The sequence below is a fragment of the Urocampus carinirostris genome, chromosome 3, assembly GCF_059441175.1.
Source record: "Urocampus carinirostris isolate Australia breed hairy pipefish chromosome 3, RoL_Ucar_1.0, whole genome shotgun sequence".
In the NCBI taxonomy this organism is placed as follows: domain Eukaryota; kingdom Metazoa; phylum Chordata; class Actinopteri; order Syngnathiformes; family Syngnathidae; genus Urocampus; species Urocampus carinirostris.
The window spans coordinates 55,706,698-55,778,786 of NC_142351.1; the positions used below are offsets into that span (position 1 = coordinate 55,706,698).

Here is a 72,089-nt window from a genome sequence, read left to right on the forward strand (position 1 = left end):
CATGAGGCCAAGGAAAAACTCAAAACCTCAACATGAGGTAAATGAAGAAACCTTGAGAAGGAACTGCACATGAGGTAATCCCCCTTCCAGGATGACCAGGCTGCAACAGATGTTGCAATAACAAATAATACACAGATTTTGTCAACGTGAAATATAGGTCATTCATAAGCTATTAAATAGAAGTGTGTTTTAAGCCTAGATTTAAACAGTTCCACTGAGGTTGCAGAGCGAATCAGTGGCCAATGAGCAGATAATTAGTATATAAAAAGAATAAATTAATACTTAAAATAAAAAAGAATGATGTGCTTTATGTTTTTATTTTTTACAGTGCAATCTTAAACCGTTTTGTTAAACAAATTAAGTTATTAAATGTACTGTGCTACCTCAAGAGCAGATAATTAGTACATAAAAAGTATATACAAATCTACTGCCACCTACTGATATGGATGACTATTACAGTTCCTTGTCTGAAGAGTGCAAAAATACTGAATAATGACCTGATTTCTTGGAAGGAAAATATTCCAGCAGCACACTAGACAAGGTCTCACAGCGCACTGGTTGAAAAACACTGGTATAACTGACCTATTTATCTTCCACTATTCTTGTTCATCAATTAACTAAAATATGAATGTGAACGACATGTGGAAAGGACTGTAGCCATTCTGACTTCAACTTTTTACCATAAGAATTAACCAGAATCATTCATTAACAGTGAACTACAATCAAAAAACAAGTGCTATGGACAGCTACCATACAATTCATCAATGATATCTTGTTGCAGAAAATATCAAAACTTGAAATAACAGCAACAATGCAGAAGGCACGCGCGGGCACACTCGCACACACACGCTTCTTTAAAATATTAGCCATCAGTAAATGGTTTTCCGTGCTTTGCTATGCAGTGAGCAATGTAATAACTTGCTTCAGTGGTGGTGTTTTTAGCAGTGACAATGGTTTTCAGGGTCTGTGTTTGTTTGCCGTACCTGGACACAGCGTGTTTTAATGTCTCCGCCTTGAATTCATGTTCATGTTTCGTCTCGTAATGACGTTTAACACTTGATGCGAGGTACAACGCTCTTGAGGCATAATGCTCAAAACAGCACAGTTTTTGCACAAAGCCCTAGTCATCTGTTCACATTGGCTGGAAAGAACACGATGTTTTCGCACGAGGAGCCGTCATGATTCGTTCATTTGTCAAGCATGTGTGTTTCGTTGGCTGGGTTAAAACACGGTTCTTGGATCTCTCCTCTGCAAGGCGCCGCGCAAACACGCACTGACACACGGAGGGGCGCTAACGTAAAGCTTCAAAATAACACGGCGCGCAACTAAAAATGTCTAAATTTCAGGAAAATGCGCTTAAAAAATTTTAAAAATTATTATTATTTTGTCGTGTGCTCGCGTGCCACTGCTGGCACGCTTGTCATAGGTTGCCGACCCCTGCCATGAACCATGATGTGGAACAATCTTTGTTTTCAGGTCATTTGACAGTTGTTCTGAGGCTCCCATATTGCCTCTCTCCAGAGAAGATGCAAAGAAGAGAACCACTTGCAATACTCTTTCCTATGATTGGCTTCACCTGTGTATGTAGAGCAAGGGTCAATGAGCTTACCAAACAAGTATTGTGTTCCAATAATTAGTGCTAAATTTATTCAAATCTATAAAACAACAAAGGTGCCCAAATTTATGCACTTGCCTACTTTTGTTTAAGTAATTATTGCACTTTCTGTAAATCCTATGAACTTCATTTCACTTATCAGATATCACAGATATCATGTGTGTCTGCTATATGATATATTTAACTGAAATTGCTGATGAGAACAACCAATCATTTATAAGGGAAAATCTTGAAAATGATCAGGGGTGCCCAAACTTTTGCATCAAACTGTATATATACAACTAAAATTTCAGTTGTGTGTCCCAGTGAAAATTAGATAAGGGTGATTAAATACCACTTTTTCCCAGTTACTTTTTGGGCATTTGAAAAATCCCAAAGGCCCCGATTTGTGCTTGATTCTGGAATTACATAACTGTCAGCCCAATATATAAAGGGCACGCCCCTTTTGAATGTTTTTTCAAAATTATTCCATATCTTACTGGCAAAAAAAATGTTTAGATTGTGCTCATCTTACATCATTAAAGTTTGATAATAGAAGGCAAAGATCGCAAAATAATCAGTTTTAAGACATAAACTGATACGTAAGAAAATGATGTACCCACACAAAAAAATCTCAAATTGGAATATATTTATATAATATAACAGTTGTTTAATACTGTTTTTGATATAATTTCAAAACTTGAACATTACATTTTTGCATATACAGGGTGTCTCAAAAAAATGTACTCACTCTTTTTATGTGTTTCGCGACGTTTGCGCGTTATCAGCGTGGTCTGGACAATAATGGTCATCACTTTTAAAATTTGCGAACATGATTCTTCAATTACATTTGTCTCATGTATTCGATGCTATTTCACTTCACTCTATGTTCATAAATAAAGGTTTTCTCGTCATTCTAAGAGTGAGTACATTTTTTTGAGACACCCTGTATTTGCCTTTTAATACAAAAGCAACTATTGGCATAAATACATGTTTATTACTTTTCAAACTTCTTTATATTTTGCATTACACACTTTCAAACTTAACATATGCACACACCAATGACACGCAACACAGCATGACTTTGTCAGACTGCACGAGGGCAGGATGTTGGCCTGAATTTTGGCAAATATAAAACGGCATCAATAATTTACATGAACAATGAAAAGTAACATCGGTACAAGCAATGACATTCGCCATATGCACACAGCAGCAACACCGCATGACTGGGTTAAACTACGCAACTGCAGAATTTCGGTCAGAATGTTAGCACTAAAGGAACACCATTCTATCCATAGACAGAATCTTGGCACCAGCGGAATTCAATACACGCGCACGTTTAATGTGCTCGTATACAATGGCAGGAGACACTCTTCATGCAAAACACAAGTTCTCATCAACACGAGCAATGGCACTTTATATATGCACACAGCAGCAACATTTAACACCAAGGGATGCCGCATGACAACGTCATGCTAGACCAAGGCAGAAATTTCCACCAATGAAATGTATTTTTTTTTACAAACCCAGAATTTTGGCACTAATGGAATCCCATAAGCGTGCACATGTACAACGGGATCTGACATTGATATGAGCAACAACACTCATTGTATGTACAGTTATACATATCATACGCACAGAGGACTTGTCATTTAATGCATAAAGATAATGTTGGAACTAATGTAACCCCGTAGGCACGTATACAACAGCAGCTGACAACAACTCTTGACATGTGCACACAGCAAGTCACACGACCTTAAATGACGGTGAATCACCTCATCAAACGAAACATAGGCAGAATTTTGGCACCGGTGGAACACGATACGCGTGCACATATACATCAACGAACAACGACGCTTCATATAGGTTGGCACTAATGGATTGGGGTAATATGACCAAACTTTCTGGTCTTAGGCACATATCTCACTGCAGCATCTAAAACGTTGGTAATCTTAAAGGGAATGTGTGTATTATTTAACCTTTAGATGTCACTGTATTGTGTAGTGGATGGACAATAACTTAGCAGTGAAATTACACATCAAAGTCATGCAAGTGCTGATTACTCCCATCTTCCTCTACGCTTGCGAGATATGGACCCTCACAGCAAAACTGGGAAAGGAAAATCCAGGCCTTGGAGATGCAATTCTACAGGAAACATCTAGGGCATCAGCCGCTTACATACCTGTCAACCTGTACGTTTTTGCCATACAAAGTACGTTTATTATGCGTTTTAAGACGTGTACGACGTACAAGAAGATCTGTACGGAAAAACGCAAATTTGTCAATTATGGGTACCATCCGGTATACACCGACTATCACGAAGCGGCAAATCAATCGAGTCAAACGAGTTCGCCGCGGTAGCCTCTATCTCGGTATCGTTTTTTTCGTTGCAAACGAAGCGAGCGGTTTGATGCTACTGTGCGCACGCGTCTGCAGCCTCGAATTTCATGTGGTAGTTATGTAGTGAAAGGAGTCCATCTCTTTTTAGAGAACCGGCTTTTTCAGCTCAACTCATTAAAAAGAGCAATCCCAATCGCTTTGCCTTGAACAGTGCGTCCGTGATGTTTCGTGCACTTCCACAGGAACGTGGTTGCCCAAGGTAACGCGATCGCTATGGTACCCAAAAATCGTGTGATCACGTCACTGGAAACATCGGGTGCTGTGAAGTCCTAGGGTGAAAGTTAGGGCTAGGGCTAGGACAATGGTCATATTCTTTTGTTTTGCTTGAAGGCAAATTGTTTTTCACCAGCTATTAATGGTAGAGTGTAAAATAAATGGAGATTTTATGCATGTCGGTTTGTTTCCCACTTGAAAAGGATACAGTTCCAAGTAGGAGGGCACGCAATCGACTTTCTTGGAGAAGTCCACCGGACAGGAAAGTCGTCCCAGTTGCTCCTCGTAGCTAGGGTGAAAGTTAGGGCTAGGGCTAGGGTTGGGTTAGGGTTAGGGATAGGGATAGGGATAGGGTTAGGTTTAGGGTTAGAGCTAGGGTTATGGCTAGGGCTAAGAATAGGGATAGGGCTAGGGCGAGGGCTAAGGCTAGGACTAGGGTTAGGTTTAGGGCTAGGACTAGGGCTATGGTTATGGTTAGGGTAAAGGTAAGGGTTAGGGCTAAGGCTAGTGTTGGGGTTATATGATAAATGGTCAGTACTTTATATAGCGCTTTTCAAGTCAATGAAGACCTCCCAAAGCGCTTTACAATGTGCTTCACACTTACCCATTCACACACACACACACGTTAGTGCCTTGGCTAGGGTTAGTGTAATTTAAAAAAAATACAAATGAAAAAAAAAAAGAATAAAAAATAAAAATGAAACTAAAAGTAAAAATAAAAACAACAATAGAATAAAATTTAAGATTTTTAAAAAAAAAAGTTTTTCCTCAGCAGTTCTCATCATAACGTTTATTATCAAGAGACGTGCACATTTTTGACCGTCAATTTCTAAAAGATGGTAAAAGCTAGACACATCCTTTTTTGTAATAAAAGATGCGGGTTCAAGCACTTTTTATTTGTGCTTTGTCTATACTGCGACAGAACTGGGGTTTTTTTGTAGGCCTTCAGAAATGAGTCAGAATGGCAAAATTGGTTGGCACCGCCTTTAGCGATTTGAGAAAAACGTCTGGCATTGAATGGGTTAAAAGTTGACAAATCTATCTATCTGGGCAGCACGGCGGCGCAGTGGTTAGCGCATGTGCGGCACAGTTCAAGTCATGGGAACCTCCTGCGTGGGTTCAAATCCAGCTCCAGACTTCCTGTGTGGAGTTTGTATGTTCTCCCCGTGCTTGCGTAGGTTTCCTCCGGGCACTCCGGTTTCCTCCCACATTCCAAAAACATGCATTTCAGGTGAATTGGCCGGTCCAAATTGTCCCTAGGTGTGAATGAGCGAGTGAGTTGTCTGTCCCCTTGTGCCCTGCGATTGGCTGGCAACCAGTTCATGGTGTCCCCTGCCCACTGCCCGATGATTGCTGGGATGGGCTCCAGCACCCCTGCGACCCTACTGAGGATAAGCGGTGCAGCTAATGAGATGAGATGAGAATCTATCTATCTACCCTGGTCCCTAGAGAGGGGTGAGACAGCACGACAAACACATGCACAAAAACAAAAAAAGAAAATTGGAAAGAGTAGCAAAAAACAAAAATGCCCAAACACCCAAACAAGTTAATTACCCCAGCATCCAAGTTGGTCATGCTTTCGTCCTTCCAGATTAAACGGGACACAAGGAAGCGGCAATGTCACTCGGACCAGGGTGCCACAACACACTCTTCTGTTCAACAGCAGGGCCTGACAGCTGTCACTGGTTTACCCCTGCCGCATCATACAGGTGCCCTGCCCATCCCTTAAAACACGTCTAAACATCCCACTATCCTTTTACAACACCTCCACTCATTCTTATCACCAACAAGAGCTCTAGCTTCCACTAGATTTAGACCTCTTTCCTTCAGTGTACCCAAAACACCATCCATCCTTGTCAATCGTGATCTTCCTCTTGGCCTCCTTCCATTTACGTCTGCTCTGTCGATCCTCTTCAACATTCGCTCCTCATCCATCCTCTCCATGTGTCCAAACCAACCGAGTACTCTCTTATCCACACGCTTGCTCAAATCACTTCAGTTGTTTTAAATGTATAATGTCCACAATCCTGAAGTCTTCACGTAAGAAAATAAAGTGTTTTATTGCTCCAACTGTCGACAAAAAAATTCGACCAACTCAGGCTGAACTTTTGGGACGCTCCCTTGTCTGAATCAAGGCGGTTTCAAGGGGACCCCAACTGGGGCCTTTCCAAACGGCAACTCCCAAAAAAAAAGAAGCCACACCGAAGGGAATTCTGACGCTCCGCATAGCAAAGATCTTTCGGCATTTTCATCACCGGGATCAAATACATCATTCCAAATCCTTCCACGATGTTCGTGAAAACGTTTTGCTCTCGATGTTTGTGTTGTTTGCAAAATCTCCACACGTCTAAATTGTATTGTTGGTGGATTTGGTTGAATTGTGCAAATGAATGCTTCTTACCCGCAAAAACAACTATTGAACTATTATCTTGAAAGTTTTTACTAAGTTTCCTCTGAGCTACTTTTAAGGGATCGTCAAAAAATTTCTTGCCAGGCGACGGCGGCGGCGACTGCCTGCGACATTCCCTCACTTCTGACTGCGCCGCTTTAAGTAAAAGGGGACTAGTGATGGGAATCGCGGCTTTTTTTAGAGAAGCGGCTCTTACAGATTGGCTCGCTGAAAAGAGCCGGCTTTTACAGCTCCCAAACAGCTCTTCAGATTCCATCTGTTGCTTTATCGAGCAACCAGTGACTCCAGAAAAGAGAGAAAAAGACTAAGTTGGGAAAAAAGAGACAGACAAATATCTATCTATCTATCTATCTATCTATCTATCTACCTTGGTCATATCCCTCAAGAGGGGAGACCGACAGCAACACAAACACATACAATAACAAAGAAAATAAAAGGGAAAAAATACCAAAAAACACACAAAATGTTTTGGACCATGGCCAACCCAAATGCCCAAAAGCCCAAACAAGTTAGGCCCCTCGGCACCTAAGTTGGTCATGCTTTTGTCCAACCTTATCGGAATGAAACGGGACACAAGAAAGCGGCCATGTCACTAGGGTCAGGGTGACCCAACACACTCTTTTGTTCAACAGCAGGGCCCGACAGCTTTCACTGGTTTACCCCTGCCGCATCATACAGGTGCCCTGTCCATCCCTCAGAACGCGTCCAAACATCCCACTATCCTTTTACAACACCTCTCCACTCATTCCTATCACCAACAAGAGCTCTAGCTTTCATGAGTTAGACCTTTTCCTGCAGTGCACTCATAACACCATCCATCCACGTCAATCGCGACCTTCCTCTTGGCCTCCTTCCGTTGACTTCTTCTCTGTAGATCCACATCAACATTCGCTCCTCATTCATCCTCTCTGTGTGTCCAAACCAACCGAGTACTCTCCTATCCACACGCTTGCTCAGTTCCACGACTACCCCAGTTCTGTCTCTTACAATTTCATTTCTTAATCTATCAAATATTGTCATTCCCAACATACTCCTCAAACACTTCATCTCAAAAAAATTTAATTTCCTTCTCAAATCTGCATTCAGGCTCCATGTGTCTGCACCATACAATACGGTCGGCACAATCACACTCTCATACAGTCCCCTCTTAACATCCACACTCATACTCTTGTTGCTCATCACTCTTTTCTGAGCACCCAAAACCAAGCTTCTTTGATTCACTCTGTGCAATACCTCACACTCCATTCCACCAACTGCAGCCACATCACAACCCAATTACCTAAAGCTTTCTACTTCTTCCAGCACCTGTCCATGCAACCTTATTTCTAACGCCATGCCCACTCCATCACGTGAACACTTCATCACCTTACTCCTCCCAACATTAACACATAACCTTACGCCTGTCACATACTCCTCCAAACTCCGTTACCAACCTTCTCAATGTTTCCTCAGAATCAGCCACAAGGGCTGTGTCATCTGCAAACAACAACTGACTTACCTGCCACACCGTTCCACTGTTATCCATCATCTCCATACCTCTGCCATATACTCTTGCATTCACCAAGCCATTTTTAGTATTTTTTGTCTTTTTAAACCACACTTTCACACTAAGGTAAGAAAAAAGAAGTATAAAGCAAGGAAAACAACTAGTGAAGAAAAATAAAAGTGAAAATGTGGAAAAAAACAGAATAAAAAATCTAAAAAAATACCAAAAGGTAAAGAAAATTGGACAAAAGAAGAAATATGAAATGATCTGCATTTATATAGCGCTTTTCAAGTCAATGACTTCCCAAAGCGCTTTACAATGTGCTCCACATTTCCCAATAGCGGTCTTGCAGCCATGTGAGACGCTAACCTGCTTATTGCTCAGTAGCCTAGATGGTAGTGTGCCCGCTTTGAGACTGGGAGGTCGCTGGTTCGCGCCTCGACCGAGACATACCTAATTGGTATAATGGCGGCGCCCTCTGGCTGCGGCTGCACCGACTCGCTACAACGGGTCAGGTGTATCGACATTTCGTTCTATGTACATTGTTACAAAGAATGACAATACAAAGGAAATTATTATTATTATTAGGGGTTCAGTGTCTTACCCAAGGACACTTCGACATGTAACACAGACGAGCCGGGATTCGAACTGGGATCCCTTGATCCCAAGACGAGCGCTCTACCCCCTGAGCTATTGCCGCCCCAAATAAATAAAGGAAAAGAGATAGAATAAGAAAAAAAAAGAACAAAAGAGCTAGGAAAAAAGAAATAAAAAATGAAAATAAAAGGAAAAGAGAAGATAAAAAGACATTATGCACAAAATGAAATTTTAATAAAAAATATAGACTATTCTACTGAAGTATTTTAGAAAATATCTATTCACTCAGTAAACTTTTAACTTATTTAAACATTTTAGTAGCTCAGGAGGTAGAGAGCTCGTCTTGGGATCAAGGGATCCCAGTTCGAATTCCGGCTCGTCCGTGTTACATGTCGAAGTGTCCTTGGGTAAGACACTTGAACCCCTAATACTCCCGATAAGCAGGTTAGCGCCTTACATGGCTGGAAGGCAGCTATTGGGAAATATGGAGCACATTGTAAAGCGCTTTGGGAAGTCATTGACTTGAAAAGCGCTATATAAAATGCAGTTCATTTCATATGAAGAAAGCAACGGTAAAGTCAAGCAACTCTCTGAAAAACAAAGGGCACATATAAAGATGTTGACTTTTCAGTGGCACAACAATGGTCTGTATTCAAAAGGTGATTTTCAAGTCACTGGAGACCTGCCAAAGCGCTTTACCCATTCACTCACACACCTATAGGGGCGTCAGCCACGCAAGGCTCCTACCTGGTATGAGAGGCATTGGGGATTCAGTGTCTTTCCCAAAGACACTTCAACATTTAACCTGGAGGAGCCGTGATCGAACCTGAAACCTCTCGGTCCCAAAGTGACCACTCTAAAAACAAAAAAGCAATGAAATAGAAGAATACAAAAAATAAAATAATTGTAAATCATCCTTGTAAAGCACAGGGAAAATAAATGTATTTACAGATCTACCACCAAAAACAGACAGAATGCAAAGCAATTGTATAACGAAGAATTTATGGGGAAAGAAAAATAAATAAAATAAAAACATATTGACCAATCTGCAGAAAAAAGCGGCCCCTTATTGGTAAAGAGCCGACTCCACTCATTCACTTCCAAGAGTCGAATCATAAAGCCGTTTCTTTCGCGAACAACACATCACTCGTGGAATGGGACGCCTTGAAACCTCCGTGTTTGTATCTTGAAAGTTGCGAGGGGCGCCCGAGCACCATATTGAATCAAAGTTGGCAACTTTTGTGGACAAATGTGCTCCAAATCGACAATTTGTGAGCGGAATGGACAACCTTTAAGCGGCGAGAGGCGAATCTCCGCTCGGCTTCGCTGGTCGTAAATGCGCCGCGCGCGGCCCGGCGCAAGAAATCCTCAAGTTTGAAGCGTGAGCGCAAAAAATAAATAAATAAAAAGGACATTATGGACAACGCGTCCTCGGTTATCACGCAAGTAAGCCGCGACGATGAATCGAATAAAGCTGCGGACAGAGGAGACAAGGGTAAGTTACTTTAATTTCTCGCGAGGAAAAAAAAAGTTTTGGGAAAGTTTCGTCCCCCCGCCACGAAGATCGCATTCCTCCATTGGACGCTACTTCCCTACAATGAGCATTTATTATGCGTCAGGAGAATAATGAAGTTATTAGATTAATGCTCAACATGAAAATGTTGCACGACTATTAAGTGTCACTTTGACGCATCTTTCTGTAGATGGTTGCAGGCCCTGCGCTTGTGGGCGGAAGTGACGTCATCCGAGTCATTACTATTTCAGTGTAAACAAAACGCGAAGGGAAAGTGATGCAGTGTTTAATCCTGTGTCAATCCTGAAACGAGTTGCTTCGGTTTATTTTAATTTATAAAACAAATCTTGTAACACGAGGAAGTCACGCACTCGACGTGGAAGCTGTTTGAAAGTGAATGTTTCCCCAGTCTTTTGCGCACAAATATGTCCTCGCCAACACTACCACTTTAAATGTTCGACTTTTCCCCCCTACCGATAAAAAATACATATTAAAATAAAGCTTCAACATGTTGCATTAGGAAAAAGTATCTTTTAAGTTTTTAACCATTGTCTAGCAACCAACATTTGAACATTGCTTAGTTTCTTGCAAATACTCGTTTCCAAGAAAACCTCTGAGAAATACGGCTTTTTGCAAAAGGATGCATTTCAAGAACTTTGAATGAATGAATGAATGAAAACTTTATTTCGAACATTCAAATAAAAACAGGACAAAAACAATGAGTCAACAACAAAATAATGTCACATAACATGTTCGAAAAGGGGTAGTCAGAAGCAGATGCTCTTTTTCTCTACCCCTTTATCTTCCCTATTAAATACATTTTACAAATCCTCCTTTCCTCTTATGTCTAATATAACAAAATCTCATGGATATCCTTATTACATAGGTCAGATATCAATAATTATAATAATTACAATAATCACATGTTTTATACACTAATCTTCGTAATACCCATCCCTCAACGTCATAATGCGCCTAGTTACTAAATGTCACTGCGGCACCAATGATAATAACAACAATTACATTAAAAATAATATTTATAATAACATTTATGATATTATAATAGCAACAATAACAACAAAGTAACCCATAGTTTTAAACGCAGTATTTCCAATCTCACTCATATCTAATTTTCTTCATCCCTGTATTTCGCCAGTAATGTTTTTTTGTATTTAAATTTGAACACAAGAATAGTTGGACATTGTTTGATTTCATCTTGTAAATTATTCCAAAGTTTGTCTCAACACACATACACACACACATACTTTTCCTGGTTGTTCTCACCTTTCGTGGTCCAGACGTGCACGAAACGTTATCCCACTATGCCCAACGATTACATAATTTATTTTAGGATGAAAATAGCTCAGTTGAATTGTCTGTCCGACCTTATCCATATATTCATTGTTCTAAAGACACTGCTTCACTATTCGCAATATGGGTCTTCACACTTCAATCACTGGATACAGGAAGCTCTTTTGATTTGTGGACCAAGATCTGATCAAAGCCACTCCTGTCATTTAACAGTGAAACCAGAAGCTTAATACTTACTGATGAGCTGTGCCGAACCCTTCATAATATTTTCTTGCAACAAAACAAAAAACACATTTTTATGTTTTGGCACTCAGAGGCTATGCTTTTGAAAATATATACGTTATGACTCTCAATTAGTTAAATAACAAGACTGTATAGCTTGACTCGAGTCATGTAGTTCGTATCACAATACGCCCCTTAAAAACGCCTACTGCTTAAAACAAAACAAAATACTGCTTTTAAAGAAAAACACAGTTGTCTCTCTTTAAATGTTTGTAAATGCTTAAACTTGTTGCCATGTGTTTCAACAAGTCTGCTTAAAAATGACACCTGCTCTATGGTGGTTTCACTTCGCCGTTGAATTTATTTTCCCTCGTGATCAATGGTAGCCAGCATTAGTTTGTATGGTATTCTCATATTAAGCGTCATCACCCCCAAGCGTACAGTTGCATGATACACCTAAACAGGGCACTATGAAATCTGTATTAGTGAAAGGATTATGGACATTTGTTATGGGCCATGCAAAAAAGTCAAGTGGTAAATTGTATTGGAAATACATTTATACTCTACACCAATATGAGGAGAGATTTGTTTCGAAAATAAATATATTTGCAATTCACTCAAGATCCAAGCTAGACACATCCTTTTTGTAATTAAAGATGCGGGTTCAAGCACTCTTTATTTGTCCTTTGTCTATACTGGGATAGAACTGGGTTTTTTTTTGTAAGCCTTCAGAAATGAGTCAGAATGGCAAAATTGGTTGGCACCGCCTTTAGCGATTTGAGAAAAACGTCCGGCATTGAATGAGTTAAATTAAGTTGACAAATCCATCTATATCTACCCTGGTCCCTAGAGAGGGGTGACATACAGCACGACAAACACATGCACAAAAACAAAGAAAAGAAAAACGGAAAGAGTAGCAAAAAACAAAAATAATTGACCATTATCAACCCAAATGCCCAAACACCCAAACAAGTAATTACCCCGGCACTCAAGTTGGTCATGCTTTCGTCCCTCCAGATGAACCTGGTTTCATGATGAAAACAGTCAAACACTACAGAGTTAAAACTTCCATGCCAATTTTGTTTGTAATTGATGCAATGTCTATAATTAGGATTTTAAAAATGTAACATTACTTTTTTGTAAAAACTGTCTTGGCGCCCTCTGCCAGACCAAAGCGGTACTACAAATCCCAGCGTCACAACGGAATGGTGTGCACTCTTATTTGCGTTGATTAAATGTACTTAGTGGCCTTATAAATCACACGATACAACAAATCGATGCTCTATTTAGGTACCAAGGCTTTTCATTATGCATATTAATCTATTTATCGATTATTTGTTGCAGCCCTATTGCACATAAAATGAGGCTCACCAAAAGGAAGCTGACATAATTGTCAGTCATCCTGTTTCTACTGGTACCCCAAAATCAATAACCCTGTGAAAGGCTGACCAAAAAATGAAAGAAGAAAAATCGCATGGTTTGGCCACTTTAAGACTCCACTTGTTTGCTGTATTCTACTACATGATACAGTGACCTCTGGTGGTCAAATAATACACACTGTCCTTTTAATTAAAATGTCTGAATATTGTTTTGGTGCTTTTGTACAGTTTATCTGTGCATTTTGTTTATTCTATCCAATATCACATTGTTGTAGTAAGTGCTTCAAATATGAAATCAGATGACTTGTAGTAAGTTTAAGTTACATTCAGGTTACTGTATAAACCAACAATCACTTATTAACTATAAAGCAACTGATAGTTTTCCTATGACACATTTTTATTCATTCATTGTGTTTTTTGAACATATATTTAAAAAATAACTGTTAGGTTTAAGTCCCCAACATTTTTAATAAAACGCTCTGAAATAAAAGAAGACATAGAGAATCGGTCATTGAGAATTGGTTATTTTATTAATCATCATAATGAGAGCGGCGGAGACCAAGCTGTTACAAATCTCCTCCTCACTCTGAACAAGTCCCCGAACCCTCCCTTCTAATATTAAGGTTCTTGGTGAAAAACAACTTTAGTTATGGCATGCACAGGTCAGGGTGCACCCACTGGGATGCGAAACAGACAGAAACAAAAAACAACTCATGGCCTTGAAGAACAGCTTACGACTGAAAACTATACAAAAAGGGCTGAGAACACTTATAACATATTAATGTCAACTGTAGGATAAATATATGTATATAATTCCAACAATAACCTTGGAAATAGTATATTAAATGCTCGTCGAAATACCAAAGAGTTGTTTTCCTTGTAATTCTTTTTGTGTTTATAACTTTTAGGAGGACTTTGTTTTCTTCATTGTCCAACATTCTCTGGTACTGTGAATAGTCAAGTCAAATTATGTGTATTTTTATAATCCTTAATCACAAGGAGTCTCAAAGGGCTGAGCAGACTATTGCAAACTACAGACTATTATCAGCCCATCTGATCCAAAACCTACATGAGGGCAAGGGAAACCTTCGCATGAGGAAAATTAAGAAACCTTGAGAAAGGACCGCACGTGAGGTAATTCCCTTCCAGGATGACCAAGCCAAAATGGATGTTACATTAACAAACAGTACAAATTAAAATAAAATAATTAAAGTATAATATAAATAAATAAAATAATAAAAACGGTGTGATAATTAGATCAAATTGAATGCCTTTTTGTATGTCGTCTATATCACTGGTATTCTAGAGGTAAGAATTTTGCTCTTTCTGCTGCGACCTGGGTTTAATTCCTGTTGCATCCAGTGTTTTGCGATTGTGGTCAGTGAAATTTATCAACTGATCAATCATTGGATAAATACTCATGTCTAAGGTGCACCTAAACTTTGAGTTCTTTTTAGGTAAAAAAAAAAAGGATGCGTTATACAGGAAAAAATATGGTAGTTACTAAGGATCGACCTTAATGGGTTTTTCAGGGCTGATACCGATTATTAGCATTAAGAGGAGGCCGAGAACTGATAATTTGGAGCCGATATACATTTGCTGTAAAAGCTCTAAAATTGGCATAGTTGATTTTTAATAATGCAAAAAGAAAGAGTATTTGCAATGAATTCAACTAAACCTTGACTAGCTCTCTGAAACCTTTTTCAGTAGTTTAAATCGGACTTTCAACATAACTAACTTGACTAGTCTTTCTTTTTCACTTGACAAATAAGTGTGGTGGTTTACATGGGGGAATCTAAATAAAACCAGGGTCTCAGTCACAATTGTGCCTTGTTACAGCAATTAGTAAACAACTAAGTACAATAAACATGCATTACAATAAGGCTATCATAGCACAAGGCTAATATAGTTTGCGTTATATAGTTTCTCATATTTGCTCAGAAATATTCAAATTCTTTGTCATACAAAGACTTCTTTTTAGAGTAATGGACGAAGTTACTTTCTCTGGTAACTAGTCACTTTTACTATAGAGTAATTCATTTACTAACTTAGTTACTTATTTGAAGAAATTCTTGGCTCCTCCGAGCTAAATGTTGAAGGGTCCTTGGGCAAGACACCGAACCCCTAATGCCCCCGATAGGCCAATAGGCACCTAGCGTGTCTGCTTTTGGAGTTTAGTGTGAATGTGTAAGTGTTAAGCATATTGTAAAGTGCTTTGGGAGGTTTTCAGTGGCTTGAAAAGCGTTATATAATTGCAGACCATTTACTATTTAACAAGCTGAAAAAGTGTACGATATACTAACGTTACACGTACCTGCACATCCTAATTAAAAGTAATCGTTAATGTTGTATTTTAACTCGTCCAAAAAAGATAAAATGTTGTTGTTTTTTAAGCAAAATAAGCATGTGTAGGTGCTGTGTGTATTACTTAGCCCATCCTAGTATTAAAATAAAATCATGTAAAAAAACAAAAACAATATTGATTAAAAAAAATCATTAATACACAGGTCAAGTCATGTTTATTTGTGACGCCCTTAATACCAAGGAGTCTCAAAGGACTATTGTAAACTACAGACTATTGTTATACCATCCCCTGATCTAAAACTTACATGAGGGGAAGGAAAAACTCAAAAACGTCAAAAACTTGTTTAAAGTATTAATCAAAAAACACATTTTACTAGAAAAACAATTTAAAATACAGAAAAATAAGAAAAAAAAAGGTTGATTAGAACCTTTTTGGTTTTAACTTCTTTGTGAGAAAATAGGTAATATATATCTATCTATATATCTATCTATATATATATATTTATTACTATATTTATATAGTAATTTTTTTTTACTCCACTTCCTTTCCACCTTGGCAGCTAACAGTAGCTTTCCAGTAGCTAGATTGCGAACCTTCCTGAACGTTTTTCCCTCGAGTCACTGGGAAAAGACGTTCATCGGCTCATTTCCGGCCAAAACGTACGCCAAAATCACGGCATCCGCAAATATAGTACGATATATTCTCGCACAAAAAAGTTGGTTTGAAGGCCTGTCCCAGAGACTTCAGAATATATATATCTTAATATATATATATAAAGATATATATACCTAAGTATGTATGTATTTTGATGGAAACGAACGTGCATTTTGTAAAATACGCATTGAATAAAACATTTGCATTTATTTTACATTTAATATGCCACACCTAGAGGGCGCTGACATACTTGTCCTTTATCTTGCCTCTATGCGTACCCGTAAGATGAAATACGTTAGGAAAGGCTAGGCTAAAAAAAAATGCGAAGAAAAATGGTGCGGATTGTTCACTTTGAGTATTTGTAGTTTGTAATCTTCCTTGTGCCTCATAGCACTCATTGTCAGTTGCATGACACAGTACAGGGACATTTAGTCGTCAAATAATACACCGTGTCTCTTTAAAATGAGCAAAATTATTCGCTAGTGAAGCATTATATGTATTTTTGGGAGTCTTAACAATTTCTGCCAAGATTTTTTTTTATGATTGTTTCATTTAAATAACCTTCCCATAAAGATATCCAGATTTGGCTGGAAACTTTTTAAAGGGACAGTGTGTATTGGTTGACCGCTAAAAATATGCTTTATGGTGTGGTGCAATTAAAAGTGACTGGCAAAAAGCACAAGGAAGACTACAAACTATGGAGACGCAAGTGAGCAAAACGGACCATTCTTCGTCAATTTTTTTTGCTCAGCCTTTTTGAGTTTTTAGGGTATCTGCAGCAGCAAATGATGTAAGGTCCCTTTAAGTGATGCTCACATTATGTAAAATAAAAGCTAATATCTTGAACTATGATTCATACCATTTTCAAAAAAATGGATGTTCATGTATTTGTATCAGTTTTAGGTGTTTATTAAGGAAAGTTTCTTTTGCTGCTAGCAGGTGCAAAATAACACACAGTCCTAGTAATATTTAAAAAAAAAAATCACAGCAGCTTCAAATTATTTTCAACCATAATGATGCTAACCAAAATGAACCTTCCCTGTTTTTCCCAATTGTTTACAAAGAAATCATGCTCTTATACGAATCCGGAGCTATTTTCAAAGATATGCGCTTGTTACGATGTTGCAAGGGGCCGACTATGTTTGGGATCCTATGAGTTCTGCTGTAGCAAGACGCTTCCTGCGTCGTTCTCCGCTAGCTTCCCCTTCCTGTTTTGTGCACTTTTGCAAGTGCAGAGGCCGGCAGAGGGTCACTTTCTGTTTAATTGCACAAGCAGAGTCCGAGCCAATGAAAGACTTTGGCCTTTTGGTAACATGCTCACGTCCAGCTCAACTGTTGGGGTTCATTTAGGGATACAAAAATGTTTTTTATGAAAAAGAAACCACAAAGTTTGGCTTTTTTTGTGTGTTTTGGGTAGGGCTGCAACAATTGGTAACGTTGTCGATAGAAATTGATAATAGAAACAGGCGACAATGAATTCGAATGTTAACCCTTGTCGCCAGACATGTTTTTCCAACAGAGTGAAACATTTTACATTATTACAATCTCTGCTGAGAGTCACTCATTCGCAATAGCGTCTGTCTTCCAAGCGGTAACATACTAAAAATACTGCGTCAACATCAAGTTCCAGAACCAAAACCTCTAAAGTTTGGGAGTATTTTAGCCTGAATACGGCAAATAAAAATACAACTTTCATGTCATGGCAATTACCTCGGTGATGCACAAACATTTAAAGATAAAGTATTTGGGACAGTTGAACAAAACAGAGTCTGACTCGCCTTTGTAAGATTTAAGTAACATTCAGCCCAATACGGTTTGATGCCATGCTATGTCGGTATTTTGCTATAAGAGAACTTGAGCATTTCGCCAGACTGTGCCTCACAAAGGTCTTTGAAATTAAAAGCATGCAGTCAGAAAGGCCAAATGTCAGTTGTTAAAATGCTAAGATTGACAAACGCCAGTTGTGATAACTGTTTGATTTCAGACTGTTGAGAATTACGTTCTTTTGTTACAGACTTTGCAATTGACCACTGAATGTACTCCACATAATGAACATAGTATATGTTTTATTCACTGTTTGAGTGCTGTTAATGAGCCTGTTATTCGGTTACAGAGATTAAAAATGTTTTCTTAATTTGAATTTGTCATTTATTTGCCTGCCCCTAAAAACTGGGCAGACATTTATCAATTGATTTATGTCCCTCAGACTGAGCACTGTGCCTAATTGATTTTTTATTGCTCATTTTTATTTATTTTATTTATGAATATGCAGTCTGCTCAATCATATATGTATTTTCATTGTATGCATGTTTCTCATGTTTCTTAATATTTTCTCCATAATTAAATCAACTTTATGCTAAAGTTTGGGGGCAATAAAGGAATAATTATCCATTTATTTGTCCAATTGTTTAGTGACTAGTAGTCTATTAGAATAGTCGTAAGTTGCAGCCCCAGTTTTGGGTAATTTCTCTCATCTTTCTGTGCAGGTTCCACACCCTCGCTGTCCAGCAAGAAGCCGCGAAGCGGCGGTTTGTTTTCCATTTTTTCCTGCTGCCTTTGCCGTGATCAAGCTGAGGCCCCGCCGGTAAACAACAACGCCCCCCTGCTTGTTGAGGAGAACGGCACCGTCTCCAAGGTAAGCTTTAAATCCTGGGCCTGCTTTTTGGTATCTCACACAAAAGACATTGTGGCCCTTTTAGATCCAAGTGAAACCGCTGCTGCCACCTGCCAAGTCCAAAGACGCCGGCAAAGTCTGTGTGGTGATCGACTTGGATGAGACGCTAGTTCACAGCTCTTTTAAGGTACAAGTTGGACTCACCATACAGGCGATCGTCAGGGGTTGTCCATCCATCCATTATCTGCACCACTTATCCTCAGTAGGTCTGCGGGGTTGCTGGATCCCATCTCAGCTATCTTCGGGCAGTTGGCAGGGGACACCTTGAACTGGTTGCCACCCGGTGGCAGGGCACACAGAGACAGACAATCATTCATACACTCACTCACACAGGCACAATTTAGACCAAGGAATCAAGGAAAAATCTTGCCCGGCATATGAAAGAATATGACAAGTTACAATGATTTTCAGAAAATTTAAGACCGTTCATCGCCAGCATTGGCTTGTCCCAACTAGCATGTGCATTTCCTGCCTTACAAACCTGATCCTGCGCACTTGAGTTGTTTTTGTCATTATTTATTATTATTATCACTGTATTTCAACATTCAATTACGATTTGAATCTGTTTATAGACATCAGGAAGATATGCTTTATAACTATTTAGGGTTAAAGGTGGGGTGCGTAGTTTGAGGTGTCCTTAAAAACTTTAAAAAATAAAGATATTTTCTTTATTAATTATGTGTTAAAAGAGCCATGAATTAGGCTTCACCGTGCCTATGTTTTTTTTTTTTTTTTTGCTTTAATCATCATCCAGCCACAGAGCGCATTAGGCTGGAGAAAAAGAGGCAGGGGTGATGGGGCGAAAAGATATTTCACACACGTGCTCGCAGTTTTCTTTTATTCTAGGATGAAAGTAGTGAAAGTAAGTATACAACTGTTTCAAATTCAGTCCAAATGCCAACCCAAACCCCCCTAAAGCTGAAAACAAGAGTTTATTCAAGCCTGTCTAAGAGAGACGTGTACATGCACAATGCCCGCGCCACACAAGCAGCTATACACAGGCTGCAATGATGATTTCAGCCCGAAGATGGTGCCAGCAAGTAGATTATTTTGTTGTATTCACCGCCTTTATTTTGGATGCTGGAACTAATTAATTTTCAATTATTCTGAATAGAGAACATTAGCTCACGGCAAAAGACATTCTTGGTACAAGGACAATCGGGGAACAAAGTAATCTCGTTTGTAGCGATATCACTGTAAACCTGAAATAGACCAAATTAAGGGATAAGTGACTAGGAAAACAGTCCAAAAAAATGACTTAAATTAAGCTAAGTTAAGAGCTAACATAAAAACACAAAAGGGGGGTTAGGCAATGAGCCATTACCCATTAAAGAAGAATTATGTAAAATGATTCTGACACTGCAAGAAAAAAAATAAAGGTTTGGTAACTATGTTTGTTGGGTTACTATAGAAATTAAAGTGTAGCAAAAATATAGTAAAATAAGAAAATGATTCTCTCCCATTGGGGCAGGAATATTTTATTTTACTTATTACTGCTGAAGTGTAGTGATGGCTATTGCTATTATTAAAGTCCATTATTTATGTAAAAACAAAACTTACATAATAACAAGTCTTAAAATTAAAAATATTTCAAATGGATAACATTGGCTGATATCGCTGTTGGCAGATCTTTTTTTGTTTATCTTTTTAATTTGTTTTACTAAAATAATATGTAAGAAAAAAATAACGTAAAAATAATTACTTTTGATACTTTTTTCAAACTACTTTTTTATGCTAATGATATAACAAGAAAAAATATCAAAATCAAATCTTTACCTTTATTTTTAAAGTATTTTCCATGGTTTCCATTTCTAGAATAAAAAAATTGCACATTGACCTATTACTTAAGAGCTTTTTTTCAATTGACCTTCGGCTAAGCCCTGCCCCCTTTACTCACTCAGACAAACATTCAACATTCTACTTGTGTGATTCGAATAAATAGTGCTTATGATATAGCCCCGTCTAGTGTTGAACTAATAATGTATCTATTTTCTTAACCCCATTTGGATTTCTGACACATGCTGATAAGTATATGGTTTAGTAGACACTCGGAATACAAAGAGAAGGCATCAATCTATTTTGTACTTGGTAGAACAACCCACAGATGAGAAATTCCAACCTGTTCTAAAAGCCTTCCCCTGAGCCCCATCTTTTTATTGAATCTCCTAGCAGATTGCCCTAAAGGGTCTAGAAATCTAGGAACAGCACCATTATTGGCCGACAGTGACGTTGATTTAAACGGTGCATGATAGTAAAAATAGCGAACAACGTTAAAACCTAATGGTCAAAGTAACCAACTGGCATCATAGGCAATTTCCTTTGCAGGCGTTCAATATTAAAAACAAAATCACTTGCGAAACACGTTCCAGTTGTTTCTCCTCACATCTGGAATGTTACGCTTCTAACACTCTTTATTTTCTTCATATAGCCTGTGAACAACGCTGATTTCATCATTCCTGTGGAAATAGATGGAACTGTACACCAGGTAAGGTTACATCACCGCCTCACATTTATTATTGGATTGCACAGTGTGCCTCAGCTGGGATTTTGGAGACGGTTGCCCGAAGAGCGAAGCGGCCTGGGCCCGATTCAAGTAATCCAGGATAGGTTTGTTTACACAAACACAGCCTATTCTGGATGACTTGTTTCGGGAACATGGCCCTCAGCCACCAACGTCACGAGAGAGAAAACAAATAACAGAATTGAATCCCAGGTTTTGCACGTGTCTGTGAATTGGGCGGTTATATTTGTCTGAATGCGTCTTCAGATGACTAGATTTGATTGTCTTCTTTGGGGAGTTCAAGAGCCGTGACGTGAAATAGAAAGTTGAAAGGCAGTCTGATTAATTTAAACAACTAAAGCTATTGATATTTTCTTCAATGTACTTTTCCCTGCTTCATGTACACAGCAAAAAATAAAATGTTACCCTATTAACAGAAAATGTTGCTCATTTAAAATAAACTATTTCTTTTTTTTAAATTTGATCTTGTTTTTCTAATATGCTAAGAAAAAAAGGGCATTTTCTTTTCTATTTCATATATCATTTTGCTTATTTTGAGAAATATTTTACCCCTAAATGCGAGAATACAAATTGTAAAATGAATACATTTTTTAGATTTTACATAAAAAACAATTTGAGATGTCTTAAAATGAGAAAAAAAATAATAGTAAGCAAAATATTCTGCCAATTGTCAAAAATGCTTTGCAGTTCATATTCTTAATTTATTCATATTGCAAAGATTAAGAAGTTATAGGATGAGTAATATCTAGTCATTTTCAAGTCATTTTTATTTGTATAGCCCTTAATCATAAAGAGTCTCAAAGGGCTGATATGGAAGATAGTCAGTAACATAGCTTATTTCGTTTTTTTTTGTTTTTGTTTTTTTTTCCCCAAGAAGAGAATAATAATACTTCCCCAAATGAGTTCAGAACTGTTTTTTTTCTGTGTTCTTAGACAAGCGCTTCTTGAATAGTGGGGCGCGAGGCTCCTTGAGTGGGGGAGCTGGTGCGTCTGACCTCGGGGAACTCATGTTTTGTTTTTTTGTATGTTGTTTTTTACCTACCCAGAAAGAAGTGCAATTGCACATTCACAACAGTAGGGGAGCAGTGGCACTCTTATCGGCATAGTTTTTAGCTTACATTCTGCTGTTACGTGGTGCATTGTGTAAATAAGTGGAAAAGATCTTCAAGTGACAGGTGAAAAATATTTAACACAGACAAGGAGATAGGGGAAAAAAAAGACTGGGTCAAGAGACAAACGTTTCATCCAAAAACTAAGACAAGGAAGTTTCATGAAGTGGATGTAGCACTTAGCTTCCTGCAACCACTGTGGCTCTGCAGTGGGAGACGGGCAAACACATGCGTGCTTGCCAGGTTAAAAATGTCGACAGCAGACAGCATGAACCCAAATAAATGAAGCTGTCAGTCAAAGACATTACACCACAATCATGCTGATAAGTTTTGTTTTTCAGCGTGCTGAAAAAAGGGGAAAGATTTGGCATGAACGGTGATGACGTGTTACCACGAGTATCGAGCGATTGTTGTTTTTCCCCCACCAATGTTATGTGATCACCAGAAAATAAATAAAGATTGATCGTTCAAAGGAGCGCAGAAAGTGATAAATCGTGTCTCTTGTTAAGCGCGGATGCTTAGGAAAAAATGTATTGGCGGGGCCGTAACCATATTTCACATAAGGTTTTTATCGTATTATAATTAAGTGCTCACTAATGCTAAACCTTGACATACATCCTTGGTGCAAACAATCAGCTGTTTGTGTGACTCCTACGTCAGTAAACCAGCAAGCGTTGTCATAATGATTGAGCAGGGGTGGGGAGTTGCTTGCTCCTGCTTCCAAAAGCTGTGTTGTGCAAAATAAGCTCATTCATTCATATCTTTAATCTTAAAAATGTGCACAAATTAAATATATATTTTTGTTTTGCAGTTTTATATTTTGCTCTTTATGGTGATTTGTTTCAATGCATTTTTATTTTGTGATTTTATGGAATTTTATTTTTCAGTATCATATGGAAGATCAATCAAAAATGTTTGTAGTTGAAAGATTTTTTGGGGGGGGGAATTTCAGATGCACCATAATTGTTTTTTTTTTACAATTAATAAAGCTATTCCTTGTTGTAATTTGGTTCATATTTATTTTTGTATTCTCATATACTTTAATGAGGATACAGTGTCATGCATAGATGTATTTAAAACAATTATATAGACTATAGTCTGTGCAGGGGGATCTTTTTTTTGGGGGGCGTGTGGGGTTCCTCCGAGTGGGGGCGTCACATAAAATAATTGAGGAAACAGTGTCTTAGACTAATGCAGCAGCCAGGCAAGAAAAGATTCCCATTTCACAGTTACTATATTTATGAATATTTTACATAACCTCAACGAGCCCTGGACAAAGGTCTGTCTTAAACGGAAGCTAATTCTTAGCTAACCTAAAATATTTCTGTCTTTTGTTCCCGTTGTAATAATTTGCTACGTTTAGATGCAAGCTCCCAAGTCATGATTTAACATGATAATTATCTTCTGTTTTATTGAAACAATGTGTGGAAAACAAGAAAATGAGAATAAATTTCTCTTCCCCCAATTTTTGGTGGGTTTTTGAAATTCCTCCGGTTTGTGTTTTGCAGGTTTATGTCCTTAAGCGGCCTCACGTCGACGAGTTCCTAAAAAGAATGGGAGAAATGTTTGAGTGTGTCTTGTTCACTGCCAGTTTAGCAAAGGTGAGACATCGGTTTGTGTATGGTTCACCGATAACGCAAGCCGTTCTCACCGCACGGCGCTTCTCCTGTTTGGCTACAAGAGTTGAGCTGCCCCAATAAAGTAAAAATAAAAAACAATGAATAAAGTACATCTATCCATTATCAGCACCGCTCATCCTCAGTAGGGTCTCGGGGGTGTGGGGGCCCATCCCAGCTATCTTCGGACGGTGGGCAGGGTACACCCTGAACCGGTTGCCAGCTAGTCGCAGAGCACACAGAGAAAGAATAATTAAAGTAAACATTGGAAATATAAACTTTGGAACAAAATACAATTTAAATGAATACAACAAAATGTAATTGTAAGAAATGTATAAGTACAGATAGAAAAAAGAAAGTTCATGCAAATCGTGCGAGAACTAAAAAGATATAAAAGCAGCTTGCAGGGTTTGTACGGGTGCTTAAAATCCTTGAAACTGCTTGAATTTTAATATGTTTCAAAGGATTGAAAAGTTAAGCTTTACTGTCCGCAGCCTTGCTTCCAGCATATCACACCGTGATGCTGTATATATTTCCACATTATTTGTTAAACCTTTTACATTTGGAATTAGGGTTTTTGTTTCTCTTTCATTATTTATTAATTAATAGACTTATGTGTTTATTATGTATATGATTTGATTTTAGTATTAATATTCATTCTTATTTATTGCCATGTATTTATTTCCTCATTTATTTTTATTTTTACATTTTGACTTTAGTTTTTCATTTCTGTATATTTTCAATTTTTTAATTCATTCATGATTTTATATTAACTTTTTCTTTTACATTTTTATTTGTATTTATGAATTGATATTTTATACTGATTTGTTTTTTTCACATATATTTATTTGTTTATTCATATATTTATCCATTTATTTTTTAGTTTATCTTTTACTGTATCATTTGGATCCCCGTATTCTGTAATAATAGCCTGATTAGAAGCATAATGTCACTAGCATTTGTAAGTCCTCAACTTCTAAATGTACTTGTATTATAATTATTCAACATAATTCCCAGATAAAAAGCCAAGCATGCAGATAGCCAAGAAAGTGAAAAATTGTATCACCATATCACCCCTGTTGATTGCATGGCAATTACATTCTTTGATAGCTGCATTAGCGATGTTAAGTAAATGGGTTTAGCTCGGTGTTGCTAACACCATCATTAGCAACTACTGTCCCCAGTCGCTAATCGTATCAGCTGGTGTCATTCGCTGTTCAACATTATTAAATGCAATTTAACTATTAGTTATGAAAAAAAAACAGATTCATCACAAAGGCATGTGTTATATGCTCGACAGCGCTAGATTAAGAAAAACAAATCAAGAATGTTTCATTTTTTGCCTCCAACATAGTATGCCGACCCTGTGTCTGACCTCTTGGACAAGTGGGGGGCTTTCCGCTGCCGCCTCTTCAGGGAGTCGTGCGTCTTCCACAGAGGAAATTATGTTAAGGATCTCAGTCGCCTTGGCCGGGACCTCAACAAAGTCATCATAGTGGACAACTCCCCTGCTTCCTACATCTTCCATCCCGACAATGCCGTGAGTTCATTTGGATTGAGAAATGTCTGACTCATCAGTTGTTTCGTCTTGCTGGAAGAGCTTCGTGGGGGTTGCATGGTGAAATTTTTTCAACCACTTTTGTAATTAATTTGTTTTATATAATACATGTATATAGTGGTACCTCTTTATACGAGCATCTCTAAACACGATCGTTTCAATATATGAGTTTTATTTGGAACAAAAATCTTCGAGGGAAATCCAAATTACGGACAGTCCTAGAGGCTACACCTAGAGACCGCTCACTGCTAGCATCAGCAAATTTTTGGGGGGTGTACGTTCATTTGAAGCAACATTCATTTTCATTTCAAATATACAGGAATTGCTTACATATCATAAACTTTCTCGATCTCATCCCAGACAACCTCGGCCAATAGCTACACTTATTAATGATTGCGACTCACCTTATCTATATTAATAATAAGTTCATTCTGTTGTTAATATTTGACACCTGGAAAGAAGTTCCTTTTTCTATTATTATCTCTCCCTGTTTTTAATTATTTTGACACATGTGCTCTGTTTACACTATCGCTATCAGCCAATCATGTTGCTTTACTTTGATTTCCACACCCTTTGGGGCAAATCTGCTATTTGTAACCTTGTTAATAATAATTAACTATTTTTTTTCATAAAATGAAAGGTTTCTGAGGGGGACTTTTAAATCAGGTTGGAATTTTCTCATCTAAGGTTTGGGACCTCCCCTGTCCTCCTTGGAAAGTTCAAAATCAAGTGATGCCTTTTCTCCCTATTTTGAGTGTCTATAAACTTATCAGAGGTTTTAGAACTGCGTCTTTAAAAATATTTGATAGATATCGGTATCATTTGAGTTTATAGTAGTCTGAGAATTTATGTTGAACATCTCTAATGATAAATGTAAGAGGTTAAAGTTGAGCGTGAATACTTGTGCGGGAGAAATAACCTCCCTCTTACATTTTTCTATGCTTTCTTTCACCCGTCAGGTACCGGTGGCCTCTTGGTTCGACGACATGTCCGACACGGAGCTGCTGGACCTCATTCCCTTCTTTGAGGGTCTAAGCAAAGTGGATAACGTCTACGCTGTCCTCAAGCAACAAGGAGAGGCCACCAGCTAACAAAATTTGAACAGAACCAGAACCAAATGCAGATCTTGTGTGCCTATGCACGCACCCATGCGCATGCATCCAAACACACTGCAGCTTCCACTTTCCACTCAAACGCCGACTGTTTCCAGGGCGTCTGAGTAAGTGAAGCAGAAATCTAGTGGTCAACCAGAAAAGTGCCTGACGTGAAGGTCCCTGACCCTCCAAAACGACACAATGTGCATCTGGTTTTGGACCTTTCCCCTGACTGCCAATTTTGGACTCCTGAGATTTCATCAGTTTCTTTATCACTGAGTCTTTCCTGCCATCCCTAAGGTGCCCTTTTTCATTTTATTTTTTAACTTTGCCTCATTTTAGCCCTGCCATAAGGACAAACAAACTTACCACGTCCCCTCTAAAAGAAACATTGTATAACGGACTTTTATTTGACAGGCTGGCAACCATGTTTGCAAAGTGAAACTTGAACTTTTTGGTGAAGCGTCGGAAGCAGAGAATTAAGACCGTGAGTTTTGGTTCATTGTTTTTCTCCCCCTCTTTGTATTCCGAAACGGTACTCATAGGTTGGAAGAGTCGAAATGTGTCTTCATGTTGTCTGTTTAAAGTGGAACTCAACTCAAAAGATTTCCTTGAAATGAATCGTTTTAACAGTCAAAACAGGGATTTTTTAAATTATATAGAGAGATTATATATAGGTAAAAAATTGAATCCAGCTATTTTTATCCATCAGTTGGGGCAGCCATTTTGAGTGTCAAAGTCAAAAGGACAGAGGGCAAAATTTAAAGAAATAGCTTATTCCCTAAGGGCCGGACTGATCGAATGTTAGACTTTTTAAAGCGATAGTCAAGTGCTGTGGTTCTCAGCTGGTCTGACTTAAAAACCCAGCATCCCAAGCTGTGACCCAAATCAATTTCCACTTCTCAAATATTTAATTAAATGATTGTGCAATTTCAACTACAAATAGTATAATATGTTTACCTTTAAAGAATGACCAGAATAACTCAAAATTACCTCAAGTAATGTGGTTCATTTTTAAAGGGACAGTGTGCATTATTAAGCTATTACTAAGCAAAAAAAGCAACATTATTACAAATAATTAGTAAAAATACATGTATTAGATATAAATAGCATTTTATTTAAATCTTTGTTAAGGAAATTTGCATCACATAAGGCTCACCTGAAGGAGCTGACATCGTCGTCAAGTCAAGTCATGTTTATTTGTATAGCCCTTAATCAGAGTCTCAAAGGGCTGCACAGACCACGGATTATTGCAAACCACAGACTATTATGACACCATCACCTGATCTAAAACCTGCATGAGGAAAAATAATTCACAGATACACAGATATTCTCAACATATAAAATATAGGTTATTCCTATGCTATAGAATAGAAGTGTGTTTTTAGCCTAGATTTTAACATTTCTACTGAGGATGCAGATCGAATCTCAGGGGAAAGAGCATTCCACAACACCGGGACCCGAATGGAGAACGCTCTCGAACCTGCGGATCTCTTCTTGGCTCTTGGGATCACTAGTAGACCAGCGTTTTCGGAGCGAAGGCTTCGGACCAGAACATAGGGAGGAATTAAATCCGAAAGATATGAGGGAGCGCGTCCATGCATGATTTTGTATTCTACCGACAAAACCTTAGAATCACATCTTAAGCTAACAGGGAGCCAATGCAGGTTAGCTAAAATTGGGATAGTGTGGTCAAACTTTCTTGTCTTAGTTAAAAGTCTCGCTGCAGCATTTTGTACTAGCTGAAGGCTCTTGATTTTGGACTTCGGGATACCGGAGAGTAGTGCATTACAGTTAATCGAGACGGGAGGTAACAAACGCATGAATTATAATAACCGCATCGGACTGAGACAGCATAGGACAAATTTTAGCAATGTTGCGAAGATAGATGAAAGCTGTTGTAGTAATATTCTTCACGTGTGTTTGAAAGGACAGATCGGGGTCAAATATGACACCTACATTTTTCACTGAGTCACACTGAGTGATATTACATTTGTCAATGTTCAGAGCAGTTTTTGAGAACAAGTCGATCTTGAAAGAAAGATAACTATTTTCCAATATGATCAGATAAATAGATAAAAAAATACATTTTCTAATCGCACTGTAAGTAATCCTAATGTTCATAGGCACAAAAGTTACATATATCAGAAGCCTTTAGTTTTATTTTAGCAAAACTGGGCTAAATTTATCGTGTTTGCGGGATATTAATGTTCGATCATTTACTCAACTGATTTTTTTTTTTAATAATTATAATTGGATTGAAATACAATAAGTGTAAAAATCTTAACCAAAAACACTTTCTTCAAGGACAGGTAACTATCAGGTTGAAAAAAATAAATGAAACTTGATGCATTTTAGAATAAATCAAATTTATTTGAAAAGCACTTGTTAGGCAAGAAATCGCCACTCATAGTGCTGTATAAATAGCATTCAGCGAATGAGACAAAAAAAATCCACTCAACCCCACTCAACAACTCGAATCACCTAATAGAAAGACACACACAATGGTTAAAATACAATAAAAGAAACAAAATAAATAGTTATAGAAATAGAATATGATTATTGCAAGAGTGAATCAAGATCTTCTCAAGGGCCATAAAAAACCTTTTTGCGGGACAGATTTGGCCTGCAAGCCTTGACTTTGACACACATGTGCTCTAGTGTCAGATGACGACCGGTTCGCCTTTTTGAGGCAGCCGCACGATTGGTCCGTACCTCAAGCCTGACCATTGTGATGTCATTGTTCTCAAAATGGCCGCCAACAGAGGTGAATCAAAACGGGTATATATTGCTTCTTAACACACATTTAAAAACACAAAATTGATGTTCACAATGTCATATCTTTGAGAAATCTTTTGGGTTAGCTTTATCTTTAAAGCAGCTTTATAAACATGAGAAAATAATGTTCTCATTTGTTTATTTTGAGGTCCATCTGCCACAATTGTTAGTTTTCCGACGTGTTTCCTGTCAGCAGGAACCCAAGTGCCTTTTTTTCGGAGTGGCATCCTGAGAGATGGACCGGGTGTCACTTGAGACGTCAGATGAGTTGATGAGCATCTCTGCAGAAGTTGGTAGAGCCTCTAAATTTCGGACTACAAGCCACTACTTTTTTTCCTACATTTTAAACATGGCGGCTAACCATACGATGCGACGAGTCCCTGGCGGGTCACCTCGGCTGGCGCCCATCTGGTCTAGAACTGGTGCGAACCAGGGAATCTGACTGTTTATTTAAAACATTGCGACGGGTGATGACACAATGGTATTTCTGCCAAGTTCTCTAAATGTCAAAGTGAATACATTCAATGAAGCGCTAGAAAACAGCGGGGGTATCTACAGAGAAGTAACACATTATGCTGCGATTAAGACACTCGTTTGCGGACGAGCTGTCAAACTTAATAAAGTAGCGCAACAGTCAATACTAATTAAATTGGCATTAACATTTATGCAGGATTGTGAAAGAAACATTATCAAAACAAAAGTCAATTTGCTGTACTGACTACAATTAAGAAGCCTGTGCAATCACAACAGCCTGTACACGCAAACAGCGAATGACACACACACACACACACACACACACAAGCTCTACCATCCCTTGAGCACATGACAAAGTGATAGAGAAACCAAGTATTGCAACTACTACATCATAAATTATTATACATGCCAACACTAATTACTAATTAAGGAGGGGTGCACAATCAATATTGTGCTGGCAGTGATTAGACGAGTTACAGTCTAGTATGGCGTCACATTTTTCGTCCCCATAAGAAAAATATACTAGATAATCAGTCACCTGCTTCCACACTAAAATATTAATAAAGATTCCAAGCATGTATAATTTGATTTTCATTTAGTTGTAGCAATTCTTGGTCTTGTCTCAGCATTGGCAATTCGGGTTCTTTAAATCCTTGGAAATTCTTCAATCTTAATGTGTTTTCAAGGATTGATAAGTGCTTGCATTTTTGGTGAAGTGCTGGTAATGCTTGTAAATGTTTTCCCATCAAGTCTGCTTAAAAATGACAACGACACTGCTCTCTGGTGGTTTTGTTTTGCCATTGCATTTCTTCTTCCATCGTCACTAACAGCAGCTGGCATGAGTTTGTATGGCATTGTCCTATAAAGCGTCATCGCCCCCGGAGTGTCGCGCCCAAGAGGACTGGCGCATGCTAACAGGCCACTATGAAAGAATTACGGATCGATAAAGGAGTTTTATTATGGGCCACGCAAAATTTTAAAGTAGTGCTTCCCCAAAACAAATATATTTGCGTCTTACTTGACATCTAAAACTCCTATGTTTTGATAAATGCTTGATTATGTCCATGAAAAAAGAGTACAAACCCAGTCTCTATCACTGACATGTGCTCAAAAAACTTTAATATTGACTGCTGCGCTAGTTGATTAAGATTTCAAGCAGCAAATGCAGTCAAACAAGTGTCATAATTGCAGCACAATGTATTACTTTTCTGTACTGGACATTTCCCCGCTGATTTTAAAAAAAACTGACGTGAATGGTTTCAAATCTGGTGCGGCTTGTAGTAAAACAAAGTTGAGTTTCTTCTTTAAAATTGGGCGTGCGGCTTTTAATCAGGTGCACTCTGTCGTCCGAATTTACAGTAATCACTCAAAAAGCCCGAAATGACAATTAAACCAATCGTTGGTAATTTTACCGTTTTTCTGTATGATTTTGAACATTCTGTCAATCAAACTACATTCAGATGATATTTCCGATATTTACTTAACGTTCAAAGGTATTAAACTCAAAACACCAGCAAGTTACTAAAGAAACTCTTTATTTCCTGTTCTAGGCACATAACAGCAAAATGTTTGGTGCGGCTTTTATTTCCGCGGGCTTTGCCGTTACAAGTGTCACGACATGGCTGCTGCTGTACTCCACAGTGGATTTGTTCATGTGGTTTGCATGGCATAGGAAACAACACAAATGTTATTAATATATGGAACATCCATGTTACTGTACTCGTGATTGAATAGGTGTAATGTAATTTTGGATTTGTTTATCGTGCCATGTTATACATGAACTGTAGGTAACGATGCCTCCCCACACACCCATAAACGCTAAATGAACAACGTTTCATGTTGTATTTATAGATTTTGTGATTTGGGATGTATTTATCTTCATAGTTTTAGCATGGGTTTGAATCTCAGCAAAGGCCTCATATTCTTTTTTTGTCAACCGAGCCGAACTTTTCAAAATTATATTTTGCATTCACTCACAAATACATTCAGGCATTATTTTTTTCTATCAATTGGCTTACAATAGTTTAGGGTTAATTTGAGGCAAATCTGTTCATCAAAAGTACGATGTGTATTATTTAACCACTCAATGTCGCTGTGTGGTGTAGTACTACCAAAAATGAATGCTAAAAAGCACAAGTAAGAATACAAACTACAGAGACTCAAAGTGACCAAAACGCACCATTTCACTTCTCTTTTTTTGTTTTTTGCCCCGCCTTTTTGAGGATTTGAGGTACCCAATTGCAGCAGTATGGAGGACTCTAACAAAAAAAACTGCTATTTTCTCTACCTACAAGATTATCTGATCATTCATATATTTTTACTTATTATTTAAATCACGATTGTTTTTCTTTTATTTATTTTTTTTGTCTTGTTTTTTTTAACCACTAGAAGGTGTTAAGTAATATACTTTCCCATGGGCATAATCAGCCTATTTTTGGGAGTGCTAAAGCAACCCTAAACATTTTTTAAAACATTTTTAAAACCTTTTTCCTTAATATATCACAGGATACACTTAAATATGATGAAAAACACTATATTAAAAAAGTTAAACAAATAGATAAATGTGAGCAACACAGCATCGGAGTTACTCACTCCAATGCTTAGAAATGGTTCAGTCCATTTGATTCCGAGCACCGCTCTCGCCCCCCTCCCTGCTCCTCTTTCATCTGGAGGATCCCGTGTATTAGGGTCAGATTATGTTTTATTTTGAACAATTATTTTACGACCCAATACCAGGACTTTGTTATCACTAGATATTAGTCCTCATTTTACCTGCATTGAATTGAATGCAATAATGATCAGGATAATAATAGTGTTTCTGCTGACCACAAAGTGCCATGTAATGTTAAATCAATTGGAAGTGATAGTCCTGAATGGTGTTGAAGTATTCTAAATCACTTTAAGTAAAATAAAAATATTTTTTAACAAGTCAGACACTCTCTGGACCTAAAATCACTGTCCCGATAACTTCTAATGGAGATCTATTCTTGTTAAAGCTGCTCTACTGCAAAACAAAAATTGTTGCCAAAAAGTAAAATGGCTCAATTCATTCTCCTATTCACAAATGTAAAGGTTGCAGGTGTATCAATTAAATCAACTCATTCTAAACTGCTTATAATAATAAAAAAACATTCTTATGGTGACAAACTGTTCCTTATAAACTGCTTTGTATTTTTAAAGTTCAACTATTTTTTGAATTTTGTTTTTTGTCCCTTAGTATCGGACATACTGATTAATTCAAGTCTCGTGGACTTCCCAAACCACGCTCAGAAAAGGTCTCAAAGCTGAACCATATGAATGAATATCGTGTTTGCGGGATATTAATATGCAAGAAAAATATATCCGTTTTGACATGTTTTGCGGTGGCCATTTGGTCACTGTTATTGGCTCAAAATAAATCATTATTTGAAGATATGGTCACATAAAACATTGTCATAAATGTACTTTCCATTTTTGTTCAATAAGGTCAATCATCTTGACTAGAAAAAAAGAGCAATCCAAGTGAATCGCATCGGACTTCTAGTTCCGCCTTCATTATTTCACAGTGAGAGTTGCGCTGCTTTTGGCTTTGCCGACACCAAACCTCACCACACCGTTCATATCCACGGTAGTGCACTTCAGCGTAAGTTTTTGCAAGGTGCCGTGGTCCTCCAGGTGGACCAAAGGGCTGGGCAGGATGTTCTGACCGTTCAGAGTCCATATCGGGGGTCTGCTGAGGGCAACAGAGACCTTGCACTGGAAAATTGCAGAGTCATTCTCTGTTACTTCGACATCTTCTAGCTCCTGCACTATTGTAAGCTCCTGGGCTGTGTGTTAAGAATATAGTATGACTTAGTAACCAACAAAAAATAATGGAATTACCCATTTAACGGTTCTTACTTTCTACCATCAGCTTTGCCTGAGACGTATGCTCTCCAACTTCAATACTGTACATGCCTTCGTCCTCAACTTCCACTTGCTGGATCACAAGTTTATGGCAGCAGCCATCAACTAAGAGATCCAATCTATCTGAAGGGGAGAGCTTTTCATGGCCCCTGTACCAGGTAGTGCTACAACGCGCGGAGGACACAGTGCACTCCAAGATGACACGGTGTTTCTCCAACGCTGTCCTGTCCCTCAAGGGTTTCACAATGGATGGAGGAAATTCTGAAGCGAGATGACAAAGTTTTAAGATATTGCCCTATAATTTGAAGACTTTCCCAGGAACTGTACCTTGTACTTCAAGGTAAGCCGTCGACTCAACATTTTTACACGTAAAGCGTATTTCTCCTGCGTCTTCTGCCGTTACGTTGCACATTAGTAGGAAGTGTTTGGAACCTAAACAGGAAGAGTGTAAAATTGCCTTACCTCAATTGGTTTAAGAGCGGTTGATTTATTAGTCTTTGGGACGGTATACCACGCAATCTACAAAACACAATTGCTTTATCACTGATGGGGATGGATTGAGTACTGTGATAGAAAACCATGAACCTTGTGTTCATTCATACCTATTCTAATCAATCCATGGACTTCTGCTCATTTTAACAATATGATACCTCTCACCATTTGTTACCTAGGTTAGACTGAATAAATGATTTCTCAGAAAATCTATGTATGATGCACAATGACCTTCTGTACGAGTCTTGACAGTGGTTGTGGGACGAATCTTGTGGCCATCTTTGTACCACTCCCCGCTAAGATCCTCTAGGGAAACCTCACACATAAAGACTGCGTTTTGATCCTCCTGAATGCAAAGGTCCTCCAGATCCTGCAGAATTGTCAGCTCATGCTCTGTGAGTTCAGAAAATTTCGGATCAGAGAAATCGACCAAATTAATCATACGTGAGCAAATCATTTTTTTCTTCTTCTTAGTACTCTTACCATAAACCTCTAAAGAACAGGAAATGCTGATGTCACCAGCATCACAGGTGTAGATGCCAGTGTCTGCTATGGAGCACTGCAGAATCTGACAGTACTTCTTTCGCCCCATGGAGTACATTCGACAGTTCTTGTCTGGTTTTAGCTCAGTTTCACCCTATATTTAGCATCAGAGATAGTCAAAGGTATGTATTATGATTTGTCAATTTTATCTTTTCATTCATATTGAAGATTATTTGACCTTGAACCATTTGACTTCAATGTTTGGTCGAGAGAATTCACACTCCATAGTGGCAGGAAGTTCTTCTTCCACGCGAACATCAACCAGTGCTTTTATGGTTGTCACTGGAGTTTCTGTTAAATTTATAATATGCTATAATGAGAGTTATTGGAAACAACAGTGGGGTGGGTGAATGCTTTTGTTACCTTTGACTGTGAGCCTGGCAGTTGTGCGCACCCCTTCGGCTGAGAAGGCAATGGTACCTGTGTCCTCCAGGGTAAGATTGGAAAGTGTCAGGCCATGGACTTTCCCTTTGGTGCTCACCCTGAACTGGTTGTTTGGCTTCAACCGAATACCATCCTTATGCCAATTTCCCTCTACCTCCTCATGGGACAACTCCACCTCAAATGACACCGTCTCATGCTCTAAGCTTTCCTGGTCAATCAAGCCCTTTTGAATGGAAATCTTGCGGGCTGCGGGCAATTACAAAAAAAAAGGTTGACGGTTTGAAAACTCTCCTGGATCCCGATAGCATATAGATTAACCACCTACGCTCTACATTGAGCTTTATCTGGGTCATGTCGTGCAAAGTCTCACAACGGTAGGTTCCGCGGTCAGACAGATTCAGATTGTGGATGGTCAGACTGCGTTTACAACCATCCTGGTTGAGTGAATACCGAGGTCCTTGCTGAATGACCACCCCTTGTCTCATCCACTGCACTTCCCCCGTCTCAATGCTGATCTCCGTCTCCAGAGTGGCATCAGAAAATTCTTCTGCCATGACAGCTTCTTTCTTTTTTGTAAACAGAACTTGAGCTTCTGAACATAAAGGAGGCAGGGGGGGGTGGTAAAGTCAAGGTAATGCAAGACACCAGGTATAGGTACCTGAGCTTGCAATAGTCATACCTTGGACTCTGAGACTTGCTTTGCTAATCGTACCTTCAGCTTCAGCTCTGATTTTGGAACAGTCCAACATGCTGCATTTCTTCATGATTAAGGTGTGGCACAGACCATTTTGTGTTACCTGCACACGGTCACTGTGATTGATCATCTCATTGTCCATGAACCAGACCAACTCCACATCTTCTGGAGAAACCACACACTTGAAAGTAGCGTCCTCTCCTTCCAGAACTGTGGTGTTGTGAAGTTCAGTGAGGAACTCAACCACACGTGGCACTGGAACAAAATGGACACATATGACTCAAGTGCTAACTTTTATTTAAGATTGAAAAACTTCTGAGGAAGCGTACTCTTCACTATAAGCGTTGCTACCGTGCGGTCATCTTTGGACTCGCATGCATATTCTCCAGAATCCTCTCTTGTCAAGCGATGTATGGTCAGACATCGCTCAACTCCATCCGCCCGGATGGTAAATCTCCTATTTGGAACGACATCCACACCATTTTTCAACCACTGTACATCTGCTTTGGGCTTGCAAACCTCACAACGTAGGGTCACCATTCCATCCGCATGGGCCACAGTGTCATGTAACGGGCTTACAAACTTTATTCTCATTCCTGGATTGATTGAAATAATTCATCATTATGAAGGGATTCTACATGAGATAGCATCTTAAAAATATTGTACCTTTTACGAGAAGGCTGAAATGAATTTGGTCAGTATTGACATCGCACGTGTATTCGCCAGCGTCCGAGCGCCGTAAAGGTGCAATGATGAGCTCCCTCTTACGGCCTTCCATAAGTGCGCGGAAGCGCTCACCTTCTACGGGTGTCCAGTCTTTGAGCCAGCGGACCTGAGCGCTCTCATTCGACACAAAGCTTTTCAAGGTCAGACTTTCTGCCTCGTAGCCAGTTATAACATTGCCATCTTCCTTATTTAGAAATATCACCGGAGGCTCTAGACAACAGAAAAAAAATATATACTCGACATCCCAAATTTTCCAAATACTTCACCTGACTGTTGTACCTTGAACCTTAACAACACTGATCATCTTGTCATCTACTGCATCACAAATGTACTTTCCAGAATCCGAAGGTTGAACATTTGAAATTATTATTTTTCTCAAAGTCCCGTAACTTTCTATAAGGGTGCGAGAGTCATTGACAAGAACTTTATCGTTGCAGTACCACTGGACAGGAGCATTTGCACGGGACAGCTCACAAGCCAGGATTAGATCATCGCCAGCTGGCATCTCTTGGAAGTCAGAATCTTTTGAGTCGCCCACAATGGTCACCGGAGGCTCTAAGGCACAGAACAAATTGTAAAATTGATTTCTTACCAAGCGGGGTGCCTTGATTTGCTTCTATACTGTAATATCTACCTTGCACTGTGACCTGAAAGCTGATGCTATCATCTTCAGCGTCCAGAAAGTATTCTCCGGAGTCCCCAAGCTCAGCATTGAGAATGACAAGTGAGCGAAATGCACCTTCTTGTTCCTCGCAATATCTACCATCTCGCTCAATGCGGCAGCCATCTTTGTACCACTTTGCCTCTGTATTGCTTTTTGATAACTCACATTCAAGCACAATATCATCAGAAACTAATGTTTTGAGGTTCGTGTCAATCTCTGACTTCCTTAAGATTTTCACCGGGGGCTCTAGGGTTGAATAACATAAGACAAAACATTTTGCGTAAATTAGTTGGCTAAAAGGGGCTTGTACGAAATAATATCATTATGGACTCATTTTTGTTTACTTGAACCTTTAATACAAACACGTAATTACCCTCAGTTGAAACGCAGCTCACCTGAAACATTAACCTGGAAGTCTAATCTGTCATCTTCGGCATCACAGCTGTATGTGCCCGAATTAGCTGTCGTAGGAGAAAGGATTTCAAGACGACGGAATGATCCATCTTCAGTTATAGTCATAAAATCGCTCCTCTGTATTTCCTGGCCGTTTAGCAACCACTTCACTTTTGCATTGAGACAAGATACCTTGACCTCGAGTGTGATTGTCTTTCCTGCAATACTTTCCAGTTTCTTTGGTAGGTTGTCTGGACATGATAGCACCACTGGTGGCTCTAAATGAATTTAAAAAATATCTCACAATCTTATTCAATCTTAACAAAATTAAATTCTACACAGTCTTCTTTATATTAAACTTTAATAGTAACCATGAAGTTAACAGAGTCATGTTCAGTGTCACAGACAAACTCTCCTGCATCCTTGGAAGAAGCCGAAGGGATGACCAGCCGACGTGTTGCCCCATCCACCTCCAGTTTCAGGTTCTGACCCTCCTCAACCTCCAGGCTGTCTTTGTACCACGTGACATGTGCGTCAGAGTGTGAGATGTCGCATCTGAGCTCCAGCTTGGTAGAAGCCAAGCAGGAAATCTTCACCTCGGATTCAGTGGGGAAAATAATCCGAATTGGAGCCTCTACATGAAGAAAATGCAATTGTGTAGCATACATCTGAGGAGACGTGCTTTTAATGCATGCGTATTATGTCTTAATCCAGTTTTGTACCTGTGACAGTCAGCTGAAAGAATACAGAGTCACCATTTGTCTCACAGATGTACTCCCCACCATCCTCCACCGTGCTGTGGAGAATGGTCAACCGTCTGTAAGGTCCCTCTTTTGTCAGCTGAATGTTCCCTCCCTCCTCCACCTCTTCGCCATTCTTGAACCACTGCACCTTCCCGGCCGAGCGAGAAAGTTCGCACTGCAAATGGATGTCCTCTGAAATGTAACCTTCCAATGTGACATCGTCTTGAGGTTCCACAATCATTACTGGAGGTTCTGAGAAAGAATTACACTCGCTGGTTTGTTGTTTGTGAAACATTTAACTTCTTAAGCTATTTCTTCCTGCAACTGACCTCTAACTTGAACCGTGAAGTCTATGCTGTGGTTTTCCGCTTGGCAGGTGTAGCTGCCTGCATCAGTGCTTTCAGCAGAATGGAGAATCAACCTTCTCAGAGCTCCTTCTGCCTGCAGTGTGACATGGTCGTTGGGTTCAATTTCACAACCATCTTTATACCTGCAACAATCCATACAAGATACAGAATAACCAATTTTGCTCGTGGTTAACACAATAAAAGTACAATTATAGCAGAAAGACATCTGATGACTTTTTTTTGCCTAGCCTGAAAATAAATTTACCAAACCACTTTAGCGTCCTCTCTTGATACGTGACAGAGAAGCACCACAGGGTCCAGCTCCATGCTGATTTTATGAAGGTCTTCCTCAGGGGTTGGAATAAACTCTACTGGAGGACCTGAAAATGTGTGGGGAGGTCATCTGGCTCTTTGCTTGTTGCCAAAGTAGAATAATTCCTTAAGGAAATGTGAACTGAAAAATGTGTTCAGGAGATCTACCTGCAACTTCAACCGTGAATGTCATGACATCCCATGATGTTTGGCACCTATAAATTCCACTGTGATGTTTCTCAGCAGACTGAATCACAATTCTCCTCATATTCCCGTCAGATTGGATTTTCAGGCCATCGTTCACTTGCAGCTCCTCACCGTTTTTCAACCAACAAACTTCAGCTGAAGGGTGGGAGACTTCACAGTAAAGAACAATAACGTCCCCAGTCTCCACCTTCTTGGTGGTGTCCGGTTCCAGCAAAGGAATGAATTTGATCACTGCGGCTACAAAAGCACGTGTAGGTGAAATACTTAAGACTCAGCTTGACAACAATATTTGAGAGACTGTTTAACCTACGTCTAACTTTGAGAACTGCTGAGTCTCGCACTCCATTGGCAAGGAAGGTAACCTCTGCCTTCTCGTCTGTGGTAACAGTTTCCCGGATAAGCAAAGTATGCAGGTTTTTGGACTGCTTTATTACGTATCGTTCAGTGTTTTGCAATTGAGCACTGTTCAAAAACCAAGTACCACCTACTGAGGCTGATAACTCAATTGAAAAGAAAGCCTCCTCTCCCTCTGTGATCTCCAAGTCTTGGAGATTCGTGCAAATCTTTGTTCCTGGAACTAAATCAAGCAAGAATCTTACTGTTGGCGTCTGAATTTCAAATATGATTTGCTTATAATGTGTTGACGTCCCCGCACTGTAACATGACTTACCTATATGCACATACTTTGGAAACTCCACGTGTCCACTGCGCCCGTACTTGTTGATACAGCAGACTCTGAATCGGTAGTCACCCTCATGTGGCACACTGTCACCGCTGATCTCTACTGAGGTGGCTTCTTCAGAGGTAAAGCATTTCTGCCACTCTTGCGACCCCACTTCTTGTCTCTCCACCACAAATATAGAGCGAGTTGTTTGGTTGTATGGTGCAGGGACCCAGGAGAGCACGATGCCATTTGGGCTATCCGTATCCATTTTGACTCCAAGTGGGCAGATTGGTGGACAATGTCTTGCAGCTATGGGAAAAAATAAGAAATGTTCTTTTATTAATGTCAACCTCTACCACTTTATTCAAAACAGGGGTCACCCATCTTTTTGAAGATGAGTGCTACTTATGTTACTGATTGTCACAAAGGGCAACTGATTTGTTATGCATTTGTGAAATTACAATGTATCATGTTGTTAGTATGTTATAACCAGGTTGTAATTATTAGAAGTTGAGTTAAAATAGGCTCAGTCGACTAATAAAACATGGCACAATTTTGAAATCAAATTTCCTGGAAAATTAGAATGACCTATCACTGGTGAGCTATTTTCAGAACTTGTCTCCGCACTACTCAGGTGTACTTAGGAAGACCCTGATCCAATGGAATTGTTCTCAAATAGGTTTACATTTGATATTACTGTATATAAATTCAGAAGTAATTATTAAATGTTATCATTTTAGCAAATGTTTAGCAGAGCAACTAAAATCATTCTTTTGTTCGGAACTGCTGTTCCTTTTATTTATTTTTTAAATTTAAGTTGTTATTTTTTTATTCACTATGTTCTCTGAACTTTTACCGGTGATATACAGTTGTATCTGTTCACTGGAAACGATATCTTGTTTAATGTGCTCATTTTGTGTATTGTTGGTCTTATTTACTGGAAGAAGGTAAAACCATAGTTGCTGATACTGTATATGTTTAATGGTGTTTAATTTAAGTAACATTTTCTTATTTTACTAAAAAAAAAAACCTAGTGAGGATAAATGGTGCGGATAATGGATGGATGGATTAATTCTCAAAGTAGAATTGGAATGAGAATAGAGTTTATTGTCATTGACAACAACCTTGTGAAGTTTGTTTAATACTAGATAAGACATGTTATAAATACCTAAAAGCAAAGACTTGACATCACAATTGAAATAAATATTTGAGAATCACTAAAAGTAACAATATTTGACTTCGAAAAATAGATAAATTACATGATTTAGCCAAATGTTCCCATTATAGTCTCACTGGAATTTTTGCACTGTACACTATTTTGGTGATTTAATACAATTTTTGTCATATTTATTTGTTTACAAATGATTATATTTGAAGCTCAAAGAAAATTCAAACACTAATTCAAATAATCTCCTAAGAATTAAGATTTTAATGATTATTGTAATTAAAAATTGGTTTGTTATTTTTGTTAGAAAATATTTTACACTAAAAACGGTTGAGAACCATTCATCCATTATCTGCACCGCTTATCCTCAGTAGGGTCCCGGGGGTGCTGGATCCCATCCCAGCTGTCCACAGGCAGTGGGCAGGGGACACCCCGAACTGGTTGCCAGCCAATCGCAAGGCACACAGGGACAGACAATTCGCTTGCTCAGTCACACCTAGGGACAACTTGGCTACATGATATGCATGTTTTGGAATGTGTGCGGAAACCGGAGTGCCCGGAGGAAACCCACGCAAGCACGGGGAGAAACATTCACAACTCCAGACAGGAGGTCCGATCTCATGACCTCAGAACTGTGCCGCACACACGTTAACCACTGTGCCGTCGTGTTGCCTTGTTTGAGAACCACTAACTGATACACATAGTGTGTATAATTTGACCACTAGATGTCACTGTAAGTTGTTTTACCAAAAATGTATGCTAAAGCACAAGAAAGAATACTTGTGGCTTCAGGGGTACCCTTCTCAGCAAGATGGCAGACAATAATGTCTGCTCCCTCTAAACGAGCCTCATGTCATGTTCAATAATATAATTTTTGACCTACCAATATTAAAGAAATTCACATTTCTATGACAGTTAGTGCATTTAATTTTTATTTATTTTTACCACTAGAAGGAGCTAAAGAATATACAATGTCCATTTAAATTCATATTTATTAGATATATTTCAACACAGTATTGCTTTACCTACCACTATTGACATTCAGCTTTACACATCTTGCCATTTGTATGGAAAAATTTGTTTGCTGCTTAATATTATTCCAGTACTTTTCATTGCACTTTTATTACGAAATAAAAAGCTCTTAAAATTTTGGCCACTCTCCAAGTACTACCTTGAAAATATTTTTGCCCATTTATCCAGACATTCTTTAATCTAATTTTTCTCTTTTTGATCTTCATTACGTGTTTATCCTGTTTATCCTGGAGTGCCATATCTAATGTCGTTGCAAGCAATGTTCAACATATGATCAATGACAGTAAAGAATTTTCCATTTTATTTTAAAATATGCACGGTGTTATGGTATCTTATGTATTTTTCCTTTTTTTTTTTTGAATCAATGCTTATTCCTAATGACGTTTTTGTTTTTTTTACCAATTGGAGTTGTTAAATAATCCACAACCTCCCTTGAAAAGACTGTAATGATAGCGTACCTCGAACTTTAAAACGCGAGGATGTCTTCGATCTTCCCGTGACAAAGGTCACTGCCCCCGAGTCTTGGTGGGCCACATTGACAAAAACCAGCATGTGTGTTTTCCCAAACGATTTCAGGATTGTCTGGTGCGTCTCATGCAGCTTGAGCCCATTCTTGAACCAGTACACTTCCATGTCTTCATCTTCCACTTCCACACAAAATGCTGCATTCTCACCCTCCAACACCTCCACCTTCCGTGGAAGTTTCCGTACAATTTTGCCTATGAAAAGTAAAATTAATTGTTAATATTTATACAGTGCCGTGAAAATAAAATGCCCCTTCCAGATTTCTGTGTTTTTTTGCATAGTGATCACTCACAAAGGTTTTAAATCATCAAACCCATTGTAACATAACACAGAGACAACTCAAGGAAATACAAAATGCAGTTTTGAAATGTTGATTTAATCTATTTAAGCTCAAAAAAATCCAGGCCTGTCTGGCCATATGTGCAAAACGAATCGTCCCCCGAATCTAATAGCAAGATGGGCCACTTTTGTCAGCGTTATCAGAAATCAAACGTTTATAATAATTCGTAGTAAGTCTTTCACAACGCTGTGGAGGAATTTTTGGCCACTCTTACATAATAGTAGCCCCACGGAGAAAAAAGACGACCAGGTGGTAAATACCTTTGACCGACAGTTCTGCAATGCTCTTGGCCCCATCTGGCCTCTCGCAGAGATACACTCCGTCATCGTCTGTTTCCACGTCTCGGATGGTGAGTCGTCGCCTGGTGCCTTGCTGCTCTATTGAGTATTTTTCGCTGGGGGTCAGCCTTTGATCTTCACGGTACCATGTGGTTGGGACCGACCCATCAGGTACATCGCACTCTAGGACTGCAACGTTCCTCTCTCTTGCCTCCACATCTTTCAACGGATGCTTGAAACGCACGTGTGCTCCTAAAAAGCAGAGAAAGGTCTCTAAAGAAACACATTGGGACCACATTGGTTTTTATTTGGAAGGCTTATAAGTCTCCTTTTCTTGTTCAGCTGCAGTGACGTAAGGTGAGATTCATGTCTGGTGAGGTACAGTCAGATTTACAAATAAATGAACCTACATCTTATTCATCATTTGATTGGCAGGGCAAGAGAGCAATATATAATGGCCAGTATTGTACGATGTCATATTCAAAATTTTGGAACGAAATAGTATTTCCCCAATGATTCAAGATCGAGTATCAGTATTGTCACACGCCGCTGCCTGTCGATGCCAAGGCTCATCTCTGGAGAGTGGGATTACTCTTTACACCAGGGATCTCGAACCGTTTTCCAGCTAAGAGCTAATCTTTGTTACTGATTAGTTCAAAGGGCTCCCATGTTGATATGCGTTTCTAAAATAACAACTTATAATGTTATTACAATGTCATTACTATCTTAATGCCAGGTTAATTATCAGAAGTAGAGTTGAATAGACTCCGTCAACCGCTAAAAAACACTTAACTCGAAAATTTCAATGAACCAGCACTAGTTAGCTATTTTTAGAATAGGGCCACAGGCACTTTAGTGAGAACCCTGTTGCCTGCTGGCACTATGTCAGTCCAAAACAGACCAATCCAATACTATGGTCAAAATTCACCCATCTTTCTGTGTGTTTTTATACAAAATGTCCCAGTTGTTTGGGTTGTTCAAAAAGATGACCTAAACCGTTTACTGTCTAAAAACAGCTGGTTTAAAAACAAACCAAATTTGTGCCTAAAATGGACAAACCCTATACATGAGTCAATTTGACCCATTTTTTTGGCGTTTTTTTCACAAAATAACCTAATAGTTTTGGTTGTTCTAAAAAGGTGACTTTAACTGTGTACAGTCTAAAAACAGTTGGGGGTCTAAAATGAACCAAACCAATGCTTTGGTTAATTTGACCCCTTTTCTAGGCAGTTTTACACACAGGTGCCAAATCTTTTTGCCTGTTCTAAAAAGATGACCTAAACTGTTTACAGTCTAAATACAATTGCATCAAATTTAATCCAAGTTTTGGTTAAAAATAGACCAACCCAATACTTGGGTTGATTTGAAATATTGTCCTGTGTTGTTTTGTTGAAACAACCCACATATAAATTGTGTCATGTTTTAGTTTGATTGTGCTACAGAAATCCGCCAAAAGCTATTTTTGTTAAAAAAAACAAAACATTTTTTTAAATGACCCAACGTATTTGGTGCATTCCGTAATAAACAGCCTGGGTCGTTCGTGTAAAACGACCCCAAAAAAGCATCAAATTGAGTCTTGGGTGCTCCCACTTTTGACCAAAGGGTTTTTAGTGAGTACACTCTAAAAATGTTTTCTCAAATCTCACACAGCCCCATAGTGTGCTTCACATACCCCAAATGCTATGTGTACCACCACAGTATTTGAGAACCACAGTTTAAGGCAGGATGCATCCCACCTCACACCAAAGAGAATCTGGGACAGGATCTAGGTTACCCTTTACCTCAAACAGAATACATGTAATGCTTAAGACGAGAAAGGACTAAAATGACGGTGAAAAAAAGTCATATGACAAGCAATATAGGATAAATGGCTACTTTCTGGTAACTGTGTTATCTTACCTTTGACTGACAGATGAACTGCACTGAGAGTGTTTCCAAGAGCGTTGGATGCTACACAGGCATACAATCCCGCGTCCTGAACCTTACAGTACAAAACTTTCAGTGTGTAATAACCTTCCCTGTCTTCGAATATAATATGGCGCCTGCCAGCCTCGAGGGGAGCGCCATCCTTCTTCCAGATAATCTCAGCTTTTGGCTTCCCAGTGACAAAACAGCGGAACTTTGCATGTTTCCCCTCCGCCACTAGGAACTTCTTTTCCTTTCCAGGACTGACCACCGGTTCCTCCCTGTGCCTCGACAAACTCAATTTAGCCGCACTGGGTTTTGACCACTGACTGGATTTTCGGCTATCTCCTCTCTCAGGCTGTACTTCCACAAAAAGAACTGCTCCTGCCAAGTCCTCTCCGTTGCAGTTCTTGGCCTTGCAGGTGTAGATGCCTTTATCGGGCATACGTGTTCTGTAAATCAGTAACTGGAACCACCCGCCATCTTGGACGCTGGTGGAGAAGTGAGCGCTCTCAAAGATTTCGTTTAGCGCCTTGCCGTCTTTTTCCCATACCACCTCAGGCAACGGCTCGCCCCAGACCTTGCAGGAGAATATTGCGTCCTCTCCTCTATTAACTCGTATTGAAAGAGGCCTGATGAGGAACCTGGGTTTGTTGTCAGAAGTGAAGTCATCCTTCTGGTCATAATCGTTAACTCCATTTTCTTCACTCTGGTCTCCATTCCGCAAAACGCTGCTTCCATTTAAATGCCCATTTTCAGCCACAAGTTCCTTTACACTATTAACTTCTAGTTTCTGGTTGTTTCCCTCCACTTTGAGGGATGCCGCAGCATAGGTTTCCCCGACATTGTTTCTGGCTTTGCAGATGTATTTGCCGGCATCCGTCTCAATTACCCCTCTGATGCTCAACAGGTAAAACTTGCCTTCCTGGGCGAGCGTGTATCGTCCTCCAGTAACAATCTGGACATTTTTGTGCTCCCATATCACGTCTGGAGAAGGGTCACCGCCAATTTGGCATTCAAGAGTGACGTCAGCTCCGCATTTTACCGTCACAGGGCGTGGGTAGCCCAGCACACGAGGGGCACCCCCAAAAATGTCCATTGTAACAGTCTTGATTGTTGAATGGGAAATATCTGAAGGCAAATAACCCTTAATGAGACTGAGGAGTATTGTTAGATGAAGCAACCAGAAGAACTTCTTACCTTTGTGAAATGTTCCTGATGACCCCTGATGATGGCCCCTTCTCACGCTTGTGACATTTTACCTCAAGCTTCCATCAATAAAGGCTAGTTTTTTATTGATCGATTCCTTTTCAATTCGTTTTTTCTTTGTTTTCTAAAAGTGTAGATAGTTAGTGGTCTTGTTCTTCTGGTGTCCCCGTGCTTTGACATGTGCGTCAGACACCAACATTGTCCGGCGTCTGACAGAAAGCCCAAGAGGGAGAGAAAGAGATAGTGCCAATGGAGTCAGGACTTGTGCAGCTGCTCCCGCTGGGCTACAACCCCCACGTACAACTCTAAATATATCAACCACTCCATGACAGATAATCGTTGGACCTACATTTACACTAAAGATAGCGAGGAGGCCAAAACAGAAATAAGCAAACTGACTTCTCGCAGAAGGAAGAGGGACACCACAGGAAGGTTGTGATTTTTTTAGGGCTTGAGGGAAATTGAATTAGGCTTTAATGGTTATATGGTCAAAGTTCGGCAGACACTCAAAATGAAGGAGAAACGTCATCGATTGGTTTTGAACTTGCAAGCAGGACAGGTAGAGAAACCTACGGATAAGAAAGTCCAACCTGGATAGTCCCTCCCCTAGGCACTTTCTTTTTATCTATTTTCCTTGTTATTTTGAATATTTTTTGTTTGTTTGTTTTTCAATGTTTGTTACTTTTTTATACCAAAAATTGTAAAACTATCAACTGATATTCTTTATTTTAAGGATCAAATCTTTCTTTGTTAGGTATTATGTAAACATTAAAATCACTGTTTTTAAGTGTTTTTTTTACATTAATAGTTGTAAATATGTGTCAAATAATGAAAATAAACAAAATAAAAGTTTTAAGGAAAAACAAGTTAAAAATCGAGTTTATTTCTGACAAACATATTTAAAAATATAGCAAAGTAATACAAACCTCACATAAAGTTTTAATCGTAATAGAAAAATAGGTTCATATCTAGGAAAGAAATACCCAAATACTAGAAAAGCAAGTAAAATATTATTTAGAGAAAAATAATAATGAATACTGTTTGCTGTTTGCTGTTTGATCCACAGATGTTTTTCCTGCCTTGATCGAGTATAAAATGTCTTACGTGACACACACACACACACACACACACACACACACACACACACACACACACACACACACACACACACACACACACACACACACACACACACACACACACACACACACACACACACACATACTCACACTACAATAGACTCTTTTCTTTTTACTTTAATGTATTGCTTTCTGGTCTCCTAATCTCTAGCATCAAAAGGTTGCAGCTACAGCAACAGCGATACTTCAGACAAAAAAGTTTGAGCACATCACTCCTATATTAGCTAAATTGCAGTGGCTCTCAGTCTACTCAAGATGTGACTTAAGGGTTCTCTTAACATAGAAATGTTTGCATGGACTTGCCCTCTTATCTCTCTGACTTTGTTTCCCCTTATGCCTGCACTCGGAAAATGACTCCAAGAGCCAAGAAGAAGTCTGCAGGCTCGAGTGCGTTCTCCTTCCGGGCCCCGGTGCTGTGCAATGCTCTGCCTCCGGGGATAAAATCTACAACCTCAGTGGAAGTTTTTAAATCTAGACTTAAGGCCCACTTCTATTCAAAAGCTTATGATTGATGCCAACCTCATTCTTTTCTTTGGTTGTCATTTTCCGACTGCCTGGCTGATGGTGATACAGGGGAGTAGGATGATTTGAGATGAGTCAGCGAATCAGTCGGCACGGATGACAAGCTGCCTCATTGCTGTCATGGACTTTTTGGACAATTTTACGGGCTTGAAGAGTCGTTGCTGTCATGCACTTTCTGGACAAATTTCAACATATAACCTATTGTTTCCTTTTTGGGTGTTCACTACACTATGTTTGTGTACTGTTACCCAATGCTAGATCTATTGCCACATGGTCACCACTTGTGAGGCCCCTTCTCATAGTTTCTTATTTTCTCCGTACTGAGGTTTTGAGTTTTTCCTTGCCAACATGTTGGTTTAAGATCAGGGGATGGTGTAATTGTAATCCTGTGCAGTCCTTTGAACATTTTGTTATTAAGGGCTATACAAACAAATGTAACTTGACTTGACTTTTACACAAACTAATATTCTCTTTCATACATACTACTATACTCACACACCCACTACTATTCTTTCCCACACACCTTTGAAATAGCTATTTCTCTGTAGTGGGCCGCGAGGGCCTGCAAGGCCTTCTCTACTGGCATTAATAATATCCGAATCATGCGATGTTAATCATATTTTGTTTATCAAAACTCGTTAAAAAATTACAAACTATCAACTTTCTTCCATTGCTTTCCCTGTGGTTGGACTGCTTCCAGATGTCTGCTTTTATATTTAAGCATTTAACCAATCACATTTCCGCCATTTCTTGTTGCTATGCTGAGAAATTCACCCTGACGCCTGCAGACAAATATCTGCAGGCTTTCATGAGACCGATCAAGTGAGAATGAAACTGCTGAGTTAGCAAATCAATTAGATCATGCAAGGCGTTTAGAAATTTGTCCGCAACATTCAGATAAGATCGTAAGCATGACCGTTTATGCAGACTTTTTTTAACTAATATATATATATATATATATATATATATATATATATATATATATATATATATTTTTTTTTTTTTTTATTATTATTATTTTTTTTTCCCGTTACAAAGGTCAGCTCAAATAACTTCTATTCCACCTGAGTCCTCACAAAAAAAGGACATTTTAATTCCAAAAAACGACTCATTAAGCCGGTTTGTTCGTAAATGACACACTAATAATGTAGACCAGAGTGCAGGCGTAGAGTTAAATTCCATGGCACGCCACTAATGTTACTACAAAGGATTTTCACATCTAGTGTAATAATCACTTTAATTTTCAGTGTTGTTTTACTTTACTTATCAGTTATCAGATGCACGCTGATCTGTGTGTATAGTATGAATAAGAGAGTATGGGAGTATATGTGAGAGAGTATACTAGTACGTGTATGAGAGTACAGTAGTAATTGTGAGAGAGTATAGTAATGTTAGAAGTAGTGTGTGTGAAAAAGTATGTTTGTGTGTATATAAGGGTGTAGTACTAGTATTTGTGAGACAATAGAGCAGTGGTTGGCACATTTGCCTAACACGCAAAAGATCCCCGAATCGAGACTGGGTGGAAACATATGTTAGCCCGGGGAAGGAGGAGCGCCACCAGGCTGTACTTGCCAAAGACACACCACAGGAAATGGTGCCCCTATGACCCGAGTGGTTAAGGGATCCAACCAACCAACCAACAAACCAACCAACCAACAAACCAACCAACCAACAAACCAACCAACCAACCAACCAACCAACCAACCAACCAACCAACCAACCAACCAACCAACCAACCAACCAAACAACCAACCAACCAACCAACCAACCAAACAACCAAACAACCATAGTACTGGATGTATGAGAATAAAGTAGTGTTTTTGAGAAAGTATAGTAGTGTGTGAGAGAGTATAGTATGATGTGTTAAAGAGTATTGTAGTACATTGTGTGTATGAGTGTATAGTAGTGTGTAGTAGTACGTGTGAGTGAGTGAGTATAGTAGTGTGTGTTTGAGAGAGCAGTACTAGTAGTGCAAGAGTGTAGTAGTGTGTATGAAAGCATAACATGTTATGTGACATTATTCTGTTGTTGACTCATTGTTTTTGTCCTGTTTTTATTTTTATGTTCGAAATAAAAGTTTTCATTCATTCATTCATTCATTCAATGTTAAAAAAAGAGAATATTACTGTTTGTGCATGGGTGTGAGTTTGTATGAGAGTATTGTTTTGTATGTGTGAGAGTGATGTTAAATGTAAGAGTAAGCGGACTCCCATACTTAGGAGCAATCCCCTTGCTCATAAGGGGTATAAAGTGGGTGTCAATCACAGTTTATCCACTAGATGTCGCTAAAGATGTTTTAGTTAAACTCTAACTCGATAGGTAAAGAGTGTGCTCAGAAAGTCTTAACTACAAGCACATTTAACAAAGGAGCGATGGTGCTATAACTTATGATCTCAAATCTAATACACTGAGCTCCATTAAAAAAATTGGCAAAGAGTATCTACAACAGAGAACTCAAACTCAATATATCTGGGGGGCCCCAGATATAGTAGTGTTTGTGTAGGTCGGGCCAGATCGTGTTTTCCACTTTTTTTTCCAATTCTAGAAGGCGCTCAATAATACACAGTGTCCCTTTTCGAGTAAGTTTTTATTGACCTTTTTTATTTGAAAATATCTGATTTTTTTTAAGTACAGTATGCATACTTAAAACAAGAAACATGTAAAACATATTTTCCAGGAAAATATACTCTCACAAGAATTTGCCGGCTGCCTGATGAATCAATTTGGCTGATTTATGTATTTATATGGTTAAAAAAAAAAAAATACACCCAAAGGTGCATTGTGTATTATATAGCACCTCCTTGCGGTATTAAAAGGGAAATATTATTGATTTGAATAATAAGCGAACAAATGTGAACTATCATATACACTAGCATCATTTTCTAAATATTTGTAGGTCAAGAAATCAGTATTAATTTTAATTAACGTGAGGCTCACCTCAAGAGAGCTGACATGATTGTCCGTCACCTTACAGCTATGGGCACCCCAAACAACCAAAAAGCTTGGGCCCCTTGAACTTTGTGACCTTTTGCCATATTTCAGACTTCAAACATCATGATATAAAACTGTAATTTCTTGTGAAGCATCAACAATAAGTGGGATACAATCATGAAGTGGAACAAACTTTATTGGATATCTTAAACCTTTTTAACAAATTAAAAAATGAAAAGTGGGTGTGGAAAATTATTCAGCCCCTTTACTTTCAGTGCAGCAAACTCTGTCCAGAAGTTCAGTGAGGATCTCTGAATGATTCAATGTTGATCTAAATGACTAACGATGATGATTGGAATCCAACAGTGTGTAACCAAGTCTCAGGGGAAAGAGCATTCCACAGCACCAGGGCCTGGATGGAGAACGCTCTCGAACCTGCGAATCTCTTCTTGGATCTTGGGATCACTAGTAGACCAGCGTTTTCAGAGCGAAGGCTCCGGACCGGAACATAGGGAAAAATTTAATTTGAAAGATATGAGGGGGCAAGTCCATGCATGATTTTGTATAATACCAACAGAACCTTGACATCATATCTTTAGCTGCAGGTTAGCTAAAATCGGGGTAATGTGATCAAACTTTCTTGTCTTAGTTAAAAGCCTCGCTGCAGCATTTTGTACCAGCTAAAGGCTCTTGATTTTGGACTTAGGGAGACCGGAGAGTAGTGCATTACAGTAATCGAGATGGGAAATAACGAACCCATGAATTATAATCTCCGCATTCGACTGAGACAGCATAGGACGAATTTTAGCAATGTTGCGAAGATGGAAGAAAGATGTTCTAGTAATATTCTTCACGTGAGTTTGAAAGGACAGATTGGGGTCAAATATGACACCTAAAGTTTTGATTGAGTCACTCTCGGTGATATTACATGTTAATAGCAGTTTTTGAGAACAAGTCACGGCATTTAGATGGAGCAAAAACTAACATTTCGGTCTTTTCAGAGTTAAGGCTCAAGAAGTTGAGTGATATCTATTCTTTTATCTTAGTGAGGCAGGCCTCCAAATTTCCACAGTTTAGTGTGGCAGATCCCTCCATCGGAAGATATAGTTGAGTGTCGTCTGGTAGCAATGGAAACTGATATTATACTTGCGAGTAATTTCACCTAATGGAAGCATGTAAATGCTGAAAAGAGGGGGGCCAAGTACTGAACCTTGCGGAACACCACAGGGCTAAGATGTCATTTCACCATATTTAACACAGAGCGTACTATCTGAGAGGTAGGATCTGAACAATAGGAGGACGGTTCCTGAGAGACCAATCCATTTTTCCAACTGTTCTAGTAAGATAATACGGTCCACAGTGTCAAAGGCAGCACTAAGATCCAGCAGCAGCAAAAGTGATGAAGCGCCAGAGTCCATTGCCAGTAGAAGATCATTGGTTACCTTAATCAGGGCTGTCTCAGTAGAATGGTTAGCCCTGAATCCTGATTGCATTGGTTCAAAAAGATTGTTCTCGGATATAAAATAATTCAGCTGCTGTGCCACAAGTCCTTTAGAAAGAAACGGTAGGTTTGACACAGGTCTATAATTACATAAGCTTTCTGGATGAAGGTTGGGTTGTTTCAGTCTAGGTTTAATAACAGCGGACTTTAAAGCCGCTGATGTGTTTATAATATTTAGAACTGAAGGTCCAAGGACCCCAAAAAAACCTTTAATCAGTGAATCCGGAAACGGGTCAAACAGGCAAGTAGTCTGTTTGGCCGTATTCACCACCTCTTTAAGATTATCAAGTGACAGATCACTAAATCGGGAAAGAAATCCCTGGACAACCACCATGTCACACATCTATAGAGTTCAGCCCTTTGATATGGGATGCATTAACAATGTCTTTATTTGTTAATAAAGTTGAAAATATCCAATAAAATGTGTTCCGCTTCATGATTGTGTCGCACCTACTGTTGATTCTTCACAAGAAATTAAAGTTTTATATATTGATGTTTGAAGTCTGAAATATAGCAAAAGGTCACAAAGTTTAAGGGGCCCAAATAGTTTCGCAAGCCACTGTAAATAAGCATGACTTGACTAGTGTATTTTTTATTGATTTACTAAAGAAAAACATTAAACACAATTCCTGTCATAATGCAAGATGTTTTATTTGTATTCATCTATTTTTTCATGGGGGTGATCTCATCTTCGCCCTTGTTTTACTGGTAGTGAATTCCTTGAGCAGGTTCAATTGAGTGAGAAAATTTATGAGAATAGGCTAATAATTCTTCTTTATCCTCATGCAGGATTCTCAGATGTTTCCTTTTTTTCCCACAACATTTTCAATTTATATTTATATATATATATATATATATATATGTGCTTGCGTGGGTTTTCCTCCGGGCACTCCGGTTTCCTCCCACATTCCAAAGACATGCATTTCAGGTGGATTGGCCGGTCCAAATTGTCCCTAGGTGTGAATGAGCGAGCGAGTTGTCTGTTCCTGTGTGCCCTGCGATTGTCTGGCAACCAGTTCAGGGTGTCCCCTGCCCACTGCCCGATGATTGCTGGGATGGGCTCCAGCACCCCGCGACCCTATTGAGGATAAGCGGTGCAGCTAATGAGATGAGATGATATATATATATATATATATATATATATATACATATATATATATATATATATATATATATATATATATATATATATATATATATATATATATATATATATATATATATATATATATATATATATATATATATATATATTTAAATTTTTCGTAAAATATTGAAATATATAAAGTAAAAAACAACAACTATCAATTTTGTTTATTTTTAGTGTATCATCTTAATATAGAAGTAAAATCGTTTTTGAAATGAAAATTATTGCCCATTTTTTGTCATTGTTCTAGCAGTGAATGATCTCATTTTTGTTTTGGTCTTAAGAGGACACTGTAATAATTTGACCTCAAGATGTCTCTGCATTGAGTTGTGCAAACGAAAACTACGGAGACTCAAAGGGACCAAACTACTCACATATTTTCCCCAGCCTTTCTCAAGGTTTTTGGGTTTCCATAAGAGCAAGATGACAAAAAAACGTGTCGGCTACCTCCCGGTGAGCCTCTTTTTATGTAAAATAAATAGAAATTTCTCAACCCAGGAGTATTTAAAGAAATATGCTTTGATTCAAAAGGAGCAGCACTTGGACTTTATTTTTAAGTAGAGGTTTTAATTGTATGCACCTCATTGTTCAACTCAGTGCTGGTAAGTGAGCCCATGTTTTTTTTCCCAGTACTGTATACTCTGTTTAGTTTGTACTTTGTTACTGTAGAGTAACTGTAAGTACCTACCACATGTTTTTAATATTTTTAGCTAAATTACTGTGTATATATATACATATATATATATATATATGTATATATATATATATATATATATATATATATGTGTATATATATATATATATATATACGTATATTTATTTATGTATATATACTGGCATATATGTATATAGACACAGAAATATACGAATCACAAAGTCCTTTATCTGGACAAAGCGGCTCTAAATAGGTCACAAAAGCAAAGGACGTAACATCATTACTATCGAGTTTGTTTTTCAACAAAAAGCCACAAATGATGCAATGAATATTTTACAATGGGATTGTGAGTGAAAACGTTGATATAATAGTTCACACATTTTAGCTAATTTTTAGATCAATGTTTTTTTAACGAAAGATTTTTTTTCACCACTAAAATGTGCTGAATAATGCACACAGTCCCTTTAGAATTAAGAAAATAATCTCCCGTCCCCAGATTAGATTTTTATTTAAACTTTTTTTGTCTCAAAAAAAGATTCAACATCTCAAAACATCCCATTTAAATAAGTACACATTTATATGATGATTCATGCATTTTTGATTTTTCCTTAATCAATGTTGTTGTTTTGTTAATTAATGATTCTTTACCCCTGAGAGGCATTTAAGAATACACACTGTCCATTTAGAATTATGAAGTATTTTCTTTTTCATGAAAGATAAAATATCTCAAAACATGAAAAATCGTATTTAGAAATGAACGTTTATTTGATAGTTCATGTAAATGAAATGAAAATGAAAATGAAAACTCCGCACAGGAAGTCCGGTAGCTGGATTTGAACCCACACAGGAGGTTCCCAAGACCTCAGAACTGTGCCGCACACACGCTAACCACTGCGCCACCGTGCTGCCCCATATCTTAAGATTTTTTTTACATTTTTACAATTTTCAGTTGGTTTGGACCATCACAACTCTTCTTTTCTGTAGCGAATGATATGTGAATGACATGAGTCAGGCAGCATGGAGGGTGTTCTGCCGAAATGAAATAATCTGCATTTATATAGCGCTTTTCAAGTCAGTGACTTCCCAAAGCGCTTTACAATGTGCTCCACATTTCCCAATAGCGACCTTGCAGCCATGTAAGGCGCTAACCTGCTTATTGGGGGTGTTAGGGGTTCAGTGTCTTACCCAAGGACACTTCGACATGTAACACGGATGAGCCGGGATTTGAATTGGGATCCCTTGATCTCAAGACGAGCACTCTACCTCCTGAGCTACTGTATTTGACTTATTATTCAAATCCTTATTGTTCTTTTAATGAATTAAGTTTTCAAACACTGGAATTTGCAAGTAAAACACAGTGTCTCTTTAACAGCAATGAATTCCCTGGTTAGGTCCTCTTGAGTGAAGTTCTAGGACGACTGACTTCATAGGAAGACTGACTTCACGTGCATGCTGGATGTTGTCATTAATTCTACGATGAAAATCGGGAAGTAAGAAAGGGACTGTTTCAAATACCGTCCAAATGTTAACCCATACCTCAAAAAAGATTAAAAAAGAGTTTATTTGAGCGCTTCTTAGAAAAGCATGTGTGTGCAGGTGGAACACTGGCAGCTTGGACTGTGCTCTGGAAAAGGATCTTGGTCAGTCCTCACTGATGGTGTTGCGCACCGTTTCGTTTGTCACAAGGGCTAAGAAGCGGATGCTGAGAAGTTTCCTGTAGCATCGTATCTCCATGGCCGAGAGTCCATGTCTTGCAAGCGTAGATGAAGATAGAAATAACCAGCTGCTATGTTCCCTCTAGACCGGTTTACGTGCATCTGTGATTTGAACTATTCCGGCCATGATTTCTGATTCTCAGCACGCAACCCAGTGTTCATTATGATAGTGGCGGAGGTGTTACTGCCTGAACTGCCTTTGGTCTCTGTGAGGAAGTCGAACAGGAAATTACACAAGGGTTCTGGCGGATTATACTATTAAATATGTTGAGTCGAAGTCAATGAACAGCATTCTGACATGGGGGTCTTTGGACTCAAGGTGATTAAGGGCTGAGTGGAAAGCAACGGAGATGTCAGTTGAGCGGTTTGACCGATATGCAAATTGTCAGCGGTCCGGGGTGGGGGGCGTGATGTGCTCCTGGACTAGCCACCTCAGGCGTTGTATGACGATGGGAGCAAGTGCTAACGAGCGATAGCCATTGTAGCCAGAGGGAAACGACTTTTTAGGAAACATGATGGTGATGTTGGGACAACAGCCTGGTTTAAAAAAATGTTAAAAATGTTGGTGAGTACATTTCTGTAAGCTTCAGGCCTGACCAGGGATGGTATTAGGAGTTGGGGATTCCCGAGAATTTGTCCCACTGAAGGATCACCTTATGCCAGCACTTGGTCAACAAGAGGAGGAGCGGTGTTCTGTGCTGTGGTGTTGTCTGCTTCAAATCCTCATGCAAGATCCATATATGTCTTTCTTGTTTCCCAGAACTTCCACTGACTTCTATCCAGCCAGCTGAGCCTAACTTGGTTAGTCATGTGACATGACGTTTAAAGGGCTTTGACTGCCAGATGCGCACGTCAATTACATGGAAACTTGCCGAGGGAGCCATCTGCTCAGAATGTCGACCCCTCCGGTGGACCTTTAACAAAACCCCCACCCATCCCGTTGTGTTGTTGAGACTGCAATTTTAGAGCTTGTTTCCATAGCGCGCTAAATCCGGAGGGAGGCACATCTCATGGTGCGGGAGCTTGCGCCTTCACGCGCATCGGTTTGTGTGTGCGTCGCGCTGGGAAAGATCATCATCTGTGATGACATTCGCTGGCCTGCGAGCACTCATTAACGCAGCTGCTCATTGCAGAGGTCCCGCTGCTAATTGGCCCCCGGTAACCTCGAGGGCCAATTAACGGCGCATTATTTACTGCGCATGTGAATGTGTGAACGTGTATTTAAAAGATGCGCTGTGGGGAAAAAGTGTCGATTTCAGATATATGACGACTTCCTTTTTGAGCACATCACGTTCTTCTACCCGGAAAATTTGAGGCTGCTGTTACCACGGCAACCAATTTGCAGGCTCAGAAAGTTGTCCTTTGCCTGAACCCGCATGCAGTTGGGATGTGACGCTTACTTGATGCCCCACTTGGAACTTTTGTACTTTATGATGAGCAGCCTGATGTTGAGCTGAAGAGATTTTTCGGAACCTCTGAAATCACACTCTAAAACATCATCTAAAAAAATACATGTAGTTATGTTTACGGGAGGTGGAACTTTGCGCATACACACTAGCTGAATGTCATTAATATCATGGTTCACAGATCCCTCAACCGTCTGGGTCGTCGATGTAACTCTGGATATCTTTTTGCACTGCTGACAGTTCTTGGCCTGGATTTGGATTGAGGAAAAGCTGGCCCCAGTCTATTCCTCGATCTTGTCGGCCCAGTTCTTTTCCAAATTCCTCTTTTTCTGCCCCCTTGACAATGCCCTGGAGATTGATGACCACAACAGTTTTTCATTGGGTACAATGTACACTCTGATGGTATTACACACTGTTTTGTTTGTCTCAAGGGCTATGTTGCTTATAGGAGTTTCCTGTAGCATGGCATCTCCATGGCCTGGATTTTTCTATTGAGCTTTGCTGCAAGGGTCCATGTCTCGCAAGCATTGAGTTGGAAGTAACTACTGCTTGCATGAGTCGGATATTTGATTCCACTGTAATATTCTAGTTTCTCAAGATGGGTTTACATCTTGTAAGTGGTGCTGTGGTTTGAGCTATTCTGGTCTCGATTTCTGGTTTTGACCCATCTTCTGATATGACAGTTCCAAGATATTAAGATTTTACCAGTTCATGCTTTTGGTGGTTGTTAGCCATATTTGAGGTGATACCTTGCGGGTTGTTGATCATTACTGTACTTTTCTGTGCTCATTTCCACCCCATACTGGGTGGATGCCTTGTCCACGTGATTGACCAGGTCTCTGAATTTTCTGTTTATCGTATGCAAGTTTGGGAATATAATTAGCAAAAAGGAGGACTTGCTAAATAGCAAGATTGCAATCTAGAAAACGTGCTAGCCAATTGTTTTCTTTAGGTACTGTTTTAATCTAGCTAGCTATGGAGATTCACCAACTCGCTAGTTCACAACCTGTAAATTAACAAGTTAGCAATCTGGTAGACTTGCCTGCCATTTGTTCTTTTTTTAGTTTATTACTGTTTTTTTCCTTACAATTTTGTTATAAACAACAAGAGAGGAAAACTCAGCCACGCCATCATCTATAAGAGCTCATTAAATGTTGATAAAAATGTGGATGATTATACGGTTCATCTTTCATGAACTGCCTCAATTACATAGTACCGTAATAATGTTTTCCAAGCACTTGTTTGTTTTGGTGCTCGCTTTCATGTACCAAGGATGATCCAAATACTGTATTGTGCATGTGCATACTCTTTTAACTAGCGATTGGTAGCGCAGATACACATCTGAAAGGCAAGGCTGGGACATGGATTATGTAATCCATCGCACACGTGGGATTGATTGAGAAAAAAAAGTGGTACATTAATTTGGCTGAGTTGCGCTGCCTTTTTTTCTTGTTCCCATTTCCAACATCTTCATTCACATTCTGATGATACTTTTTCACACTACCTGCTCTCCAACCTCTTGGCACCCTTTTATCTTCAAAGCCTCTCCTCCAAATCCTACCACGACCTGTCTGTAATCCACCACTGCAGTCATGAGATTAAAAAGGAATAAGTTTATTTAGAGCAGATTTATGATGATTCCAGCATAGAGATGGACACGGCAATAGATGCTGACAGTCTACAGTCGGTTTGGATAATCTATTTGATGTGCGGAATGCTTAATCCTGTGCGCACGCACAAACCAGAAGAATTTGGCCTTTATACTGTGCAACATCTTCACTCTGGGGTGTTGTACCATCAATTGAGGGCTGTCCCCTGGATTTTCCTTGCCTTCTTCCCCTGGAACTATCCAGGGTGGACCTTGTTGCTAAGCAACAGTGCCATATGCCAGAGTTCTCCAGGTAGCCTTTGATCTGCGTGTATGTTAGGGTTACAAAAAAATGACCGTCTTTACCAAGGAGTTGGTGACAGACGTTAGTCGGAAGAACTTGTTGTCTTCATGTAGATAATCTACAATCAAATGTGTATAATACAGATGGTAATCTTGAAACAAGGCAATTAAAACTCAAGTAAACATACTGTTACTCCCGAATAATATGACGCAAGCAGAAGTAAAAAGTAGTCATCCAAATGATATAATTGAGTAAAAGTACTTGGTTAAAAAAACTATCAAAGTACTGACTAAGTGAAGCAACGTCTTATTTATAGATTTTTTTAAACAACAACCATTCAATCAGATCATCAAATCATATAAGTCCTTCCAGTAAACAACAAATGACAAGTCTGTGTAATTCTAAGTCTGTGTAATTCTAAGTCGGTGTACTGCGACAATTCGTTTGGGTGAACCCTCTGTCGATGTAAAATTATATACATGGGAGGCTACAGCTATATACATTGCGCATATAGTACAGTAAATAAAAAATGTCCCAAAACGTACTCAAGTAAATGTAACTGAGTAATTGCAAGTCGTTACAACCCCCCTCTACAATACTTACCTCTCTATCTCTACCTAGCAAGAAAGCAAACTTGCCAGACATTTGATCTATTAAGGATTTTTTTTTTTAGTATTTCTAATTTGATAATTACCAAGTTAGTAGTATAGCTAACTTGGGAGTAGAAATCTGGCAAAGATGGTAGACCTTTTTTTTAGGTATTACTGTTCTTTTTTATCCGTCCGTCCGTCTGACTACCTGACTAGCAAGTTAGCTGGTGAGCAAGATAGCTGATGAGCAGGTTAACTAACCAGGTGACGAGCAAGTGAGCTGACTAGATGACAAGTAAGTTAGCTGACTAGCAAGTTGGCTGGTGAGCAAGATTGCTGACAAGCAACTTAGCTGACTAGCTGACCAGCAAGCTAGCTAACTTGCTAACAATTCTTTTTTTTTTTTTTTTTTTTTTAGATATTACTGTTTTTAATCCATCTAGCTATGGCAGTTCACTGGCTAACTAGTTCACTAACTAGCTCGTGAACTAGCAAATTGGCAATCTAGAAAACTCATTAGCCTTTAGTTATTTTTAGCTATTACTATTATTTTTTTTTAATTTGTCTGGCTGACTAACTTACTAGTGAATTAGCTGATGAGCAAATTAGGTGAATAGTAAAAAAGAAAGTTAGTTGGCTTGCTGACTAGCAAGTTAAATTAGCTGACTATCTGATGAGAGAATAAGCTGACTATCTGATGAGCATGTTAGCTGACGTTTAAAATAGCAAACTAGCTATCTCCCTGACTAGCAATGTAGCGAACGTCCTAGCCTTTTGTATTACTGATTTTTTAATCTATCTAGCTGGCTATTGTATTTCTCTAGCCAGTTAGGTTACTAGCAAACCTGCCAATCATGTGTTACTTTTAGGTATTCATTAATCCCTTAGTTATGTTAGGTAGTACCAGTACTTTGTTAAATTTGTTTGAGTAAGTTTAGGGACATTTTGTGTTTTAGGGGAATTTTTAAATGACTATACTGTTTACTTTTACTTGAGTAGATGTGTGAAGAATAAATTGTACTCTTACTCTGCTACGCTAGGCTACATTAAACTGGTTACTTAAATCCCTTCCAGGTAAGTACACTTCTCTAGATCTCTGCAAAGCCGCATTTATTTTGTCAGAGACCTCGTTTCTTTTATTTAGATTTGACTTGTGACTCGAACAAACAACAGGTGACACTTGTTAGCATGGTTTGTAGTTGTTTTTTTACTGTAGTCTATGCGCAATGTATATAGCTGTGGCCTCACTTATATGTTTTTTAAACTACAGAGGGTTAACTCAAACAAACTGAGCACACCGACTTACGCAGAATTACTTTTATTGTTGATTGGATAGACTTTGAGGATTTGATGATCTGAATGAAAGGTTGTTGAAAAAATCATCAATGAGACAATGGTACATTTACTCAGTACCTGAGTAGTTGTTCCACCAAGTACTTGTACTTAAGTAAATACATTTGTTGACCTGGAGAAGGATGGGCCCCAAAGAGACAACAAACATATACATTTCACAAAAGTCATTATTGGATTTTACTTCTACTTGAGTCATGATATTCTGACGTAACAGTACTCTAACTTGAGTACATTGTTCGGCGACTACCCACCTCTGGGTAGTACTTTTTTTTTTTTAATATCTATCTGTCGGTCTGTCTTTGAAGTCGACAAAATCAAACAATTGTTTCTAGTCAATGGGGATTATCTTGCTTCTTGTACTTGTTGAGAGTGTAGCGACTCCCACTCCACTATTACGCAGCGGAGCCTATCCAGTCAACTGTCACTGAAGGCTGTTCTCCGTCATCTGCATGCGATGTGTGTGTAAAATCCCTCAGCAGACGGTCTCCCTGAGTCTGTTTTTTTCTCCTCTTTCCCAAAATATACAATACATGGTGTGCATGTGTGTGTGTGTGTGTGTGTGTGTGTGTGTGAGAGAGAGAGTGTGTGTGTGTGTGTGTGGTGCATCACATACGTGTGTGTGTGTGTGTGTGTGTGTGTGTGTGTGTGTGTGTGTGTGTGTGTGTGTGTGTGTGTGTGTGTGTGTGTGTGGTGCATCACATACGTGTGTGTGCTTATGCTGGTAGTTTTCCATGAGGGAAGTTTGTGAGGGACCCAAAAGGAAAAACTAATGTGCAGGGGAGGAGCTGGCAAAGGAATTCTCAACTGGTGTGTGTGTGTGGAAGTGCATTACTATTAAAATGAAGTCCGATGAAAAATATGGGAAGTGTCCTCAAGTAGTGGAGCGGAAAACTCGGAAGGCATGCTTGTGTGTGTGTGCTGGAAATTACATGCGATTTCTCAATAGCACACTTGAGTCACATGTTTCTTTTGCTGACATTGGGCAGCAATGGAAAAAATGACTGAGTAACTTACAGTGAAAGCTCACAGGTTTTGTAGGGAGAAGAAAAGTAAAATTTTGCCATCCAATAAGTTGGAATTTTTCTTGTCACGAAAACGACCTTATTTTTCAACCGTAAGGCTCACGTATTCGATTGTCCTCAAATTGTGCGGCACACCCTATCGGGCGGTGCGCCCTGAGTGTGATGTAAACCGGCGGATGTGGACCAGGTTGGTGGCCTTCGGGTTGGGTGGTCACAGGTTCGAGCCTTGGCTGAATCATACTAAGACTTACAACATTTTGGGGTGAAATCCAGTCTTTTTGTAAGACCATTCACATTTCCAACTAAATGAGACTTTTATTCAATCTCCTGTGACTATTAAGCGTCTCCTGTGTGAATGCCACCATGTCCCTCTTGCTTGCGCAGAAGAGAACACGTGATGTCACAGCCAATGAGTCCACTGTTTGCGGAATAACTCATGGATGCTAACGCTGCAGCATATCTAGAAATGTAAATGGTACTGTGCTATCGAAGGCTGAACAGAGTTGTGCCTCTAAATAAAAAAAAAAAATCCAAAACCTCACTTTCCCTCTATTGAATGCTTTCTGTGTTTTCGTCCGTGATGTTGAGTTGATTACAATGCTACGTGGAAGAACCTGGAAACTGTGCAGCCGCAAGAGAATTAATGATTAATGAATCGATGGTTTGCAAATGGAGGAAGCTGAAAAACGAACTCCAACAAGTTTTTTATCCGTGTGTTTTAATAATTGATGTGTTACAGGCGGCCATAGAATCTAATTACAATAGGAACGTATGGTTATCTATACACACACAGTAATGTTTGTGAGAATGTAGTATTAACTATATTGAGCGATACTCCTTTCTTTTTAGTGGTAGGACTGAGTTAGACCCTGGGTCAATATTGACCCGCAAACAACAGTTAGTGGTGCCAATTCCTTATACAACATGAGGGATAAATAATAAACACTCAATTTTTATTTGACATAACATGAGCCTCACCGAACAAAAATACAAACCTCGCAAAAGGCTGGCAAAAAAATATGGAGCAAAATTGTGCAGTTTGGTAGGGGCTGGAGTGGGCCCTTTATTTCAGCCAGGGAGTTTCATACCCAAAGCCGGCCCACTTAGCTATGGAAGAGGAATTTCAATTAATTTTAATGGTAAGCAATTCGATTATATCTTGATAAGCAACTAAAAAAACAACTTACCGTTTTTAATCACAGGAGATTATATAAATGTTCAGGTATGTACAGTGCCAGTATTTTGAAATAAAAACAGCATTTGCTTTCCAAACAGATTTTAGGCTTTACACTAAACTCTTATAATGCTTATGAAGTAGCTTCACTACACAGATTTTAATTTGGCTACTTAATACAGCAAAATCCTCCTAAGCAAAGCACTGGCGCTTGCAAATTTGTTCATGAAATTGTCATTGTCTATAGATATGAGAATTTCCTTTTCGGTGTCCATCAGCATGAAGACAGTGAGCTTCTTAGCCTAGTTTTCACACGTTTTAAAGCAAATAAGCTCCACTCACATGCAACCTGAGCACAGGAAAGGCTCAACAGTAACTTATATGCCAGCCCAATGACACGGTAGGCATCTGTGAGGAGGTTGTATTGTGAGAGGGCCTATCCTTTTTCGTTTTTCATTTCTTTCTTTCTTCTTTTGTTTATTTTTTCCGAAGCTTTGTTTTCCAGCATTTTTCCTCTTTTTTATTTACTTCATGCTTTTTTCTCATTTTTTTCCTCATTTTCCTTGCATTATTTTGATTCTTCTAGCTTTTTACTTTTTTTTCTCCCTTCATTATTGTTTTTTCTATTTTTCTCTGTTTGCCTTTACAGTATTGTTGTGTCTTTTTTCATTGTTGTCTTGCTTTATTTTGTAGCTTTATTTGTCCCCCAAAAGTAATTTTGTGCATAACATTACACAATAACTTTTAATATTTTGATTAAAATCAACAAAAGCTATCTGAAGAGTCTCACCCAATGAGCCGGCTCTTTTTAGTAAGCCTAGCCAAAAGAGACGTTTCTCACAAAACAGACAGAATTCCCATCGCTAAGTAATTGAGTGAGAAGCTACATTGAGGATACGTCCTACCAATGCCTAGTGCACATTAACACAAGGCTGATTGTGATATCCAAAGGAGAGTAGTAACAACCTTTGTCTCGATTTAGTCTTATTCGAGCCTTTCACTGCTTCAAAATACTGTTTTCTGGCGTAGCTTTCAACCCTGGTGTGTTTTTTCCGCGGTAGCTTTTTAGCATGGTGTTTGTTGACTGAGGTAATGACGCACTGCATGCCAACCCTCATTACATGTCATGAATAAAAGTTCTGTTTGTTTCAGTGTTGCTAATTTTACTAGATAAGACAAAAAACTAAATTTGTTTTTGGATTAGCATACAGAAGGTCGTCTCAACAAGGTAGGGCATTTCGGCAGTAGCTCAGGAGGTAGAGCGCTCTTCTTGGGATCAAGAGATCGCAGGTTCGAATCCCGGCTCCTCCGTGGTACATGTCGAAGGGTCCTTGGGTAAGACACTGAACCCCTAATACCCCCAATAAGCAGGTTTGCGCCTTACATGGCTGCACGGCCGCTATTGGGAAATGTGAAGCACACTGTAAAGCGCTTTGGGAAGTCATTGACTTGAAAAGCGCTATATAAATGCAGATCATTTCATTTCGGCAGAACACCCTCCATGCTGCCTGACTCATGTCATTCACATATCATTCGCTACAGAAAAGAAGAGTTGTGATGGTCCAAACCAACTGAAAATTGTAAAAATGTAAAAAAAAATATAAGATATGGGGCAGCACGGCGGCGCAGTGGTTAGCGCGTGTGCGGCACAGTTCTGAGGTCTTGGGAACCTCCTGTGTGGGTTCAAATCCAGCTACCGGACTTCCTGTGCGGAGTTTGTATGTTCTCCCCGTGCTTGCGTGGGGTTCCTCCGGACACCTCGGTTTCCTCCCACATTCCAAAGGCATGCATTTCAGGTGGATTGGCCGGTCCAAATTGTCCCTAGGTGTGAATGAGCGAGCGAGTTGTCTGTCGCCGTGTGCCCTGCGATTGGCTGGCAACCAGTACAGGGTGTCCCCTGCCCACTGCCCGATGATTGCCGGGATGGGCTCCAGCACCCCCGCGACCCTACTGAGGATAAGCGGTGCAGCTAATGGGATGGGATAATAAGATATGATGTATATAATGGTTGAAAAAACTTACAAATAAAATGTGTCGATTTGATGCCATTCTTCTCCCCAGTGTCTCTAACATTCAAATAGCTGTCTGCATTTTTCTTTATTTGCTATTTTTAATCATGTATTTATCTTATTTATCAAGAAATGTATCAAAAGAGGTAAAAGAAAACCTGAGCTAGCTGTAGTGCATTTTTTGTTTGTCTATGAATAATATGAAAATTAGTGCTATTAAAGTAGCAATTTTCCAGCATTCACTGAACTGAAATGTTTTTAAAATTTTGATTAGATTGGAATGCAATATACCAAAGTAAAAAAGTCGTTTTAGGCAAAAAACAACAACACTGAAAAGGCACAGTGAAAAAAAATGTGATTCCTGGTATGTGATACAACAAAACATCTAAATCATTTTAGTGAGCCAAAGGTGGCCCACAGGCTCTGGTTTTGATATATGTGGTCTAAATGCAACCACAAAAGAGAGTAAACACTATTGTAAAACAGTCAAAATATCTTATTTTCAGACACTGTCGTAACACTCTTGGGTATGTAGTAAATGTGGTGCCACCAGGAATACTCACCCATTCCTCCCTCATGACATCCAAAAGCTGCTAGATGTTTGAAATACCCACTCGCTTATCCCCACCTTCACTCTGTTGATACTTAAGCCCCCAAAACAGCCCCCTTCTTTATTCCTTGGCCTTTGACCCAGTTCTAGTGACTTGATCTTACTTTTGGTTATCCCTACGGGCAGCTTTACTTTGAAAGGCAAGAGACTTACTTTGAAAGGGACATCAAGTCACATGAAGGATTTAATGATGAAACTAGATTTAGCAATTTCATTGATATTGCGTGGGAATGCTTGAAAGCTCAACTTTGTTGAACGCTAGTTGAATGCAGGAGAATGCTTGAGTGAATTGAATTTAAAGAAGAACTCTGCCTTAGTAGCTGAGGCTGATGGCTATTTTATCTATTTAAGGGGTCAACGGTCATACTGAATGGCTTAAAGGGACAGTAAGTAAGAGAGAGACAGGCAAAGGGAAACAGAAACAAAGAGAAAGAGAGAGAAGCAGAGAGACAAAGGAAAAAGAGAAAGAGAGGGAAAGAAAAAGGGATAGAGAAATAGAGACAACCAGAGACAAAGAAAGGGAGAGAGAGAGAGAGAGAGAGAGAGAGAGAGAGAGAGAGAGAGGGCGAAAGAGTGACAGAGAAAGAGAGAGAATCAGGGAGAGAAAAGAGAGAAAGTAAGACAGGGAAAGAAAAATGGATGAATAGAATAGAATAGAATAGAATAGAATAGAATAGAATAGAATATACCTTTAGTGTCATTGTTACAAAATGTGTTAACATATTGTGACAACGAAATTGGGCATGACACTCCAGTTCACACATTCACAGTGAGGTAAAAAAAACTAAGAAGATAAAGGAACAGAGAAGATAAGGTTATAAAACAAGGAGGATAAGGTTATAGTTATAATTTACTCAAGAAATGTCGGCATGTAGGATGTTAGGATAGAGAGAGAAAGAAAGTAAAAAGAGACAAAAAAGAGAGGGAATGAGATGGAGAAATGGATAAAAAAGAGAGGAGGGAGATCAAAAAGAGAAAGAGTGAGAAATAGAAAAAAGTGAGGAAAAGAGAAACAGAAAGACAAAAAAGAAAGAAAGAGAAAGAACGTAAAAAATAAAGAAAGAAAGAGAGCAAAAAAGAAAGAAGGAAAGAGAGAGGAAGAATTACAGATACAGTTACTGTGAGTGGTGCCTGACTCCGGTGGCATCTAGTGGAAATATTTCAAACCGCAGCTCGTTTTTACCGTGCACTTCCCTCGGCGTCATCTCACGGGCCAAATTAAAACCCTTGTCGGGCCTGATCAAGCCCGCGGGTTGCATGTTAGATACCTCTGGTCTATACTCTAGAGCGTTGACGTCTGAACATTTTGAACCTGGTTCTGCTGATTTTCAAGGATATCGTCAAGCTATTCATCATTGATATCTGCTAACTCATCATCAAACGTGAATGGCCGTTTTAGCCGTGTTAGATATGAGGCTCTTGCAATGCAGTATCTTTCATAATACTTCGCAAGCTTATTTAAGTGTGAGGGGACTGCTTGTTTCAGTTCCATGGGAACAGAAATCTCAGACATATATTTGTTCTTCCTCTGCACAGTTGTCATGAAGGGGGAATTTTGCCAAGTTATATTTAACATATTTGTCCGACCATTTTCACGGCAGAGGCTCCATTGACCTCTGTGACTGACTGACCAAACCCCTAGGCTTTGTTTGAACATGGTTTAAGAACCACCGTGCTTAAAATACAAAGATGCCAGGATAAATACTCAATCAACTTAAATTTTCAAGTAATTTATTTTCAGTTTGAAGCAATAGTATGAGTAATTTGATTCCCAATAATATTTTGGTCAGGAGAAGATTATGTGAAGTAGTGGGTGTGGCACGGTTGGACTATGAAGATGTTGAAAGTTTGTTCCATTGAAAATGAATGGAATTAATTCCATATTCTGTTTAAGCATTCCCATAAATACTCTGTCATGGCTTCACGCATTATGTGTAACGAGTAGTGTCTAAAAGGCAAAGACAGTAGCTCCTATCAACAATCTACTTTCAAGGTGTTTATTTTACATGCGCAAACAACCAGCAGCGTTTTTGACATGTTTACGGGAGTAACACAAATATCGTTTTAACATAATTGGTTGTCAGTCCAACCTGCTGGTCTAACTTGATTGTGATTATACATATTATATTATGTTATATATATATATATATATATATATATATATATATATATATATAAAATACTCATCCTCACCCTAGAGTACTGCAGCTGTCCCTCCCCCTCTGGACACTAGCACGGAGGACATCCCCCACTCAAGATAACTGCAGTTACTGTCTTGTACCACGGACAGACTGAAGAGATCTTTTCTTCCTCATGCCATGAGGCTCTTGAACTCCACCCGGCGGAGTAAAGGCCCACATTGAACCACACCCCCTACATTGCATATTACCGTACTTTTATTGCCGTGTGTATTTTTATGTAGCACTATTTAAATACTCTATACAACACGCTACGCTTGGGTATTTGTATATTGTATTCCTTTTGCTTTATTATTGTATTGTTCTCAGCGAAGGGATGCTGCTGGAAATGTGAATTTCCCTGCGGGGATGAATAAAGTATCTATCTATCTATCTATCTATCTATCTATCTATCTATCTATCTGTCTGTCTGTCTGTCTGTCTGTCTGTCTGTCTGTCTGTCTGTCTGTCTGTCTGTCTGTCTGTCTGTCTATCTATCTATCTATCTATCTATCTATCTATCTACATATTTTTAACTCTTACTCAGCAAAAAAAGAGAAAAATAGAAATTCACAATAAGCAGAATGAGGTTTCATCTCTTTGCAGAGACTGTTTTAATTGTTTGAATAATAAAAAAGTATATTTTCCTGTGAAAACAAGTTAAAATATTTTGAAACTATTTTGAAATTTGACATCTTTTCGCATTGCAGTCTGTGAAAACTATTTTAACAAACTTCATTTTTAAGCATTGTATGCAATGAACTTTCTGATGGCTAAAATTGGCAAAGCTTATTCTGAAATAAAAAAAGAGCCCTAAACTTTTTTTTTTAGCTCTCAATTAAATTCATAAGTCTTCATCTGAATGTGTCCGGATTACTTAAACATGCTTTTAACGTATTCTTTAAATATGTTTTTAGCTGCGTTAAACCTTCGAACCTTGGCACAGTTTTAACGTGTGCCTGACTGACTCTCACTGTTGTTTCTACCAAAAATCACTGGACCTACTTTATCCATTCAAATGCCCTGCCAAAACATTTTCAGGGCTAATGCACCGTTCAGTCAAATATGAGCCAACAGACACATTCCATTATTTCTCGGCCAGACCAACACAGGCCAAGAATTTAGAGTGGCCGTTCAAACAGGCTTAAGAGTCCATGCAATCGTTGAAGACTAAAGATATTATTAAAATAGTTTACACTGTTAAGAAGTAAAGGTGTCCTTGAATTGTTGTACATGTGTTTTACATCCGAGCTTTTAAAACAAGGTTCATGAACAAGTCACATGTCGGAGTAGAACATCTCTGTGTTTAATTTCTAAAAATATACTTGACATTTGCTCACCATCTTAGCACAAAGGGCTCAGAAACATGCTCCCCCACTGCCCTAACTGAAAGATATTCTAGTAATAGGAGCACAATGGAAGCTCTTTTCTTGTTAAGACAACATCATGCTTGTTCTAAAGCTTCATGCATTCATGGCAGAAAAACCTCCTGATTACGAGAAAGGAAATCATAACGGGAGAAGGAATTGAATGTTGTGGCATATACATATATATGTATATACTGTTGTCTGTCCCTGTGTGCCCTGCGATTGGCTGGCAACCAGTTCAGGGTGTCCCCTGCCCACTGCCCGATGATTGCTGGGATGGGCTACAGCACCCCTGCGACCTTACTGAGGATAAGCGGTGCAGCTAATGAGATTAGATGATATATATATATATATATATATATATAAACAGCTTTTCCAAATTTTGTCTCGACAAAAAAAATCTCAAATCTAGACTAGTACTTTAGTCGATGGTTGGTTTATTTTGAAGTGAGAGTACATTTTTGTGTATGTATATATATATATATATATATATATATATATATATATATATATATATACATGTGGCATTTTCGAAAAATATCAAAGATTTTACAGCGAGTAAGTTGCAATATAACTATATAATTCGTTTCTCAACTACAAGTCCCATAATACTTTGGGGCATGAAAATATCCCTGATGAGGGAACATTAATCAGATCACTCGAATGCATGAGTAATCGGAAAAATGATAGGACTATCCAGACCAATGCAATTGGAATAGCACTTGCAATTGAACTTTAATTTGATTTTTGTTCTTTTTACACCATTTTTAATCCTGACAACATTCCATTTCAAATCGGATTATACTTCAAATCGGATTACCGCCTGCATGTAGACAATGTAAAAAGTGTCCTCGCTATACCTCACTTTGTGTTTGCTGTTAAAAACGTAATATTGGAATATAATATTGTGAATGTGCTTAATTGCTGTTGAGATTGTCATGATTGTTTTCTGTTTTTAGTGTCAATAAATTTGTTCAAACCAAAAAAAAAAAAAAAAAAAAATTAAAGTTTTTGTGCTTGGACCCTGGGGAAAAATTTAAGCCTATCGAGCACATATCCTTTAATGTCATGTATTGACATTTTCATAGACATGTACTCAACCGAGCTAGTCAGAAGTTGATCCAGCTTCTGCTTGTAGTCAGTCAATCAGTGTCCAACCTCTATCACATAGTTGTAAAACGTAGAAACTTTGGTTTGATTATTAAACATTTTAAAAGTCTATACACAACTCATAGTCCAAAGTCCAGAACATTGCGGCATCTCTGCTCCCGGAGGAAACATTTTTACGGCACGTCGTTGGGTAAACTCTACTTTCTTATCATTCATTCACAGTCTGGAAAGGGCAAACTGCTAGCTTGCTCACTACATTTGCGTGAAAGCCTTTGTTTTGGGTTAAACAAGTGCTACAACTACTCTCCACATCATCAGGGAAAATTTTGATTTGGGGCTTTTGGCCTTGTAAGTAGGTGGAGAATTCCCTAGAGGGACGTCACCGCTCCTGTGAGTTTTCACGGTTGTCGTGTGCAACATGGAGACGGGGGCTGTGTTTGCCTGACTTAGTGCTGTGAAGCAGATGTTAGCTAGCTTTTCCAACCCGTGTCCTCCATCTAAATTGTTTACTTTCAAAGTGATGCAAGTGATGTGTTTTGATTTTTTGAATTGTACCTTTACAATGTTGTCATTCGAAGCAAAACTGAAATAAACACACTGTAGCCTTAAACAGGTTATGCAGCAAAATGAACTGGATTCCTGTTCCATTCTAACTTCCCCTCCCCCGCAAATTGGCCCTCCTCCTTCCTGCACATTGTGACTGTAAACAGTAAGAGTTTACTACAAACATCCTTCCCCCTTTCCCCTCTCTTCACCGACAACCAACAAGGACAACCTTGCCGCATTCTTTGAACAGAAACTCAGCTACTTTGTTTTACAATGGACTCAGAGGTCACTTCCACCAACTGTTGCCTCCTACTTTTCCTCCAGAGGGGAATTTGCTTCTGGCTGTGAAGAAAACGTGCTAGGACAGGGGTGATCAAACTAAAGCCTTGGACCACTTGCTGTCCGGCTATCTAATCTGGCTCGCAAAACGAAAATGTAATGATAATATAGAGAATGGCAAATAGAGTAAAGAAATCCTTCGGATATCAGACCTGAACACCTGCAAAAGGTGAAAATCTGCGAAGTATCATAACACCTACCTAAAAGCCTGCAAGGGTCAAACTTACCAAAGGATGATGTCCTTACCAACTGAAAAAATACGTATGTAACAAAATTACAAAGATAGATCTACAAAAAAACTCATAACAAAGAATTGCAGTTGAATGAATGGTCTTTATTGTCTCCATACAAAAGTACAACAAAATTAGAGGGTTTCTCCTTTCAGTGTGAAATGATGAACATCGGCTTTCCTCAAATTGAGACGATGATTAAAACACAACTGTCCCTAAATGTAACGTTTTCCCACAA

General features: G+C 38.9%; 2 protein-coding genes across 2 annotated transcripts; one reads left to right on the forward strand and one right to left on the reverse strand.

Annotated features, from left to right (window-relative positions):
- Nucleotides 1-9,869: 9,869 nt before the first annotated feature.
- LOC148370182 (carboxy-terminal domain RNA polymerase II polypeptide A small phosphatase 1-like) lies at nucleotides 9,870-30,684 on the forward strand. Its single transcript, XM_088332590.1, has 7 exons — nucleotides 9,870-10,195; nucleotides 18,571-18,719; nucleotides 18,784-18,885; nucleotides 21,187-21,243; nucleotides 23,897-23,989; nucleotides 25,359-25,544; nucleotides 26,522-30,684. Exons 1-7 carry the CDS (start codon nucleotides 10,117-10,119, stop codon nucleotides 26,651-26,653), a joined length of 798 nt encoding a protein of 265 aa, XP_088188716.1. The 5' UTR covers nucleotides 9,870-10,116; the 3' UTR covers nucleotides 26,654-30,684.
- A 741-nt stretch (nucleotides 30,685-31,425) lies between these two features.
- On the reverse strand, nucleotides 31,426-46,306 carry obsl1a (obscurin like cytoskeletal adaptor 1a). The gene is made up of 24 exons (XM_088332589.1): nucleotides 45,202-46,306; nucleotides 43,285-43,554; nucleotides 42,618-42,878; nucleotides 39,969-40,271; nucleotides 39,609-39,875; nucleotides 39,260-39,535; nucleotides 39,045-39,159; nucleotides 38,762-38,922; nucleotides 38,412-38,684; nucleotides 38,051-38,323; nucleotides 37,692-37,970; nucleotides 37,267-37,542; nucleotides 36,912-37,187; nucleotides 36,573-36,842; nucleotides 36,236-36,502; nucleotides 35,892-36,161; nucleotides 35,538-35,804; nucleotides 35,192-35,458; nucleotides 35,007-35,119; nucleotides 34,769-34,922; nucleotides 34,517-34,678; nucleotides 34,121-34,225; nucleotides 33,788-34,054; nucleotides 31,426-33,714 (listed from the first exon to the last, which is right to left on the reverse strand). The coding sequence occupies exons 1-24, from the start codon at nucleotides 46,304-46,306 to the stop codon at nucleotides 33,443-33,445; spliced, it is 6,549 nt and encodes a 2,182-aa protein (XP_088188715.1). The 3' UTR covers nucleotides 31,426-33,442.
- Nucleotides 46,307-72,089: the final 25,783 nt, after the last annotated feature.

Excerpts from the sequence above, each read along its gene's own strand:
- LOC148370182 (XM_088332590.1), top strand. The coding sequence starts at position 10,117 with ATGGACAACGCGTCCTCGGTTATCACGCAAGTAAGCCGCGACGATGAA. Across the intron at positions 10,196-18,570 it reads TGCGGACAGAGGAGACAAGG|GTTCCACACCCTCGCTGTCC; the intron begins GTAAGTTACTTT and ends CTTTCTGTGCAG. Across the intron at positions 21,244-23,896 it reads TAGATGGAACTGTACACCAG|GTTTATGTCCTTAAGCGGCC; the intron begins GTAAGGTTACAT and ends TGTGTTTTGCAG.
- obsl1a (XM_088332589.1), bottom strand. The coding sequence starts at position 46,306 with ATGGACATTTTTGGGGGTGCCCCTCGTGTGCTGGGCTACCCACGCCCT. Across the intron at positions 38,324-38,411 it reads CTTTCAGCTGACTGTCACAG|AGGCTCCAATTCGGATTATT; the intron begins GTACAAAACTGG and ends TTCTTCATGTAG. Across the intron at positions 35,459-35,537 it reads GATAAAGCTCAATGTAGAGC|CCCGCAAGATTTCCATTCAA; the intron begins GTAGGTGGTTAA and ends AATTGCCCGCAG.